Source organism: Oncorhynchus mykiss, chromosome 8 (genome assembly GCF_013265735.2).
Source record: "Oncorhynchus mykiss isolate Arlee chromosome 8, USDA_OmykA_1.1, whole genome shotgun sequence".
Taxonomy (NCBI): Eukaryota; Metazoa; Chordata; class Actinopteri; order Salmoniformes; family Salmonidae; genus Oncorhynchus; species Oncorhynchus mykiss.
Genome location: NC_048572.1, coordinates 81,391,887 through 81,463,975, shown reverse-complemented (window position 1 = coordinate 81,463,975; position 72,089 = coordinate 81,391,887). Strand labels below are relative to the sequence as shown.

Genomic DNA, 72,089 nt, shown 5'->3' with positions numbered 1-72,089 from the left:
CCTGTTCAAGGAGAAGTTTCTGGACTGGACAGACACTAAGAAACCACAACCAAAGAACAGCAACCTACAAGTCACTGAGCAGAAGGTATATCCTCTTGACTCTCTCTCTTTTTCTCTCTCTCTCGTTCTCTATCTTTCTTTCTCTCTCTTCCTTTTACACATATTTCGTTATCTGTTATGTTTTCATCAGACCCCCATGACCCTAGAGTTTTCTGAATGATTCTCTCTCTCTCTCGGTCCCTCTCGGTCTCCACCCCCAGGATTTGCCAGGGTGCGTGTGCAGGCCGTATGATGCAGCGTTGATGCTTCCTGTACTCCAGACAGCTGTCAGCACGGTGTTGGATGGGATGAACGTGGGCCGAGGCCACGGCTCTGTGGAAGGAGAGGACAGGATGAGGACTCTAGAGATCAGCACAGTGTCTGTAGATGTCTGGCACATCCTGGAGTTTGACTACAGGTCATTATCTCAACATTCTGGAAACTTTCTCAAAATTCCCAGATTTTCCAGAAATCCTGGTTGGAATATTTCTGGAATCAGGACATCCTCCAACAGGGATTTCTGGAAAGCGTGTGAATTCTGGGAAAGTGACCAGACTTTTGCAACCCTTCCCGTACTGATCGCAGTAGAAAGATGAGTTATTTGTAATTATTTGTATTGTTGTTATCCCAGCCGGCTGCCCCAGCAGAGTATAGGCCACTTCCACGAGGGAGACGCGTACGTTGTGAAGTGGAAGTACATGGTGAGCGCAGCAGTTGGCAGGAGGCAGAACCCGGAGCTGAGGAGCTCCGAACCGGTGAAAGAACAGGGCTGCTACTTCTTCTGGCAGGGACGGAACTCCACCGTGAGAGAGAAAGGAACGTCAGCACTGACGACAGTGGAGCTGGAGGAGGAGAGAGGGGCCCAGGTACGTGTCGACGCTAAATACTAAGCCTTGTGTCTTAAATAGCACCCTATTCCCTATACAGTGCACTTACCAGACCAGAGTGCACTATGTGGGGAACAGGGTGTTTGAGATGCAGCCTAATTCCATGTATATATCTACTGTCACTGATCTGAGAGCAGCCTTAGATGCATATGTCATGTATGAGCCGTGTCCCTGTCGCTGTCCCCGACAGGTCCAGGTACAGCAGGGGAAGGAGCCTCCTTGTTTCCTGCAGTGTTTCAACGGGGGGATGATTATACACGGTGGGAAGAGAGAGGAGGAAGAGGAGAACATACAGAGTAAGGAAGGATCTAGCCCATCTTCTGTTCCAGTGGTGGCTGGTGTCACTTTAAATCAGAAGACCGGCTCATTCTAATGGCTGGAATGGAATTAATGAAAGTTCCCATTGAGTTCCCATTGAGTTCCCATTGAGTTCCATTCCAGCTACCACTATGACCAGTCCTTCTCTCAGCTTCCACCGCTAGTATCTGTGATCAGGACAGTAGTGTGTACGAGTGCGTTCCTGAGCGACTACATTGCTGATGCATACCAGATCTTACAAAGCCTGGATAGGCGTTTTACATATCAGCTAACCACATTATAGCAATCTGGTGCCCGACGGGAACAGTCGATTTGGTTGATGCAATAGAAAGCATGAGCAAGGGAACACGACCTGTGTGTGTGTCATACTGACCACGCGCCTCTTCGCCGTCTTCTTCTAGCTGAGTGGCGTCTGTACTGCGTGCGGGGGGAGGTCCCTGTAGAGGGACACCTACTGGAGGTGGTCAGTCACTGCAGCAGCCTTCGCTCCAGGAGCTCCATGATCCTCCTCAACGTCAACAAGGCCCTCATTTACCTGTGGCACGGCTGCAAGGCCCAGCAACACACACGGCTGGTGGGCCTCACCGCAGCTCAGAGGATCGAAGAACAGTGAGTCTGCTTCTCAAATGGCTCCCTGTTGCCTAAATAATGCACTACTTTTGACCAGGGACTAGTCATCTGTCCTGTCTAGGTACTATGCTGACCAGGAAAAACTATTGTGTAGTGAAATGTGTAATACGGTATATTCTGTCCCAAACGGCACCCTATTCCCTATTATGATGCACTACTTTTGACCAGGGCCCATAGGGCTGTAGTCTAAAGTAGTGCACTATATGAGGAATAGGGTGCCATTTGGGATGGCCGGTATAATGTAGCTATGACGTGACGCATGGCTTCTGTCTTTTAGATGTCCGTTGGAGGCGGGGCTCCACAGCAGCAGTAAGGTGACCATTACAGAGTGTGACGAGGGATCAGAGCCCACGGGATTCTGGGATGCTGTAGGGATTAAAGACCGGAAAGCCTACGATTGTATGCTGCAAGGTATAGTACAGTTACACACACTGAAATAACACTTAACAATATGGCAAACTGATTATCCGGGTTTAGGTACATGTTAACACTGAGCATGAATTCTCTTGTATTAGATACGGGTAAATTCAACTTCACCCCTCGGCTGTTCAAGCTGAGCAGTTCTTCAGGGCAGTTTGTGGCTACAGAGTTCTACCACCCCTCCAGAGCTCCAGACATGGTCAGCTCTCTGCCCTTCCTACAGGAGGACCTGTACCGCGCCTCCCAGCCTGGTGAGTCCTATTATACCATAGTAATACATTACACCTGTACTGAGCCTCCCAGCCTGGTGAGTCCTATTATACCATAGTAATACATTACACCTGTAAAGACCTGTACTGAGCCTCCCAGCCTGGTGAGTCCTATTATACCATAGCAATACATTACACCTGTACTGAGCCTCCCAGCCTGGTGAGTCCTATTATACCATAGTAATACATTACACCTGTACTGAGCCTCCCAGCCTGGTGAGTCCTATTATACCATAGTAATACATTACACCTGTAAAGACCTGTACCGAGCCTCCCAGCCTGCTGAGTCCTATTATACCATAGTAATACATTACACCTGTAAAGACCTGTACTGAGCCTCCCAGCCTGGTGAGTCCTATTATACCATAGTAATACATTACACCTGTACTGAGCCTCCCAGCCTGGTGAGTCCTATTATACCATAGTAATACATTACACCTGTAAAGACCTGTACCGAGCCTCCCAGCCTGGTGAGTCCTATTATACCATAGTAATACATTACACCTGTACTGAGCCTCCCAGCCTGGTGAGTCCTATTATACCATAGTAATACATTACACCTGTAAAGACCTGTACTGAGCCTCCCAGCCTGGTGAGTCCTATTATACCATAGTAATACATTACACCTGTACTGAGCCTCCCAGCCTGGTGAGTCCTATTATACCATAGTAATACATTACACCTGTAAAGACCTGTACTGAGCCTCCCAGCCTGGTGAGTCCTATTATACCATAGTAATACATTACACCTGTACTGAGCCTCCCAGCCTGGTGAGTCCTATTATACCATAGTAATACATTACACCTGTAAAGACCTGTACTGAGCCTCCCAGCCTGGTGAGTCCTATTATACCATAGTAATACATTACACCTGTAAAGACCTGTACTGAGCCTCCCAGCCTGGTGAGTCCTATTATACCATAGTAATACATTACACCTGTACTGAGCCTCCCAGCCTGGTGAGTCCTATTATACCATAGTAATACATTACACCTGTAAAGACCTGTACTGAGCCTCCCAGCCTGGTGAGTCCTATTATACCATAGTAATACATTACACCTGTACTGAGCCTCCCAGCCTGGTGAGTCCTATTATACCATAGTAATACATTACACCTGTACTGAGCCTCCCAGCCTGGTGAGTCCTATTATACCATAGTAATACATTACACCTGTAAAGACCTGTACTGAGCCTCCCAGCCTGGTGAGTCCTATTATACCATAGTAATACATTACACCTGTACTGAGCCTCCCAGCCTGGTGAGTCCTATTATACCATAGTAATACATTACACCTGTACCGAGCCTCCCAGCCTGGTGAGTCCGATTATACCATAGTAATACATTACACCTGTACTGAGCCTCCCAGCCTGGTGAGTCCTATTATACCATAGTAATACATTACACCTGTAAAGACCTGTACTGAGCCTCCCAGCCTGGTGAGTATATAAGCCTCTCTGCTTGGCACTCAGCGTTAAGGAGATGTCCTGTCTGTTGGAATGTTGGTGTACAAAATGGCTGCTCTGACATAACTTCCTCTTCCTGTATAGCTCTGTTCCTGGTGGATAACTTCCATGAGGTGTACCTGTGGCAGGGCTGGTGGCCCCAGGACAGCGAGAACCCCAGCTCCACCAGGATAAGATGGGACATGGACAGGAAATGTGCCATGGAAACAGTGCTGCAGTACTGCATGGGTAGGATACCTGATGATGTTATCATCTCTGGCCTCTCTGTTAACATAAGGTGCTTGATGTTACATCTTAAAGACTTTGAACCTTGCACCCGCAGACCTTTTCACTAAGGGCATGTCTCTAGTTAGGATGTGTTGCTAAACGTGCTGACTTCCTCCCGTAGAGAATAATGAGAAGACGTCTCAGAAGTCGTATCTGATCCATGCTGGTCTGGAGCCTCTCACTTTCACCAACGTGTTCCCAAGCTGGGAGCACAGAGAGGACATTGCTGAGATCACTGAGAGGGTGAGTTATTCACTACACTGACCTGCCAACCCTTATACATAAACACACACTGACCATAAGGGAGAGTTGGATAAGTTGAGACATATTTTTTACATCCAGCACCACTACGTCAAGGGAAACATAGGATTCTTGCTAACAACGATATCTATACTGAACAAAAATATAAACGCAATATCTAAAGTGTTGGTTTCATGAGCTAAAATAAAGATCCCAGAAATGAAGCTTATTTCTCTCAAATGTTGTGCACAAATGTGTTTACATTCCTTTTAGTGAGCATTTATCCTTTGCCAAGATAATCCATCCACCTGACAGCTAAGGCATATCAAGAAGATGATTAAACAGCATGATCATTACACAGGTGCACTTTGTGCTGGGAACAATAAAACGTCCCTCTAAAACGTACAGTTTTGTCACACAACACAATGCCACAGACAGGGGCGCCACCAGGGATTTTGGGCCCCATGAATATATATCACATTGGGCCCCACCACCACAGACCATACCAAACCTGCGCAATTAACCACACCTCCAGAACCCAATCAACCCATTCAAAGCTTTAAATAACTCTACCTTTGCAGGCTTGCAATTCTCTTGTAGCCAATATTTACTGTCTGATATTTACTGACAGTGAGCTGTGAAAACAGAACACTGTGCAGACATGCATGCATCATTCTGCATACAGTGGAATTCACTATTCGATGCAAGACTGATACCCTCTATAAGAAATGTGCTATAGGCCATCTTTTACGGTGTCTAAATGTCATTTTAAATGGTACATTCTTGAATGGAAAATTCTCTTAACATTAATGATTAACTTAAAATAAATATAACTTAAGTATACATTAACCTGTTCAATTAAATGAACATGATCATCTATAGAATGATATAACTAACAGAATAATAAAATCAGCAGCAGATTTTTGAACTAGGTACACACCAACTAGACAATAAGCAGCTGTAGAAATGGGAATGGAAAGGCCTGATGGTGGCGCTAGAGGAAAGGTCAAGAGGTCACCAAATCAATAGGTTTCTTCCACTTGGGGTCTTGATTGTGCACAACAAATGTTATGGTCAATCCAGCCATTACTTTGAGATATATCTTGTTCTCAGCCTGTGGGCATCATGTGTGTAGTGATCCAATATCCATTAAACAGTTATCGCTGGTCCTTGCTCACCAAGAGCCCAGCGCTGAGCCTTCTTGCTAGCAAAGTCACCGATCAAGTCCAGCTTTCTAGCTAACTGACTTTCAATGTACAGCGTGGCAACACTGCACAGCCTGTCCTGGGACATGGTGGACCTCCACAATTTTTTTTTTAAATCCGTTTTTTAGTTTACTGAAAGCTCTCTTCGCCATCAGCAACCGTCACAGGCAGTGTGGAAAATATATGTAAAGCAATGGACACTTCTCCCAAAATGCTTTGCAGCTGCATTGTACAAATTGCATTCAGGAGACAAGTTAGGGGGGACAGTGGCAGTATATACAGTGTCCAGGAGACTGAGGAGACAAGTTAAGGGGGAAAGTGGCAGTATATACCGTGTTCAGGAGACTGAGGGGACAAGTTAGGGGGGACAGTGTCAGTATATACAGTGTTCAGGTGTCAGGAGACCAAGAGGGGACAAGTTAGGAGGGGAGCAGGATATACAGTGTTCAGGTGTCTTACTTCATGATGAAACTCAGGTGTAAGATCTCTGGAATACTTCATGATCAGTGGTTGGCACCCAAAAGGGACTTTATCCTCACTAATCTGCCCAACTTTCAGAACAGCAGAAAACTATTCTACAACTTTTGCAGTGTTCTGGAACCTAGTGTCCAAGTCACATGATGTCATCCATAGCAGTAAAAACACTGTGTTCTGGAACCTAGTGTCCAAGTCACATGATGTCATCCATAGCAGTAAAAACACTGTGTTCTGGAACCTAGTGTCCAGGTCACCTATGATGTCATCCATAGCAGTAAAAACACTGTGTTCTGGAACCTAGTGTCCAAGTCACTTATGATGTCATCCATAGCAGTAAAAACACTGTGTTGTAGAACCTAGTGTCCAGGTCACTTATGTTGTCCATAGCAGTAAAAACACTGTGTTGTAGAACCTAGTGTCCAGGTCACTTATGATGTCATCCATAGCAGTAAAAACACTGTGTTCTGGAACCTAGTGTCCAAGTCACTTATGATGTCGTCCATAGCAGTAAAAACACTGTTCTGGAACCTAGTGTCCAGGTCACTTATGATGTCATCCATAGCAGTAAAAACACTGTGTTCTGGAACCTAGTGTCCAGGTCACTTATGATGTCATCCATAGCAGTAAAAACACTGTGTTCTGGAACCTAGTGTCCAGGTCACTTATGATGTCGTCCATAGCAGTAAAAACACTGTGTTCTGGAACCTAGTGTCCAGGTCACTTATGATGTCATCCATAGCAGTAAAAACACTGTGTTCTGGAACCTGGTGTCCAGGTCACTTATGATTTCATCCATAGCAGTAAAAACACTGTTCTGGAACCTAGTGTCCAGGTCACTTATGATGTCGTCCATAGCAGTAAAAACACTGTGTTCTGGAACCTAGTGTCCAGGTCACTTATGATGTCGTCCATAGCAGTAAAAAACACTGTTCTGGAACCTAGTGTCCAGGTCACTTATGATGTCATCCATAGCAGTAAAAACACTGTGTTCTGGAACCTAGTGTCCAGGTCACTTATGATGTCGTCCATAGCAGTAAAAACACTGTGTTCTGGAACCTAGTGTCCAGGTCACTTATGATGTCATCCATAGCAGTAAAAACACTGTGTTCTGGAACCTAGTGTCCAGGTCACTTATGATGTCATCCATAGCAGTAAAAACACTGTTCTGGAACCTAGTGTCCAAGTCACTTATGATGTCATCCATAGCAGTAAAAACACTGTTCTGGAACCTGGTGTCCAGGTCACTTATGATGTCGTCCATAGCAGTAAAAACACTGTGTTCTGGAACCTAATGTCCAGGTCACTTATGATGTCGTCCATAGCAATTAAAAACACTATGTTCTGGAACCTGGTGTCCAAGTCACTTATGATGTCATCCATAGCAGTAAAAACACTGTGTTCTGAAACACCGTTGCTGCACTGTCCTGAGCTGTCTCCTCTTGAGAGGTCTCATCGTGGAGTCTCTTTCTCTGGCTGCTGTGTTCCTTGCTAAATTGAGGTGCAACTTCCATTTGCGGAGCAATCAGTGTTGCCTCAGACAGGAGAGACTCCCATCCATCTCTAAGAGCCTGCATCTCTTCCTTTAAGGCTCTGATATTGGCTGCCGTCTGTGTCAAGTGAGATTTTTCCTGACTGGAGAATCACATACCTGTCGTCAATGCATTGCAGTACCTGCAATTATGCCAACTGACATGTCATTCAACACAATGCTGCTCACCTCCTTCAGAGAGGTAGTAGGGCTGTTTCAGGGGTATGGGTATGGGGAGACAGGGCTGGTTCAGGGGTATGGGGAGACAGGGCTGGTTCAGGGGTATGGGGAGACAGGGCTGGTTCAGGGGTATGGGGAGACAGGGCTGGTTCAGGGGTATGGGGAGACAGGGCTGGTTCAGGGGTATGGGGAGACAGGGCTGGTTCAGGGGTATGGGGAGACAGGGCTGGTTCAGGGGTATGGGGAGACAGGGCTGGTTCAGGGGTATGGGTATGGGGAGACAGGGCCGGTTCATGGGTATGGGGAGACGGGGCCGCTTCAGGGGGATGGGGAGACGGGGCCGCTTCAGGGGGATGGGGAGACGGGGCCGCTTCAGGGGGATGGGGAGACGGGGCCGCTTCAGGGGGATGGGGAGACGGGGCCGCTTCAGGGGGATGGGGAGACGGGGCCGCTTCAGGGGGATGGGGAGACGGGGCCGCTTCAGGGGGATGGGGAGACGGGGCCGCTTCAGGGGGATGGGGAGACGGGGCCGCTTCAGGGGGATGGGGAGACGGGGCCGCTTCAGGGGGATGGGGAGACGGGGCCGCTTCAGGGGGATGGGGAGACGGGGCCGCTTCAGGGGGATGGGGAGACGGGGCCGCTTCAGGGGGATGGGGAGACGGGGCCGCTTCAGGGGGATGGGGAGACGGGGCCGCTTCATGGGGATGGGGGGGATGGGGAGACGGGGCTGGGTCAGGGGTATGGGGATGGGGAGACGGGGCTGCTTCAGGGGTATGGGGATGGGGAGACGGGTCGGGGGGATGGGGAGACGGGGCTGGGTCAGGGGGATGGGAATGGGGAGACCGGGCTGCTGAGCTTGAAGCTGCATCTGTTGGGCCTGGCACCAGGCAGGGACAACTGATATAGTATGAAGAGCTTGCTAAAAGTTTGCCTGCATTGATTAAATGTCGGCTGAAAGATCCCACACCGCGGCACCAGCCCACACCGCGGCACCAGCCCACACCGCGGCACCAGCCCACACCGCGGCACCAGCCCACACCGCGGCACCAGCCCACACCGCGGCACCAGCCCACACCGCGGCACCAGCCCACACCGCGGCACCAGCCCACACCGCGGCACCAGCCCACACAGCTACAGTGCATTTGGAAAGTATTCAGATCCCTTGACTTTTTCTACATTTTGTGACTTTACAGCCTTATTCTAAAATAGATTAAATTGTTTTTTTCCCCCATCAATCTACACATAATACCCCATAATGACAAAAGCAGGTTTTTACTTTTGGCAGCAATTACAGCATTGAGTCTTCTTGGGTATGACGCTACAAATCAAATGTATTTATATAGCCCTTCTTAGATAAGCTGATATCTCAAAGTGCTGTACAGAAATGCAGGTATAGAAGGTTGGCACACCTGTATTTGGGGAGTTTCTCTCATTCTTCTCTGCAGATCCTCTCAAGCTCTGTCAGGTTGGATAGGGAGCATCGCTGCACAGCTATTTTCAAGTCTTTCCAGAGATGCTTGATCGAGTTCAAGTCCGGGCTCTGGCTGGGCCACTCAAGGACATTCAGAGACTTGTCCCGAAGATACTCCTGCGTTGTCTTTGCTGTGTGCTTAGTCGTTGTCCTGTTGGAAGGTGAACCTTCGCCCCGGTCTGAGGTCCTGAGTGATCTGGAGCAGGTTATCATCAAGGATCTCTCTGTAGTTTGCTCCGTTCATCTTTTCCTCGATCCTGACTAGTCTCCCAGTCCCTGCCGCTGAAAAGCGTATCCACAGCATGATGCTGCCGCCACCATGCTTCACCATATTGATGGTGGTGCTTGACATTCAGTTCAATCTTGGTTTCATCAGACCAGAGAATCTTGTTTCTTCTGGTGCCTTTTTGGCCAACTCCAAGCGGGCTGTCATGTGCCTTTTACTGAAGAGTGGCTTCCATCTGGTCACTCTACCATAAAGGTCTGATTGGTGGAATGCTGCAGAGATGGTTGTCCATCTGGAAGGTTCTCCCATCTCCACAGAGGAGCTCTGGGTGCTCTGTCAGAGTGACCATCGAGTTCTTGGTCACCTTCCTGACCAAGACCCTTCTCCCCCGATTGCTCAGTTTGGCCAGGCGGCCAGCTCTAGGAAGAGTCTTGGTGGTTCCAAACTTCTTCCGTTTAAGAATGATGGAGGCCACTGAGATCTTGGACTTTCAATGCTGTAGACATGTTTTTGGTACCCTTCCCAAGATCTGTGCCTTGAAACAATCCTGTCTCGGAGCTCTACATACGTAAGTCCTTCGACCTCATGGCTTGGTTTTTGCTCTGACATGCACGGTCAACTGTGGGACCTTATATAGACAGGTGTGTGTGTGTGTGTGTGTGTGTGCCTTTCCAATGTCCAATCAATTGAATTTACCACAGGTGGACTCCAATTAAGTTGTAGAAACTTCTCAAGGATGATCAATGGAAACAGGATGCACCTGAGCTCAATTTCGAGTCTCATAGTAAAGGGTTTGAATACTTATGTAAGTAAGGTATTTCTGTTTTTTAAAATGTTTTATACATTTGCAAACATTTCTAAAAACCTGTTTTGTCAGTATGGGATATTGTGTGTAGATTGCTTAGGAAAATGTTTAATTTAGTTATTTTTAGATTAATGCTGTAACATAACAAAATGTGGAAAAAGTCAAGGGGTCTGAATACTTTCCTAATGCACTGAATGTGTATGTGACCAATTTAAAATGTGATTTGATTTACCAACCCACACAGCTACACACACATTAACAGTACTGCTCTCACACACACACACACACACACACACATCCAAACACCCACATGGCCGGTTGAAATATACAGTACTCTTATCCTCCTTTTTGGGACTATTTGAGTTGATTGTCGTGTGTGTGTGTGTGTGTGTGTGTGTGTGTGTGTGTCAGGAGGTGGAGGTGTGTAACCAGATCATCCTGGTGGAAGATGTGCTGGCCAGGCTGTGCCAGAACACCTATCCCCTGGCTGAGCTGTTGGCACGCCCACTTCCTGAGGGTGTCGACCCCCTCCGCCTGGAGCTCTACCTATCAGACCAGGACTTTGAGGTGAGACCACACCCCCTGATCAATGATCATTCAGTTCTAACACACCCTGTGAGAATAGGATACCTTGATTTCAGGTTTAATGAGCTGGTTTCCCAGACCAATGTTAGGCCTGGTCCTGGAGTAAAAGCACTTTCAATGGAGAATCTAAATTTCTTAAAAGCACTTCTCTTCTCTCTCTCTCCCACCATTCAACAAGAGAGGCCATCTCCCTCCATGTGTTTATCTCTATTTACAGAATTCAACACAAACACACAGAGCACACACTGAGGGAGGACAGAGTGGGGTCCAACGTCAGCGCTCTCTCTGTGTACTCAAGAAATTAGTTTTCTCTCCCTGGGCGTCTGCTCCACTCCCCACACAGTCTGACCAATTAGGATAGAAGGCCAGAGAGATGCTTGGCCAATGAGAGAGAGACAAGGGGCTGTATGCATAATGCATCTCAGAGCGCTGATCTAGGATCAGTTGGCCAATAAGAGAGACCAGGGGCTGTATGTTATCATGCATCTCAGTGCTGCTTTAGGATCAGTTGGCCAATAAGAGAGAGACCGAGGGGCTGTATGTATCATGCATCTCAGTGCTGCTCTAGGATCAGTTGGCCAATAAGAGAGAGACCAAGGGCTGTATGTTATCATGCATCTCAGTGCTGCTTTAGGATCAGTTGGCCAATAAGAGAGAGACCTGGGGCTCTATGCATAATGCATCTCAGAATGCTGATCTAGGATCAGTTTGACATTTTAGATCACAATGAATAACGACAGGGAAGACATGATCCTGGATCAGCACTCCTACTCTGAGATGGTTGATACCTACATGCCCTAATGTCATTGATGTGATTCTCTCTACCATCATTACTTTATGCTCCCTGGCTATTGATGTAACATATACGCTGGGAGTCAGGAAGCAGGTGCTATTGATGTAACATATACGCTGGGAGTCAGGAAGCAGGTGCTATTGATGTAACATATACGCTGGGAGTCAGGAAGCAGGTGCTATTGATGTAACATATACGCTGGGAGTCAGGAAGCAGGTGCTATTGATGTAACATATACGCTGGGAGTCAGGAAGCAGGTACTATTGATGTAACATATACGCTGGGAGTCAGGAAGCAGGTGCTATTGATGTAACATATACGCTGGGAGTCAGGAAGCAGGTGCTATTGATGTAACATATACACTGGGAGTCAGGAAGCAGGTGCTATTGATGTAACATATACGCTGGGAGTCAGGAAGCAGGTGCTATTGATGTAACATATACGCTGGGAGTCAGGAAGCAGGTGCTATTGATGTAACATATACGCTGGGAGTCAGGAAGCAGGTGCTATTGATGTAACATATACGCTGGGAGTCAGGAAGCAGGTGCTATTGATGTAACATATACGCTGGGAGTCAGGAAGCAGGTGCTATTGATGTAACATATACGCTGGGAGTCAGGAAGCAGGTGCTATTGATGTAACATATACGCTGGGAGTCAGGAAGCAGGTGCTATTGATGTAACATATACGCTGGGAGTCAGGAAGCAGGTGCTATTGATGTGCAGAAGGTGAGTTTAATAAAGAAACAATGCAGATCAACGAACATGAGAGAACAATACTACCTAATGACTGACTGTGATCTGAGGGATAAATAAAAGGGGGAGTAATCACGGAGGAAATGACGACCAGGTGTGCTTAATGATGGGGAACAGGTGTGTGTGTGTGTGTGTGTGTGTGTGTGTGTGTGTGTTAATAGCTGTCAGGGCCGGTGGTTACCGGTGACGTCGAGCGACAGAGGGAGGAAGCAGGAATAGGCGTGACAATTGACGTCCAGTAGCACTGTAATAAACTGACTAATACCCAGGATCTGGAGCCCAAGCTAACTCCTCTTACCTTTCAGGCTGGGTTCTAGGGGATTCAGATAAGGTGAGTTGTTTGGGCTGAGGACCATGATGAATGATCTGACTGTTCTTCCTCAAGGATACAACATCCTCACTGAGCTGACTCACTCCTCTCTTTCTCTGGGCCGTCCTGCTTGTCTCTCTCTCTCTCTGTCTCTCTCTGTCTCTCTCTGTCTCTCTCTCTGTCTCTCTCTCTCTCTCTCTCTGTCTCTCTCTCTGTGTCTCTCTCTCTGTGTCTCTCTCTCTGTGTCTCTCTCTCTGTGTCTCTCTCTCTGTGTCTCTCTCTCTCTGTCTCTCTCTCTCTGTCTCTCTCTCTCTCTGTCTCTCTCTCTCTGTCTCTCTCTCTCTGTCTCTCTCTCTGTCTGTCTGTCTCTGTCTGTCTCTCTCTCCACACCTCCACCTGTCTTTTCTTTCTCCACAGCGATGAGGGACACTGTGGATCACTTCTGTTTTTTGGCATGGACTCCCAAAAAGAACTACTTCTGTGTAAACTGTATTTCACGTTGAACTTGGAACTCTTTGTGGGACCACAAACTGATTTAAAACATGACGGTTCACTATTTGACATGGTCTGAACTCAAAACAGTGCAATGTTAAAATGTACCACCTCACTCCGTCTCTCATTGTATTAATTGATGATCTTCTCCCCATGCAGAAGGCGTTGGACATGAAGAGAGAGGAGTACGAAGGATTACCAGGGTGGAAGCAAGTCAACTTAAAGAAGGCTAAAGGACTGTTTTAGTGTAAGTTAACCTGACGATGGTTGTGGAGAGAAGAAGAAATTCAACAACTCTTGGAGGACAGTGGAAGTTGATAAAATACTTATTTATTGTTAAGACCAACCTGTTTCATCAGGTTGGTTGTGGAGAGAAGAGGACACAGAGACCGATGTAGGCCACCAGGCGGTGTCACCCATCCAGCCCTTCCCAGCGGTGTGACTGAACACCTAGCTGGCAGCACTTTAAATCGGAGGATGTGATCATCGTTTAGGTGGAATGGAATCAATGGAACCGTATCAAACGCATGGGTTTTTACAAGAGAGTTTGATACAATTTCATTCACTCCGTTCCAGTCATTATTATGAGCGTCCTCCCCTCACCAGCCTCCTCTGCTGAACACACTCTCAGATACGATAAGTGGGAGAAGAGGACAGAGGCTGGGTTGGGGGATCTGCTAAGGTGTGCTAGCCTCATGTAGCATCATGTTTTTAACTTTTAATTATGTAACTATGTAGGAAAATCCTGCTTAGCACATTTTCTCAGTGGCTTATCAGGAACTGTACAAGCAGGACTTGCTCTTTCTCCCTGTGTCTCTCTGTCTCTCTGTGTGTTTCATACTGTACTACTGTGTATGTAGACACTGTACTAAGTCTCCTAGAAGCACTTGCTATGTCACCACTCCTGCCACGTGAGTTGAAGAGGACAGTCAGCAACTCTGGGAGGTCAGTGGAAGTTGTTAAAAATGCTGCTTTATTGTTTAAAATAAACTTGTTTAAAACGGCCCGTAGCCTTCATCAGGGTTTTACACGTAGGAAAATGAAGATGGCCGACAGAACTATATACCATGGACATCGTCAATGACATCATCAATGACATCATCGGTCGGACACACCGCTGTGGTCTCTGGCTTGGTGGTGTTTGTGAAGTCTTTCACAGATTCACAAAGTATTCATACCCCTTGACTTATTCCACATTTTTTGTTGCCTGAATTCAACATCTATAAAATAGATATTGTTCTCACCCATCAACACACAATACCTCACAATGACAGTGATTTCAAATGAAAAACAGAAATACACCCCTGAGAATACTTTGTAGAAGCACCTTTTGCAGCTTTAAAAAATTTGTTTGTAAACATTTTGAATAAATAATTTCACTTTGACATTATGGGGTGTGTGTGTGTGAGTGTGTGTAGGCCAGGGACCAAAAAAAATCCAAATGTAATCCATTTTAAATTCAGGCTGTAACACAACAAAATGTGGAAAAAGTCAAGGGGCTGAATACTTTCTGAATGCAATGTACATCAATGTATGTAAAACTGTATTCAACTTGAAAGTTCTGTGTCAGTAGGAACTTTTTTCTCCCCCTTGTCTACGATGTCTCAAAAGGTGATAACATGCCGAGTATGTACCTTTTTAGATTCAAATTCTCCGGTATGGTACCTGGGCTGTCATAATGATGTCTAAGCTTCACAGGTACCTGAGAAATGTCAACGGTTGTATTTTTACAGGCATGGAATTCTTCATGGGGGGGGGAAAACCTGATTTATGTGGATGTAATAGTGCCTTGCGTTTGTGTACAGTTTATATACAGGAATTGTCATCTGCGTTTTCAAAGACTTTAGTGAATAAACAAAATTGCAAATCCCAAAATCCAAATTGATGTTAGTGTGTTTCTTTGACACAGTCAGTGAATCACAATTGTATTTTCTTGACACGTCCTCGTGTCGTCCTCGTGTCGTCCTCGTGTCGTCTAAATAACTGCTCACAGACATCTATGACTACACTTCATTTACATTGGAGACATTTAGCAGAAGCTCTTATCCAGAGCGACTTACAGCTAATAGATTCATGCTAGTTGCGACAATCACAGTCATAGTAAGTGAAACTTAAACTCATATGCACATTTTTCCATTGGTGTACATAGACTTTCGAAGAATGACCACATTCCTAGAGCATTATGATCAAGGCTGTATAATGTCTTATGAAGCAGTGTTATAATGCCTTATAGGAAACTCTCAATAGGAAATAGTGCGCTATATGTGCTCATCAAGGGGTACATTCTAATTCCCCTGTGCTTCCTGGAATGCACGTTACTCTGTCTTGCACACCAAACATGACGGTGGAACCCCTCTTGATTTCTCAATGAGCATTTCATATAGGGCATTATAACACTTTGTTTCATACGACATTATAAGACAGACTGCTCAGATGCAGTCTTTTCCATTTTAATGTAACTCCCAGTCAACATAATATATCATACAATATATCATTTAAATGAATGAAAGATCTTAGACTTACTCTATGCTTTCCAAGTCTGCATGTGCCTTATTGATGAGGAACATGAATTTGTCAGCTGTATTGCTGGTGATGGACTTCACTCCAATGTCAATGTTTCTGGGTTTGTGTTTAGTGAGAGCAACAAGCAAGTCCTGTACTTTCTCATCAGAGAAGTTGTTCTTACGCAGACTGAAAAATACAGACAAATGGGAGTGAGGCACAGAAAACACATTTTATTTTAAAAACAGTCCCTAAAACATCCATATAGTAACAGAAACATTCCTTGTAAAAACATCCAGAAAGTAACAGAAACAAGAATAGTAAATGTAATATTTCTTTATCAAACACATATATGAATCTGGTTATCAAACTTAATGAAGGATGTTTGTTGAAGGTTTGTGTCTATTAAGGGGAAAGTTGTCTAAAAGTAACAATGTAATCACATTACGTTACTGAGTTTGGGTAATCCAAAAGTTACGTTACTGATTACAATTTTGGACAGGTAACTAGTAACTAACGGATTACATTTAAAGTAATCAAATCAAATTGTATTGGTCACATAGCAGATGTTATTGCGGGTGTAGCGAAATGCTTGTGTTTCTAGCTCCAACAGTGCAGTAATATCAAAATATTCACAACAATACACACAATACACCCAAACCTAAAAGTAAAAGTACAAAAATATTAGGAAGAGCAATGTCGAAATGGAATAGACTAAAATACAGTAGAATAGAATACAGTATATACAGTTGGTCAGAAGTTTACATACACCTTAGCCAAATACATTTAAATGTTTTTCACAGTTCCTGACATTTAATCCTAGTCAAAATTCCCTGTCTAACGTCAGCTAGGATCACCACTTTATTTTTAGAATGTGAAATGTCAGAATAATAGTAGAGAGAATAATTTATTTCAGCTTTTATTTCTCATCACATTCCCAGTGGGTCAGAAGTTTACATACACTTAGTATCAATTAGTATTTGGTAGCATTGCCTTTAAATTGTTTAACTTGGGTCAAACATTTTGTGTAGCCTTCCACAAGCTTCCCACAATAAGTTGAGTGAATTTTGGCCTATTCCTCCTGACAGAGCTGGTGTAACTGAGTCAGGTTTGTAGGCTTCCTTGCTCGCACACACTTATTCAGTTCTGCCCACAAATGTTCTAGTTCATACAGGTCTTAGGGAAAAGCCTAGTTTCTTCAGCCTGCTGAGGTTGAAGAGGCACCATTGCACCTTCTTCACCATGCTGTCTGTGTGAAGGGATCATTTCAGGTAGTCAGTGATTTGCAAGCCGAGGGACTTTAATCTTTTGAACCTCTCCACTGCAGCCCTGTCGATGTGGATGGGGGCGTGTTCTCTCTACTTTCTCCTTTAGTCCATAATCTGCTATCAGCTCCTTCCTTTTGTTGAGGGAGAGGTTATTTTCCTGGTACCTCTCCCCACAAGTGATCTCACCTCCCCCTGTAGGCTGTATCATTGTTGTTGGTAATCAGGCCTACCACTGTTGTCATCAGCAAACTTGCTGATTGAGTTGGATACGTGCATGGACAGCAGTCATGGGTGAAAAGGGAGTACAGGAGGGGGCTGAGAATGTACCCCTGTGTTTGCTTGTGTTGAGGATAAGCGGGGCAAAGGTGTTGTTGCCTACTTCACCACTTGGGGTTGGCCCGTCCGGAAGTCCATGACCCAGTTGCACAAGGAGGGGCATTCCTGCATGTGGGCATTCCTGCATCTGCAGGAACCCCTATTTATACTTATATTGGTCAATGTTTAAGCTAGGACAGGCAGGAGACGGGGGCGCTCCAGTACGTGGCTTTAATGCACAATAATGTTGGATGCCAGCTGCCGATAAACCCCACACAAGACGGGGCGGGGGCTACAATGGTAGCTAGCTAGCCCTACAACGGTAGACAGTGTCCTTCGCCCCTGCTTATCTGGCACTGTTTTCCCACCGTTCTGACGGTGAGGGCAGGTGTTCGGCAGGCGGCAGCGTAAGGACACTGTGTGCTAGCTTAGCCAGCTAGTCTTCCCAGTAGACAGCAGGTGGGAGGCAGGGGCGACACCGTGTCCTAGCTAGCTAACTAGCAAGCCACATGCATCATACGGGCCAGATTTCTGGACTAATGAAAGAAATATAAACACTTAAAAAAAAGATTGCTGTCAGAGTGCAGTATACCTGCAGGACACTGCAATATAACTGCTGTCAGAGTGCAGTATACCTGCAGGACACTGCAATATAACTGCAGTTAGAGTGCAGTATACCTGCAGGACACTGCAATATAACTGCTGTCAGAGTGCAGTATACCTGCAGGACACTGCAATATAACTGCAGTTAGAGTGCAGTATACCTGCAGGACACTGCAATATAACTGCTGTCAGAGTGCAGTATACCTGCAGGACACTGCAATATAACTGCTGTCAGAGTGCAGTATACCTGCAGGACACTGCAATATAACTGCAGTTAGAGTGCAGTATACCTGCAGGACACTGCAATATAACTGCAGTTAGAGTGCAGTATACCTGCAGGACACTGCAATATAACTGCAGTTAGAGTGCAGTATACCTGCAGGACACTGCAATATAACTGCTGTCAGAGTGCAGTATACCTGCAGGACACTGCAATATAACTGCTGTCAGAGTGCAGTATACCTGCAGGACACTGCAATATAACTGCAGTTAGAGTGCAGTATACCTGCAGGACACTGCAATATAACTGCAGTTAGAGTGCAGTATACCTGCAGGACACTGCAATATAACTGCAGTTAGAGTGCAGTATACCTGCAGGACACTGCAATATAACTGCTGTCAGAGTGCAGTATACCTGCAGGACACTGCAATATAACTGCTGTCAGAGTGCAGTATACCTGCAGGACACTGCAATATAACTGCTGTCAGAGTGCAGTATACCTGCAGGACACTGTAATATAACTGCAGTTAGAGTGCAGTATACCTGCAGGACACTGTAATATAACTGCAGTTAGAGTGCAGTGTAACTGCTGTATGCTTTAAACACTGCGTCCAAAATACGTTTTTTTTAAACTGCAGCACAATGCAGTTTTTTCTGCTATTACTGCATCCAAAAAACACTTTCAAAACTGCAATCTTTTTTTGTAAGCTTTTCTTTAACTAGCCTCTCAAATCACTTCATGATGACAGAAGTGAGTGCTACGGGGTGATAGTCATTTAGTTCAGTTACCTTTGCTCACTTGGGAACAGGAACAATATTGGACATCTTGAAGCAAGTGGGGCAACAGACTGGGATAGGGAGAGATTGAATATGTCTGTAAATTCTCCAGCCAGCCTGTCTGCACATGCTCTGAGGTCACAGTTTGGGATGCCATCTGAGCCGGAAGCCTTGCGAGGGTTAACACGCTTAAAATGATTTTCTCACGCCGAGAGCACACAGTCCTCACGAACGTCCGTGGCTCGATGTTGTTTTCCTCGAAGCGGGCAAATAAGGTGTTTAGTTCGTCCAGAGCGGGGCATCGGTGTCTGTTTTTGTAATCCGTGATTGTCTGGAGTCCCTGTCACATACATCTCATGTCTGAGCAGTTGAATTGCCACTCCACCTTGTCCCTGTCTAATAAATACATTTAATGTAGGACAACGTGACAAAAATAATCAATTTGGCCTGTCGTATCATATGGTCTCATTATAATACAGAAAATGTTGGCTTTCTCAAAATAACAGTACACCATATTTTGCGTTGACTGCAGGCTACAGCTAGTAAAGGCAGACAACGGCATCTTCGAAAACGTTTGATGCTTACCTCATGTAGTACATGTTGTTTTGAATCAGTAGGTTATTTATCTTCTCAAAAAATGTATGTTAATTTAACGTAAATAACTGGGATTAGGGTGGTCCACAAACAAAGTTTATTTGTTAATTATTCGTTCATTCAATACATCTGCAACTTTTTTTTCACCTCTCTGTTTATTCAGTTGTACATACATACACACACACACAATGTAAACAACACAAATAATATACTCAACAATGATTTATTTAAAGTATAAAGACTTTAGACAAGTTATATACACACAGGGCAGAAGGGTACAAAGGTTAAAGGCTAATCTGTAGTTCAAACAAGAACACAACGAACACCCTGTCACTGTTCCTGTAATCAGCCGATTGGTGGAGGGTGGAGAAATGCAACCACTCACATTCACAGACAGTCATGACCACAAAGACTGACCATTAACTGGACCAAAATGTAAGTTTACGATGGTGTTTTAAAGAAAGGGAGCAAAATAAGCATAAGTTTTAGGGTCTGACGGGGCAAGAGGCACAAGTTACATTCTTCAAGCATTGATGGACACACATCACCAATCTCAAGGCCTACCCCCACCACACACATAAAAACACCCCTCCAACCAGTAAGTCAGAGGTGGAATGTGGTGAGGTTGGACCCAGGTGTAGAGAAGAGACCAGATGAGGAATCAGTGGTTATGGATGAACCTAATACTAAACTGAGATACGGTAGCCGAAGGATCACGAAAACTCTCTCAGGAAACAAACGCACACGGTACACAATTCATAATGAGTAATAGGACACACCTGAATGTCATTAATGTCTCCAGGACGGTCTCTGGCGCCCTCTGGTGACAGGTGGAACCATGACGAGGGAAGTCAAATACATTTGTTTTAATAAGAATGCCATCAGAAGGTGGACTGTTCATAGTAAGACCGGTATTGAGCCTAAGTTTCCTAAAACAGTATGGAGTTCCCACATGTACTCAATGTAATGTCTTATTTATAAGATGGGGGAACCACCATCATTCGGTTCTGGAGTACTAGCTAAAAGAGTGCTATAAAGATGGTTGCCTATGGGTAGTACTCCAAAAATGGCTGTAAGGGGAGACGGATCTATGACACTGCCATATCAGAGAAACATTTCAATGTTAATTCCAACCTGACAGTTTATGACAGTCCCAAAACATATGAAACAGTGTTGCTGATTCCGTTTTTACATCAAACACAAGTAGGATCAAAATCTGAGAATATTCTTCCAAGTTTGGCCCCCGACCAGTGGATACGGTGAACCACCTTGAATTGGATGAGGCTGTGTCTAGTGCTAAAAGAGGAAGATGGAATCCTGTGTAGCACAGATAGTCTTTAAAGGCAACAAAGATGGGTTCTGTAAGTCATTCATGATTGCATATGTGTCTGAAATTGCACCCTTAGGAAGCTTGATTAACTCTCCATAGCTGTACTTGAAAGCCTAATGGGTAATCCAGGTGTGTTAGCTGACAAAATATTCCTGACAGATTCACAAAACTATTGGAATGGTGTAATGCTGCCAGGGGCGTAACCAACTTAAAGACCAAATAAAATAACAAATAATTAACTAGGCAACTCAGTTAAGAACAAATTCTTATTTACAATGACAGCCTACCCTGCACAACACTGGGCTAATTGTGCACCACCCTATCACGGCCAGATGTGATGCACCCTGGATTCAAACTGCACTCTTGCACTGAGATGCAGTGTCTTAGACCACTGCACCACTCGGGAGCCCAAAGGAGGAGAAGAGAGAATTGACTCATCTCCTGTGGCCTACATTTAATAATAACAGTACGTGCCATTTAGCATTCAATTTTATCCAAAGCAATTTACAGTCACGCATACATTTAACTTTCGTATGGTCGTGGGAATCAAGCACACTGTCCTAGCACTGCAAGCTCCAAGCTCTACCAACTGAGCGACAGAGGAACACAAGCGGAAACCCAGGGAATATGAGAGGTTCAGAGAAATGCTGCTTGTCTCCTGCACTTCTACTCACAGAATCAGATTCAGAATCACAACCACCTTTACTCACCAAGCACATTTACATGTACCAGGGATTTGACCTGGTGAAATGGTGCTGACAATTCAATAAACAGACTGAATGTAGAAATAATAATGTACACAAACAGTATACACACAACATAAACATATATAGTATGAACAATTACATGTAATAATGTATTTAATTAGACAATAATAATATCAAGAATAAACATAAGTATGGTGGTAATAAATGAATGGGGGTAAAATATATTACAATGAAGGAAGTACTGCAGTGGAAAGTTCAAATGGGCATGTTTAGTGGTGCATATAATACAGAAATGTACATATAATATTTAACAATACAGCATATTACATTGTTTATGGTGCGAACCATTCCCATAAAGACTCTCCAATGCAGGTAAGATATGTTCAGTTCAGTTCATTTGGCTTAATCTTATAGTCTTTCTAAAGTCTAAAGTTACATTTTGAAATTACCACCCCAAAAACATTTTCAGTATGTATAGTTCGTATCAGTCCAAATCTAAGTGGTATCAGGATCAAAGGTATGTCTCTTCACTCTCGTCTTTGTCCTCCGTCTCTTGTATGCTGTATTTCTCACAATCTCTGTTGTCTTTGTCCTCTTGTTATATTTCTTATACCATCTCTGTTGTCTTTGTCCTCTTGTTATATTTCTTATACCATCTCTGTTGTCTTTGTCCTCTTGTTATATTTCTTATACCATCTCTGTTGTCTTTGTCCTCTTGTTATATTTCTTATACCATCTCTGTTGTCTTTGTCCTCTTGTTATATTTCTTATACCATCTCTGTTGTCTTCATCATGGTCACTATCCAACAACACAACACCCTTTACACTTTATATAATCTCTAGGCCTACTGCTTTCGTTCTCATTCCACGTGCCATCACTATTGTTTTCGTTCCCATTCCACATGTCAGCAATATTGATTTCGTTCCCATTCCACATGTCATCAATATTGATTTCGTTCCCATTCCACGTGTCATCAATACCGCTTTCCTTCCCATGCCTTAACACAATCTCTATGAATGATTCTCCATGTAGAGCAAGTAAAACGTTGTCATTACAACTGAGCCTCTTGTCCTTCTCCTCAGAGCACTGGTCAGCAAGCTTCCTGCATCTCCTCCTGCAGAGGTAAGGGATGATTAACACCTGAAGAGATCTAGTGGCACACCCTATTAATAACTTCAGTTGATTCATTGGTTTATTCAAGCCTCAAATAACTGATACGTAAGAGATAATCAACAAGGGGCTATGCGTTCTATGGAAAATAAGGAACGACGTGGAAGGTGTGTTAGACAACACGCTAGTGAAGTGGACTGACCTTCCACGCAGTGTTGCCAACTTCTCAGTAAGGAAAGTAGCTATTGGCTGTCCTAAAAGTTGCTAGAAGTTGCTAATAAATGACGTCATTGCCTAATTTGCATAATCGGTCGTGTGCATGAAATTGTGATGGACGCTGTAGGAGAGAGGAATAACGTCGTGGGAGAGACAAAAAGTGAGTAAAAAACACCCTAAATATGATTAGAACTGTTGATTCTTGTTTTTTTTATGTCACAATTCCAACCCTCCTCCTTTATCCTGGCTTGGGACCGGCAAAACTGACCCAAAAGAGACACTAACGGAGTTACTTCGTTTTTATTTTTATTTTTTGTTTTTTTGTTTAGTTTTCTTAATTTGGTTTGGTTTTTAACCTCATGGTCCACTTAGTAGCCTTAAACAAGTCACAGTAAAACATGAACATTTTTAACCATAACATTTTTTACATTTTTTTTGTATACAATCTACATTAACAATCTAAATGGACCAAAAAGAGACAATATAAAAAACGGTCAATGGCAATGTGAGAAAATTATGGTAACTAGTCTGTCCCTAATTCAGGTTAATTGTTTTCTTTTGTGTAAACCAGGGCGGGATCAGCCAGCTGCGGCTTCCCGCATGCCCGATTCATTTGCAGTCTGGATGCGGAGGGGTGAACATCTCCTGCTCTGACTGCAGCTGGGAGGGACTGCTGCGCGAGGACTGGGCCGCCTGTGAGTGCTTTGGGACAGGGGTGGGGCCCACGGCAGCACGGCCGTGGGCCCCACCCCTGTCCCAAAGCACTCACAGGCAGCACCCGCTGCTCGTTTAGAAGAGTAAGAACGATACCTGCTTTCACGTCAAAGTCTCCAATAACACCAGAAAAAGTCGCTAGATTTGTCGCAAGACCCTTTTTTGAAAATGTGTCACTTAAGAGGGGTCTGAAAACTCGCTAAATATAGCGACAAAGTCGCTAAGTTGGCAACACTGCTTCCACAGAGTTGCATTACTTTCTAGAGCCCCGATTCGATTATCCCTTTTATACCACGGCTATAATTGAACACATTTTCCACTAGACATTTGTTCATTTGCTGGTAAAAATGTGTTCATCATCCACTGAAGTACAGTAGCTTGCAAGTTCACTAGATAGCTAAAGTAGTTGCCGTGGTAACCAAACAGACTTGCTAGTTTAGCTAACCAAACCATCAGTCCTAGCTTGCCCCACATAGCCTGGTTCCTCTCTAAGTTTCTTCCTATGTTTTGGCCTTTCTAGGGAGTTTTTCCTAGCCACCGTGCTTCTACACCTGCATTGCTTGCTGGTTGGGGTTTTAGGCTGGGTTTCTGTACAGCACTTTGAGATATCAGCTGATGTACGAAGGGCTATATAAATAAATTTGATTTGATTTGATTAGCTTGCCATTATGAAAATCAAACAAATTCAACAAATGTCAATATTGTTTCCAATTCGACTTTTGCTTTCAAAAGCAGCTCAAAAATAGAACATGTAAGAATGAACTATAGCCATTGAATTCTACCGTGCATTATAGGGAATTATCCAATGGGTGGGTCTAATACTGAATGCTGATTGGTCAAATCCGTATTCCAGCCGGTGTCTATTCCACAAATTCTCACCGGCTAAATCTATTACTTTAAAATGTATTTTTACTCTGTTCCATCTGACTGCACAATCCACTGTCTCATCAGCCCAGCCAGGCAAATTATGAACTTGATCTCCACTATAAAAATTATATGCAGCTAGTTTGCTGTCTTTCCAGCTTCAGTTTGAAGTGATTGTGTTAGCTGTGTTGTTGGCTAGCTCCTCTGAACAACAGTGTCCTGACAAGAAAGCATATGTTCTATGCCAGGCGAAAGCACATATCATTAGCTCATTGTTGGGGATGTATTCAAAATAAATGTCACTAGAAAACAACTCAAACAAACGCAAATGCAGCTAATTTGCTGTTATTCTGGCTGCACTGTTCGACGTGACTGTAAGTTAGCTGTAGCTGGCTAGCTAGCAAGCAATGGATAATAATGTTGCCAGCCAGTATGGCAGTGGAAAATTTAGAACGAATGACTAGGTTGCGTCCATAGATACAGAACAAAAAGACTTAACGACTGGGTCGTGTCTCTGGCAAACGAACGAATGACCAGGCGGCTTGGGTAGCAACCCTAGATTTGACTCGGGACTAAATCTTGAGGAAGGATGAAATAGTATGAATAAATCAATCAAAATAATGTTTTTAATGAAAATATGTAAATTATTATTTGGTAACCCGTTGTAAAAAAGTAATAATGCTCGATAATCTGTTGTTTGAAGGATATATATTGCACAGTTTGCCGGCCTTCAACAAAACAACACCCATGCCAATATATCCTCCAAACACCGGCTTCTTGGGCCACATCACTTAAATAATGCACGCCCTAGAATGCCCTTCAAGCCAATCAGAAACAAGTATTCATCAATGCCATGGTATAAAATATAATATACAGTAAGTACGTCCATACCCCAAGAGAAGTAACTGGCAGTCTGGGCGCCTCTTTGATTCACGTAAGCATTCTATTCCTTCCTCCAATAAGAAACCGTTTACTTGAAGGCTAAGAGAGAAAGCGAATAGAGGATTCATGAGTGGAACAGTAACACTGAAACAAATATAAGAACACAGACAATGATAGTATTGTAGGTTGGTCTCACATTATGTCCTTCAGGTTGGAACAGGCCTGGCTGAGACTGACTACACTGATAATATAGTAGGTTGGACTCCCATTATGTCCTTCAGGTTGGAACAGGCCTGGCTGAGACTGACTACACTGATAATATAGTAGGTTGGACTCCCATTATGTCCTTCAGGTTGGAACAGGCCTGGCTGAGACTGACTACACTGATAATATACAGTGCCTTGCGAAAGTATTCGGCCCCCTTGAACTTTGCGACCTTTTGCCACATTTCAGGCTTCAAATATAAAGATATAAAACTGTATTTTTGTGTGAAGAATCAACAACAAGTGGGACACAATCATGAAGTGGAACAACATTTATTGGATATTTCAAACTTTTTTAACAAATCAAAAACTGAAAAATTGGCCGTGCAAAATTATTCAGCCTCTTTACTTTCAGTGCAGCAAACTCTCTCCAGAAGTTCAGTGAGGATCTCTGAATGATCCAATGTTGACCTAAATGACTAATGATGATAAATACAATCCACCTGTGTGTAATCAAGTCTCCGTATAAATGCACCTGCACTGTGATAGTCTCAGAGGTCCGTTAAAAGCGCAGAGAGCATCATGAAGAACAAGGAACACACCAGGCAGGTCCGAGATACTGTTGTGAAGAAGTTTAAAGCCGGATTTGGATACAAAAAGATTTCCCAAGCTTTAAACATCCCAAGGAGCACTGTGCAAGTGATAATATTGAAATGGAAGGAGTATCAGACCACTGCAAATCTACCAAGACCTGGCCGTCCCTCTAAACTTTCAGCTCATACAAGGAGAAGACTGATCAGAGATGCAGCCAAGAGGCCCATGATCACTCTGGATGAACTGCAGAGATCTACAGCTGAGGTGGGAGACTCTGTCCATAGGACAACAATCAGTCGTATATTGCACAAATCTGGCCTTTATGGAAGAGTGGCAAGAAGAAAGCCATTTCTTAAAGATATCCATAAAAAGTGTCGGTTAAAGTTTGCCACAAGCCACCTGGGATACACACCAAACATGTGGAAGAAGGTGCTCTGGTCAGATGAAACCAAAATTGAACTTTTTGGCAACAATGCAAAACGTTATGTTTGGCGTAAAAGCAACACAGCTCATCACCCTGAACACACTATCCCCACTGTCAAACATGGTGGTGGCAGCATCATGGTTTGGAAGTGCTTTTCTTCAGCAGGGACAGGGAAGATGGATGAGGGCCAAATACAGGACCATTCTGGAAGAAAACCTGATGGAGTCTGCAAAAGACCTGAGACTGGGACGGAGATTTGTCTTCCAACAAGACAATAATCCAAAACATAAGGCAAAATCTACAATGGAATGGTTCAAAAATAAACATATCCAGGTGTTAGAATGGCCAAGTCAAAGTCCAGACCTGAATCCAATCGAGAATCTGTGGAAAGAACTGAAAACTGCTGTTCACAAATGCTCTCCATCTAACCTCACTGAGCTCGAGCTGTTTTGCAAGGAGGAATGGGAAAAGATTTCAGTCTCTCAATGTGCAAAACTGAAAGAGACATACCCCAAGTGACTTACAGCTGTAATCGCAGCAAAGTACTACAAAGTATTAACTTAAGGGGGCTGAATAATTTTGCACAGACAATTTTTCAGTTTTTGATTTGTTAAAAAAGTTTGAAATATCCAATAAATGTCGTTCCACTTCATGATTGTGTCCCACTTGTTGTTGATTCTTCACAAAAAAATACAGTTTTATATCTTTATGTTTGAAGCCTGAAATGTGGCAAAAGGTCGCAAAGTTCAAGGGGGCCGAATACTTTCGCAAGACACTGTAGTAGGTTGAACTCACATTATGTCCTTCAGGTTGGAACAGGCCTGGCTGAGACTGACTACACTGATAATATAGTAGGTTGGACTCCCATTATGTCCTTCAGGTTGGAACAGGCCTGACTGAGACTGACTACACTGATAATATAGTAGGTTGAACTCACATTATGTCCTTCAGGTTGGAACAGGCCTGACTGAGACTGACTACACTGATAATATAGTAGGTTGGACTCACATTATGTCCTTCAGGTTGGAACAGGCCTGGCTGAGACTGACTACACTGATATTATAGTAGGTTGGACTCACATTATGTCCTTTAGGTTGGAACAGGCGTGGCTCAGACGGATTACACTGACAGCACACCTCTCTGTCAAGCGGCTCACCAACATAACTATTTCCTCCAGAGAGGTTTGAGAGTGTAGCAGCGAGATCAGTTCATCAGCATGCTCATCCCACTCTGGCCTGGTAGAGGTCATTCATGTGACACAAACAGACACAGACACCATTAAAATCTTATGACATATTTTTGTTTGTGTGCAGATATGTAATAGTTTGGCCGAGGTTCAACCTGAGGCGTGTTATAGAGCAGAGCACTATATACACTATATAGAGCAGAGCATCGTTTTCAAAACAACTTCACTACCATTGGCAGAGACCGCATTCATAATAAACACTGCAGATGTTGGCTCAAGTGTAAATGACCTTTAAAAGGCTCATTGTGAGCTGTTCAGTGTGCTTCTCTATAACCGTGTGTGTGTGTGTGTGTGCGTGCCTGCGTGCGTGCGCGCGCTGCGTGTTGAGATTTACATTGAAGACAGTAGTCTTTACTTATGCTCCAGAGTTTGACGTAGCTGATGGATGCGTCTCCAGTCAAATACATTAACGCCGTATAGGGACATCTCAATGCTGCTGAGTGCTGACTGTTGACCTTCACGCCCTACGCCGCATCTGAGAGGCCCGTCTATGTGTAACCTGTACACATGATTGAATACCAATGAATGTTCATTCACTGTCTGGCAACAGTATGTTGAGCAAAGTGAATCACTATATGGCAGCAAGTCACAAATTATATGAAATGCAATTAAACATTAAAAAAAAATCACCAGAGAGAGTTTCAAGGTTCAATTTGAGATTTTCAAAATATGGAATATTCAGGAAGTATAATTTATTAGTCTCCCTTACGTTAACCTACACTTTTTTGTAGGGTAGAGGAATGGGCCCTCGTCAGCCACACGCCACACTCTCAACCTGTCATCAGGAGCAAAACAACATCTTTCACAGTACTACTCCAAACCTTATATGAGGAAGATAAACTGTAGTTTATTTGTGATATAATATTACTTACTTAGTGATGTCATAGATAAACTAGAGTTCAACAAGTACAATGATGTCTTAAACTACAGCTATAGGATCAAAATGTGTTCGCTCACTGAGTTTAAACCTAGGCATTAGCATGGGAAGTCTTCAGCTCTCAGAAAGGGTTCCTCATCACTTGTGTGCTTCAACGAATCATCTTCATAACACGTACAATAAATAAAGATATCCGCTGTGAAATGTGTGATTTGCGGTAATGAGAGATGTGAAATTATACTTACTTCACTCCAGTCAAACTGTAGCCAGATGTTCTGATAGAGTCACAGATCATTTTCATCTCTGGCACTTTTAACCAAAGAACAATTTGGGGAGCTCTTCAAAAACAAGAGATTAAAAAAAAATATATATTGCATGAATAATTGAATAATTTAATTGACAAGATGCGTACTGTAAACACCAGATACAACACAGAAAATGACTTTCACAAACAAAACCTCTTCATCCACTCGAGGCAGTTATTCAATTATGAACTTTTCAGAAATCATCTGTACAACTGTTAGTCAAATTCAATCAAATACAAATTTCTACATTAATTTCAACTGAAAACCAAAATACAATTAATATTAAAAGATACTCACCTCACTCCATCTTTCTGTAGCTGGACACTCAATGCAACATTCCCACAACTATGAAGCCTGTGGAAACAGTGATAAGTCATAATATACAGTATTATTGTTGAAATTATGTATTGTTCAATTTTGGTAACACTTCCCATAAATAATCTCCATTAATATCCTCATAATGCATTAAGCACATTTGCATAAAGCATTGTGATGCATGACATACATTAGTTGCTAACAACTGCTTACAAACATTTTCCATAGGACTACATTTCAATGACATGTTAGTGAGGCGGCAGGGTAGCCTAGTGGTTAGAGCGTTGGACTAGTAACCGGAAGTGAGTTCAAACCCCCGAGCTGACAAGGTACAAATCTGTCGTTCTGCCCCTGAACAGGCAGTTAACCCACTGTTCCCAGGCCGTCATTGAAAATAAGAATTTGTTCTTAACTGACTTGCCTGGTTAAATAAAGGTAAAATAAAAAAATAAAATAAAATTTAGCAGAAGCTCTTATCCAGAGCCACTGACAGCTAGTACATTCACACTAGTTGCGACAACCACATATCACATGTCAGAGTAGGTGAAACTTGCAACTTGCAAGTTTTTCCATAGGTTTACAAATGCTTTCATAAGAATGACCACGTTCATATAGCATTATGATCAAGGCTGTATAATGTCTTATGAAGCAAAGTGTTATAATGCCCTATAGGAAAAGCTCAACAGGAAAGGAAATATTGCATTATACAGTACATGCTCATTCAGGGGTGGGCTGTATTGTCAACAGATCTTCAGTTTCTGGTTAATTAATTTCTCACTTGGAATAGCCTTCATTTCTCAGAACAAGAATAGACTGACGAGTTTCAGAAGAAAGTATTTTGTTTCTGGCCATTCTGAGCCTGTAATCGACCCCACAAATGCTGATGCTCCAGATACTCAACTAGTCTAAAGACGACCCGTTTTTTTGCTTCTTTAATCAGAACAACAGTTTTCAGCTGTGCTAACATGATTGCGAAAGGGTTTTCTAATGATCAATCAGCCTTTTAAAATGATAAACTTGGATTAGCTAACACAACGTGCCATTGGAACACAGGAGTGATAGTTGCTGATAATGGGCCTCTGTACACCTATGTGGATATTCCATTAAAAATCAGCCGTTTCCATCTACAATAGTCATTTACAACATTAACAATGTCTACACTGTATTTCTGATCAATTTGATGTTATTTTAATGGACAGAAAATGTGCTTTTCTTTCAAAAACAAGGACATTTCTAAGTGACCCAAAACTTTTGATCGGTAGCTTGAGGCATTCTGCTGCCTGCTGTTTTCAAAGACAATCAATTCAATTTAATATTGTATGATATATAATCAGTTGATTGGGAGCTAAAATTAAAGTTCAGACTTACTTTATCAGATCCAAGACTCCATGTGCCTTACTGATGAGGGACATGAATTTGTCAGCTGTATTGCTGGTGATGGACTTCACTCCAATTTGAACTTTTCTGGTTTTGTGTTTAGTGAGAGCAACAAGCAAGTCCTGTACTTTCTCATCAGAGAAGTTGGTGTTACGCAGACTGAAATATACAGAAAAATTGGAGTTAGGCAAAGAAAACACAATTTTAAAAGAGAGAAACATAAACAGTCCCTCTAAAAACATCCAGAAAGTAACAGAAACATTAATAGTAAATGTAATATTTATTTATCAAACACATATATGAATCTGGTTATCAAACTTAATGAAGGATATTTGTTGAAGGTGTGTGTGAACCATCACTAATAACAGACTAGTGTGGTTTGAATAATGTTGTTTCAAAGTAGTAGACTGATGGTAGAAAAGTTATTGAGAAATGATTATTCATATAATTGGTATGAATTGGTCTGAGGTTGTTGATGTAGAGATGCAGTAAATTAAACTGGAAAACTGTTTTTGGTGAATAAGGTTTGATATTACAGTAAAGATCATGTGATTCTTACTCCAGCTCCAAACTCTTTCCTTCTCCCAGCGCTGTCAACAGACCATCTAAATCATCATCGGCCAGGTCGTCCACCTGCAACCTACAAACAGTGTCCCAAAAAAACATGAAGTAACTGATATGTCAGAAAGAATTAATCGAAGAGTTAAAATTGTAAAAAAAATAAAATAAAACAGGTTGTTTGAATCCTGGATGCTGATTGGTTGATAGCAGGGAATTATTCACATTAATTCCCACAAAATGCCATGATGCCTTAATTCCATTTAAAGTATCAATGTGCATCCACTTTCCTGTAGCCCAGACAGGCATTCATAAACTTAATCCCCCCCCCCAGGAAAGCGTTTCTAGACATCATTTCCACGTGTTTCTTGCCTGGTTTGGTACAGCTGGGGTTAATAACATAAGCCTTGCTGTGTGCCTAACCAACATGTCGCATTTATCTTTTACCTCCCCCGTGCAATACATATGAGCGTGACGAGACTGACAGCTTCTCGGAGCCAGGTGAATTAATTTATCTGCATCATTATAATGGATAAATCCAAATAAATTGCAATACTGAAACAAAGGTAAAACAAATGAAAATGCACATAGTTTGTTGTCATTTCAGCTGCTTGATGTGATCGTGTGTATGCTAGCTAGCTAGATAGCTAACTAAAGCTAAGGAGAAGTAACACTTGCCAAGCAATCTTCCATGACTATATTATTAACTTGGCAATCAGCTGGAGTTTGCCTATTTATAAATGATTGATTAAATAATGATATATTTAAGTTCATGTCTCATCATCATTAAACCTGTGCTAGCTAGCTAGATGCCATTGATTTTGGCTTCGCCCTCGGCTGAAGAACATCCCTTAGGTCGGGAGTTATCACACGATAATCCCTGGGTTCTTATGGTTAATTACTTAAATATCCATTATGAAAATGATCTCCCTTGGCGCCATTGATGAGCTTGCAGGAGAAACTGAGCATAATTCAGTTTACATTATTTATTCAAAATCAAAAACATTGGTAAAAATAGGCTATCTACATTAAAGGGACAAGCAACAATACTCACACGAGAGCTTTACATTTCTGCAACGCTGGCAGAAGGATTTTCATGTTCTCTGCAGTTAAATTGCACCCACTCAGTTCAAGACATTCGATAGACTTGCAATGCTGAAGACAATACATCAACACCCAACAGTCTGTTTTCTTCAGGGGACTTCCTGACATATTAATGTCTGTGTATGTTCCCATGGCTTCTTTAACAAAATCATCTGCATGGAGCTCATATAGACAATGAAATGTGAAAAGCTGCATTGTACGTCTAACGATTTGATCCTCCTTTCCTTTTTCAATGACTTCCAGAATAAAATGTTTGAGCTGGGTCCAGATTCCTTGAGAACAAGAGATGTGTTTTTCCTCCAGTCGTTTTGCAACTTCCTTGTTTAAGATGCCAAAGAGAAATTGAACAATGGGCAGGAGGTGAAAGTGTAGCAGTCCACGTTGAACCTTAGAAAGTAGCTCTCTAACTTTCCCCTGAGCTTCCTCATCACCCAGTGACATGTATGAGAGGGCTGTGAAAAACTCCTGGAAGCTGAGGTGCATGAAGCTGTACATAGTGGTCTGACTTACTCTTTTCTTTTGGAGAAACTTACACAAGAAGGGGACTTTGGAAGGATCTGACACTGTCTGTGACACACTATCATGGTCAAATAAGACTTGCTGCTCTTCCATTCCCTTTTCTGCCAGCTTGCCTAGTCCTTGGAGGATAGTAAGAGCTGACTGACCCAAATCCTGACAGTGGTGCTTCAACAGCGTGGCAACAAATTCAACAAAAATGGAGGTGGTGGTCTCCAGCGATTGTATCATCTCTGTGCCTTCATCAAACTGCTCCCTATAAACTGTGCAAATGATCCAGCAGATGACTGGAATGAAACATGCGGTGAAAAGGGTTTCATTTTCCCTCACAGAGTCATAGGCTTGATGTGAGTGTTGCTTCTGTTTGAAGAACTTCTCAAAGTAGACCTTCACACCTTCCTCCGAAAAGCCCAATATCTCAGCGTATCTCACTGGATGTTTGACCACTCCAATCAGTTTGTCCAACGCTGTGGACCTGGTGGTGACAAGCAGGAAGAACTTGGTTAAGATCTGTTGCCGTATCAGGCCACTCAGTGTCACTTCGGGAGAGCATTGTGTCCACGGGTCCCTGGGAAGGGAGTCTTTAGGTACATCAAGTGAGAATTTGAGCTCATCAAAGCCGTCTACCAGGAAGAGAACCCTCTCAGGAGACTGGAGAAGGACCTGCTTGATCATTGATGATGAACTCTGATCGTAGTTAAGCAGATCCATCAGACTTTTTCTCCCAGTGGCCTGGTTCAGTTCTTTGCACCTCAGGTGAAAAACTAAGTCAAATTGGTCTTCGTAAAGTCTTCCAAAGGCCCAGTCAGACATGATCTTCTGACTGGTAAATGACTTGCCAGTTCCAGAGTGGCCCTGCAGTATCACTATTCTCAGAATGTCACCGTGCTCGTTTGGATCAAACAGCCTCTCCACTTTGATACTCTTGTAGGCCTCGCTGTCCCTCTGGCCCATGACGTGATGAAAGTTCTGTCCTCTGGAGCGGATCTCCTCCTCTCTCTCTCTCTGCTGACGGTGTTTCTGGATGATCAGGGGCTCAGTGTAGCGATCATCTAGCTTCACATGTTCTCCAGGGAGAGAGTTGTACTCCTGCACTGTGGCATATTCACCTCTGATGAATTCCTTGTACTTTAGGGTTGCTGTGCTTTTGTTCGCTACATGTTGATACGATAACAGAAAGTCAATTCATAATTTTACAAATGTTTCTGTTGAAAACAAACACTGTTTAAATCATATTATTTGAATCATATTAATGTTGATATTTAAATAGGTGGAAAAGACATGACTTACCTTGTTGATCTCCTTGTTTGATGTGGAATTCTATGTAAATTATACAAATAATGAATAAATACCTCACATTAAAGTGTTATTACAGTACAAGTTTTCACACAAGATATTGTTATGGCAGACTCTGACTACAACCTAATAATGGAAATGTTCAAACACAACAGTCAGTTTCACTCTAGATTACATGTCTGTGTACATCTTCACTCACCCAAATCCTGGACCAGATTAGGTTCATTCTCCCTCAGTATGGAGAGAAAGGCAGATTTCACTTTGTTTCCTCCAGAGTGGAGGGCTTTAAAGAGCTCCCTCATTTTGTCCTCATCAGTTCTGGCAGCGCTGATGTTAGAGTACATCTCTTTATGAATCATGCCTTCAGCTAGCAGCTCATCAGCTATAGGCATCACCATGGTGACCCTCTGAATGAGCTGGGACCTGTGTTCATTCACCAACTGAGCATCTATGGAGGGCACAGGTTAAACTTCATTATTATCAAGAATATACAACTTATTTACACTTTAACTGGCACAGCAAGAAGAATACAAATATCTGGATTTTTTTTCTTTCTGCAAAATATGTGTATTTAGTCTCTAAATAAATTTTTGTTAGCATTGCTTTGATAGATAATGCATTGCAAGCAACTCAACCACGATGCATCTCAACCAGCCAGGTTGAGTTGACCAATTAGAGTATACACATTTTGGATTGGAATTAGCATAGACTTTTTAGATCTAAAAAATGACTTTGTCTTCTTCATTTACTGTACCTTTTTAATGGAAGAAAGGATATATGAGGATGGATATCAAATGTGATGTATTTGTGTGTCAAAATATAAATATTCAAATGCATATAAATTAATGCATTTACAGTTTATATGCTTAAAATACAAGAGCAATTACATGTACTGAATGATATTGTGAAACACGTTGAAGATAACAGACAGACAGTAACTAATTATATGGATTTGAAAGGATTTTTGTATTTGCACAGACAAAAAAAATCCCATGACAATATTTCTCCATAGTCCATTATCACTAGCTTTGACTTAATAGCATTCCTTTAATGGGCAACTCAACTGCCCGGTAAAGCATATTTTTACGAGTTCCTAAAATTGTAAAACAACATATTAGTAGTTTAATCATTCTTAAATTAGGTGTTTTGAGGTCAACAACATTTTACAAACTTGCAATTTCCCATTTTATACAATATGCCAAATAAAATGTATATGTTTCATTTAATTGTAAATTGGTTTAAAATGACCGCCGGATCGAACTGCCTGTTAAAAAAGGTTAGAAATGGCATCTTGGTTGATTATCATCTTGGTTACATGAGTAGGTTACATGCATGTCCCTTGCAAAAAAAAAATGATTTAGGGAAGACTCTGCAGCATCATAATTCTGCTCCGTTCAATAGCTGACCACAAGATGGTACTGTAGGTTACTACTTTGTCATGTCACAGTTAGGAGACACAATAAACACAATCAAGTGGTATGGTATAATAAACAGCAGACTACACACACTACACAAGTTTTGCTGCTAGTAGTTGGTAGAGTTTGGTATTTGAGGGTTTTGGCGTGGGTGATAGTTGTGGATCGGGGTTGGACCCCCCCCAAGGTTGTGCTGGCCCTTCTGCTGGTGGGGGCAGCTTCAGGTAGTGAACCAAGGTTTAGATGGACCCAGGACGTCACTGAGGTCTATGTCAGGACCTATTTACGACGTTCTCATGACTTTCCTTTAACTAGTCCTGAAGTCGTCACGTGATTGTCCCAAGGGAACATTCTCTCTGGGCCCTTTGTGTAATTCCTGGTTTCAGGACCTTCTTGGGTCCAGGGGACGATGACAAAATGTCCCAACCATGACACAATGTCCCAACCATGACACAATGTCCCAACCATGACACAATGTCCCAACCATGACACAATGTCCCAACCATGACACAACGTCCCAACCATGACACAACGTCCCAACCATGACACAACCTCCCAAGAATGTCCTAAAATCTTCCCAGAGTACGTCCCAGGGACAAACCGGGAACTAGATAAAACCTCCAGGGTCCATGACACAACGTCCCAAGAACAACCTAAAAACTTCCTTGGACGTCCCAGCGACCAAACTGAAACAAGAAATAACCTCTGGAGGACCATGACACAACATCCCAAAAAGGTTTTTAAAACATTTTCATGGATGTCCCCGGAACTATCTGGGAACTAGACAAAACCTCCAAGGGACTGTAGTAAAACACCAAATGGATCTACATCCTGGTCCTCTTCCCCTGCCTTACACCAATGGTAGAGACAGAGATGACCACCCCTACTGAAATACCGGATTGGGCAACGTCACCAGAAGATGAATCAAGCCAACCAACTACTGAACAAGACTGGTGTCAGGAAGAACCACCCTCTGCCTCAAGTGACATCTCTGAATGGGAACAGCTGTTAGACTCATTGCTGATAGAGTAAGGGCACTGTCATAAACGGATGCCCATATACAGTGCCTTGCGAAAGTATTCGGCCCCCTTGAACTTTGCGACCTTTTGCCACATTTCAGGCTTCAAACATAAAGATATAAAACTGTATTTTTTTGTGAAGAATCAACAACAAGTGGGACACAAACATGAAGTGGAACGACATTTATTGGATATTTCAAACTTTTTTAACAAATCAAAAACTGAAAAATTGGGCGTGCAAAATTATTCAGCCCCCTTTAAGTTAATACTTTGTAGCCACCTTTTGCTGCGATTACAGCTGTAAGTCGCTTGGAGTATGTCTCTCAGTTTTGCACATCGAGAGACTGACATTTTTTCCCATTCCTCCTTGCAAAACAGCTCGAGCTCAGTGAGGTTGGATGGAGAGCATTTGTGAACAGCAGTTTTCAGTTCTTTCCACAGATTCTCGATTGGATTCAGGTCTGGACTTTGACTTGGCCATTCTAACACCTGGATATGTTTATTTTTGAACCATTCCATTGTAGATTTTGCTTTATGTTTTGGATCATTGTCTTGTTGGAAGACAAATCTCTGTCCCAGTCTTAGGTCTTTTGCAGACTCCATCAGGTTTTCTTCCAGAATGGTCCTGTATATGGCTCCATCCATCTTCCCATCAATTTTAACCATCTTCCCTGTCCCTGCTGAAGAAAAGCAGGCCCAAACCATGACGCTGCCACCACCATGTTTGACAGTGGGGATGGTTGTTCAGGGTGATGAGCTGTGTTGCTTCTACGCCAAACATAACGTTTTGCATTGTTGCCAAAAAGTTCAATTTTGGTTTCATCTGACCAGAGCACCTTCTTCCACATGTTTGGTGTGTATCCCAGGTGGCTTGTGGCAAACTTTAAACAACACTTTTTATGGATACCTTTAAGAAATGGCTTTCTTCTTGCCACTCTTCCATAAAGGCCAGATTTGTGCAATATACGACTGATTGTTGTCCTATGGACAGAGTCTCCCACCTCAGCTGTAGATCTCTGCAGTTCATCCAGAGTGATCATGGGCCTCTTGGCTGCATCTCTGATCAGTCTTCTCCTTGTATGAGCTGAAAGTTTAGAGGGACGGCCAGGTCTTGGTAGATTTGCAGTGGTCTGATACTCCTTCCATTTCAATATTATCGCTTGCACAGTGCTCCTTGGGATGTTTAAAGCTTGGGAAATCTTTTTGTATCCAAATCCGGCTTTAAACTTCTTCACAACAGTATCTCGGACCTGCCTGGTGTGTTCCTTGTTCTTCACGATGCTCTCTGCGCTTTTAACGGACCTCTGAGACTATCACAGTGCAGGTGCATTTATACGGAGACTTGATTACACACAGGTGGATTGTAGTTATCATCATTAGTCATTTAGGTCAACATTGGATCATTCAGAGATCCTCACTGAACTTCTGGAGAGAGTTTGCTGCACTGAAAGTAAAGGGGCTGAATAATTTTGCACGACCAATTTTTCAGTTTTTGATTTGTTAAAAAAGTTTGAAATATCCAATAAATGTTGTTCCACTTCATGATTGTGTCCCACTTGTTGTTGATTCTTCACAAAAAAATACAGTTTTATATCTTTATGTTTAAAGCCTGAAATGTGGCAAAAGGTCGAGGTTCAAGGGGGCCGAATACTTTCGCAAGGCACTGTATGAACTGTTGTTAATGTGTGGTAAAGCAGCTGTGTGTCCTCCAAGTGTGTAGAGGGGAGGACACTCACGTGACCTCGAGTGAGGGATAAAAAGGTATATATAGAGAAACTGCCGATACTTCGGCGCTGACTTCTTGAATTCTGAATTCATTTAGACAACCATTTGACTTCGGGTAATTGCCACCTGACTCAAATAACTGACAGATTCTAACTTGCTGGAACTTGGGCTCTTGCCGTTTAGCTATTGAACAGTTGTTCTAGTCGGCAGTTTGCCTTTCGCCTGGTTAATCTGGATGCAATAATATCTTAATTGATTGAGCTCCACATTCCGGCTGGGTATTTCTCGCCACTGCGGTAGCTCAGCGGAGAATCTCTGATCTCTCCAGACTAACTTGAATCTCGAAATTTAAGTGAACCACCGATCCCTCATAGGAGGAATCGATACCGAAACTAAATTCTCAGCACTCTGTCTGATTGAGACTCTGCTCCTGATCTCGTGGGTCTCCCCGTCATCTCTCAAATGTAATTAAAGAACTATTATAAGCATTTAATGTAGAGATAAGTGTTATCATTGTACCAGGCATTTATAGAGCATTAAGGCATTGGCATGTTTTTGATTAACGCTGTGTGTGACCGAGTAACAAATTGTGTATTTTGAAATGTGTTTGATTGTAAAAGACAAACAACAGAGTGTTTTCAAAAATAAACGGTAGTCTTATTTTGTCTCGAGTAGAACGTCCTCCCAAGACAGTTAACTGCACGGGAGATAACAACTCTGACACTCCCCGCTACCGGGACACTGGAAACGGGGATCAATGCTCTATGACAGAATGAGTTACCATTAAAAGACAAGGAGGAAGGTGTGTCCAGTGGTGATTCATTAATTGTCTTATCGATCTAAGTTTTATCCAAGCGATACATAGCCGACGGGCAGAGTAGTGAGACTAAGTTGACTAAAGGTCTTCACACTTTAAACTAGATACATCACAGAGGGGAAATACTCAACCACAGGGAAATCATATAGAGACTGGTAGGACTAGTGCTTAATAACAACTCAAGGACCAATTAGTGGTGAAGCAAAGAGTCTAGAGGATAAGCGTGTGGTTCACACATCCCAGCTAGAGCTAGACCGTTGAGAGTGACAAGGCAAAAGACCTCTCTACGCGGACAACGTATCGATATAGAAAGAGAGGCAGGGCTACGCGAGCGGTCCTGGTTATACCGAGATAACCTGAAGTATCTATAGTGCCCTGTCCAATCCAGGGAACGGGACGCTAACCACCTCTAGCACCCCGCTGCCGGCCAAGGGGCGGGGCTGAAGGTTTCGTATCGCGACACTTGGCGCCCAACGTGGGGCCCCACACCTCTATTTAAGACTCTACTACTACCTGAGTTAACGGCCCCTACCAGCGCTCTATTTCCAAACAACTTACTAAAGTAGATATCTTTAAAGAGTTAGAGACATGGCTACGGCAGTACCAACCTACCCAGACGCAGGAAGAGCATTGGCCCTCCATGCGGACGAGGAGGAATTACAAAGGACTAGGCGAGCTAGTGCCTTACCTTACAAATCATTAGGATGTTTCGTCGTACCGGGTTTATCATGGGGTAAACTGAGAAAGGTAGACTAGACAGCCATAAAATACCTTCTAGGATTTGAGGGTAGACAACTTTCTGGGATGATAAAAATTTCCAGAAAATAACCCTAAATGGACACTACCATAGATACTACGGCAGCTCATGAGGAGCAAAGTAGGGTAGAAAATAATGGTACAGAACAGGAAATGATACGCAGGCAAAAGGCAGGTCTGCCCAGCACTAGGCTCGCAGGAATACCCTGGGGCCGCTGACCAAGAGGGAACAGACGGCCCCTCCAATAACAGGATTAGGCAAATAGCCCTGAATCCTAAGAATTTCCCGTGAAGACTGATCAACTTCACTAGAAATTGTTGGAACAGGTGGAAATGAATTATAAAATGATTAAGGAACACCAGTCTCTATTCAAAGTGTATAACTACTTTGAAATTGTATTATTTCCTTGGGAAAGTAAAGCTAACATAGTGCGTAAGTGTCACTATGGGCGTTGTATGAGGGAAAATCCCTGAGAAATAAGAAAGTACTATAGAGTTTATAACTAAATAGGAAATGTATACAAACCTCAAGGTGAAGATATGTTAACAAGAGTGATTTATTTTCAGCGCCGTTAAGGCAGGCAGACCTCGTAGTAATACGAAATTGGGTTCTAATTAAAAGTCATTCCAGAAAAAGAAGGGGGGCCAGAGGATGTAAGTGTGTATTGTGGCAAAGTGGCCTTCGATGCACAGCCCTGGTACCCCATGGCAATGGCCCTGCTATAAGATGGGACTCCAACGAATCTAGGAGACACTAGTGTAATGTTGAGAGCCATGCAGGAAGATTTATGTTAAGTATTTAGGATATATTTTAAGCCAACAGGGCAGAAAAAAAGATGAAGGTAGAAAAATAGTTATTTTATAAAGCATTAAATGTAATTTTGAAAATAAATATGTTGCAGTTCTTAGGGATAATAAAGTACTGTAGGTAATGGATCCCATACTACGCAACATATATCAAATTATTGATGCGACTGAGTTAAGATTAACCCAGGTTATTGTTAGATAAAATACAGTGGACTCCAGAAAGAGAGATTTCATTAGTACAGAAAACATATGCTATGTTTAGCAGTGTTGTGGCCTTATCTAATCATTTGAAGGTTTGTCTTCAAATAGTAGAAAGATGACAAGAATATATGGCATCTGTTGTGACCCAGGGTCATTGAGAGTATCGGGTTAATTAAGTTGAACTGTATAATTATCTTATAGGTTACTACATAGAAATGTTGAGTTCTATAAAATTAATTAGTGTAAACAGGGAGACAGTGAGACAGTCAGTCAATATTTGGAAACAGAGACCATATTTGGTACTGACAGTATTAGCTGCGGCAACAGGAAGCAGATGCGGAAGTGAAAAAAGCCGTTTTTAAACCACAGCCATTAAAAGCAGCAGTTAAGAGGAAGTCAAACATAGGCATAACTACATTGAAAGAGCTGAGACAGATAGTGACCCATGTGCAAATGTATTAGGTCAGTTGGACACTGACACAGGAGTAGGGGAATGGGACTTTACAGGGAAGTAAAATAATGCAAAGACTGGACGCCTCAGGGTACAATTTCAGGATGGACTTTAAAAAAGTTATGAAAATAATAAACCACTTAGGGATAAATATGCTACAAGGAGAAGAAAATCTCCTCAGCTTATCGGACGCTAAATAATTATAAGGGTAGTCATAAATATGAACCATTTTTTGTTCCAGACCAAATAGAGAGAGTCAGAACACACGTAAAATAATTGAAAGAACATGTAAGCCAGTAAGAAAACATAACTGGGGCAGGTTAATGAGGAAAGAGAAGACAATGCGCTGTGTCTCCAAGCTTATGGCCATAGAGGATACAGAACCCGTCAGGGGTGACAAAAGAGAAAGGCACATGGTGAAATTGGGCTGGCAAATATACATTTCCCAGGACCCCAAAACCAAATTGGACTGTGTATACTCGTGCCACATGTTGGTGGACAGGAAAGCAGCTCCTGGAGAGGGAAGAGGTAGAAATGAAGCTGCTCTACCTGATCCACAAGGAAAAATTAGAAGGTTGATTAACCTAATAAAAAGAAAACTAACCTCAGACACACAAGACCCTGGAGAGGGCACATCTAGACAAAGGGACACAGGCCATACTAGGTCCCCCATTTGTAAAAAATAAATAAGAAAGAAAACAAAACTAACGAGAATGTCTCCCTCTGTTTCCACAGGGAAATGAGGCTGGGAGAATATAGAACCAGGCATAGGGAATGTAAGGTGGGATGGTGCTGGTGGGTAAGTATCCTTTCCACCATAATATTAGTACCCACCGCCATAATAATAGGACTAAACCTAGGGATAGTGTATGAAAAACAAGAGAGAGAATTAGTACAGCGACTAGAGATACTCCAAGAAAAATGTGCCAACTCTATACCAACCTATAGAGCATTTACAAAGAGATGGGGCACACCCGTACAATGCACCATAACAAATGACTCACTGTGTCCTTCAGTCAAGTTAAAACAGAGATATAATATTACAAAATGGAATCTGACCTGGGATCATAATAATACCATAGTGGTGTTGTGAAAATCAGTGACCAGTAACACATTCCAAGGGTATATAGTAAATATAACTAAAGGACCAGTACTGGTTAATCAGACATGTGAAAATTGACAATATATGAATTCATATAAAGGCGGCCAGTGGACGGGACAGCTGGGTGATGCAGAGAATATAACGGAGATCAAATTTATCTATGATCAAAGTACGACCAGTTCACCTTGGGAAAGTGTTGAGTGCCACAGTTTAACGACTGCTTCCAACACCTCGCACTGGCCTAGGAGGGGAAATACTCAACCACAGGGAAATCATATAGAGACTGGTAGGAAGAAGGCTTAATAACAACTCAAGAACCAATTAGTGGTGAAGCAAAGAATCTAGAGGATAAACGTGGGGTTCACACATCCCAGCTAGAGCTAGACCGTTGAGAGTGACAAGGCAAAAGACCTCTCTACGCGGACAACGCTTCGATATAGAAAGAGAGGCAGGGCTACGCGAGCGGTCCTGGTTATACCGAGATAACCTGAAGTATTCCCCGGAACTATCTGGGAACTAGACAAAACCTCCAAGGGACCATGACACAACGTCCCAAGAACATCCTAAAAACATTCTCGGGGACGTCCCCGGGACCAACCGGGAACTAGACAAATCTTCTAGGAGACCATGACACAACGTCCTGATGACTTTAGGAGACCATTTTGTGATGTCCCGGGGACGTCCTAACAACTCATTGTTGTTTGCAGGGAAGCTTAAAGCTCTCTTCCCGAAACTCTGTTATAAACTACATACAGTGCCTTGCGAAAGTATTCGGCCCCCTTGAACTTTGCGACCTTTTGCCACATTTCAGGCTTCAAACATAAAGGTATAAAAATGTATTTTTTTGTGAAGAATCAACAACAAGTGGGACACAATCATGAAGTGGAACGACATTTATTGGATATTTCAAACTTTTTTAACAAATCAAAAACTGAAAAATTGGGCGTGCAAAATTATTCAGTCCCTTTACTTTCAGTGCAGCAAACTCTCTCCAGAAGTTCAGTGAGGATCTGTGAATGATCCAATGTTGACCTAAATGACTAATGATGATAAATACAATCCACCTGTGTGTAATCAAGTCTCCGTATAAATGCACCTGCACTGTGATAGTCTCAGAGGTCCGTTAAAAGCGCAGAGAGCATCATGAAGAACAAGGAACACACCAGGCAGGTCCGAGATACTGTTGTGAAGAAGTTTAAAGCCGGATTTGGATACAAAAAGATTTCCCAAGCTTTAAACATCCCAAGGAGCACTGTGCAAGCGATAATATTGAAATGGAAGGAGTATCAGACCACTGCAAATCTACCAAGACCTGGCCGTCCCTCTAAACTTTCAGCTCATACAAGGAGAAGACTGATCAGAGATGCAGCCAAGAGGCCCATGATCACTCTGGATGAACTGCAGAGATCTACAGCTGAGGTGGGAGACTCTGTCCATAGGACAACAATCAGTCGTATATTGCACAAATCTGGCCTTTATGGAAGAGTGGCAAGAAGAAAGCCATTTCTTAAAGATATCCATAAAAAGTGTCGTTTAAAGTTTGCCACAAGCCACCTGGGAGACACACCAAACATGTGGAAGAAGGTTCTCTGGTCAGATGAAACCAAAATTGAACTTTTTGGCAACAATGCAAAACGTTATGTTTGGCGTAAAAGCAACACAGCTCATCACCCTGAACACACCATCCCCATTGTCAAACATGGCGGTGGCAGCATCATGGTTTGGGCCTGCTTTTCTTCAGCAGGGACAGGGAAGATGGTTAAAATTGATGGGAAGATGGATGAAGCCAAATACAGGACCATTCTGGAAGAAAACCTGATGGAGTCTGCAAAAGACCTGAGACTGGGACGGAGATTTGTCTTCCAACAAGACAATGATCCAAAACATAAAGCAAAATCTACAATGGAATGGTTCAAAAATAAACATATCCAGGTGTTAGAATGGCCAAGTCAAAGTCCAGACCTGAATCCAATTGAGAATCTGTGGAAAGAACTGAAAACTGCTGTTCACAAATGCTCTCCATCCAACCTCACTGAGCTCGAGCTGTTTTGCAAGGAGGAATGGGAAAAAATTCTCTCAATGTGCAAAACTGATAGAGACATACCCCAAGCGACTTACAGCTGTAATCGCAGCAAAAGGTGGCGCTACAAAGTATTAACTTAAGGGGGCTGAATCATTTTGCACGCCCAATTTTTCAGTTTTTGATTTGTTAAAAAAGTTTGAAGTATCCAATAAATGTCGTTCCACTTCATGATTGTGTCCCACTTGTTGTTGATTCTTCACAAAAAAATACAGTTTTATATCTTTATGTTTGAAGCCTGAAATGTGGCAAAAGGTTGCAAAGTTCAAGGGGGCCGAATACTTTCGCAAGGCACTGTATAACCTCAGGATTGACTGTAGCTATAGAAGTGTATTAGTATAGTTCTGTATAGTCTCACCATATCCAAGTCTAACTTACTGTGATCAGACGACTCCATTTTGCTCTCAGGAAAAGTCACACCTCAGCACTAAGTCATCTGTCTCTTCACTGGTTGTCTACTAGGGAAACAATCAGTAAGGTACTGCAATTATATGCCCATGCAATAGATCAAATCAAATCAAATGTATTTATAAAGCCCTCCTTACATCAGCTGATGTCACAAAGTGCTGTACAGAAACCCAGCCTAAAACCCCAACCCGCAAGCAATGCAGGTGTAGAAGCACGGTGGCTAGGAAAAACTCCCTAGAAAGGCCAAAACCTAGGAAGAAACCTAGAGAGGAACCAGGCTATGAGGGGTGGCCAGTCCTCTTCTGGCTGTGCCGGGTGGAGATTATAACAGAACATGGCCAAGATGTTCAAATGTTCATAGATGACCAGCAGGGTCAAATAATAATAATCACAGTGGTTGTAGAGGGTGCAACAGGTCAGCACCTCAGGAGTAAATGTCAGTTGACTTTTCATAGCCGATCATTCAGAGTATCTACCTCTCCTGCTGTCTCTAGAGAGTTGAAAACAGCAGGTCTGGGACAGGTAGCACGTCCGGTGAACAGGTCAGGCTTCCATAGCCGCAGGCAGAACAGTTGAAACTGGAGCAGCTACACGACCAGGTGGACTGGGGACAGCAAGGAGTCATCAGGCCAGGTAGTCCGGAGGCATGGTCCTTAGAAAGAAAGAAAGAAAGAAAGAAAGAAAAGAGAGAGGGAAAGAAAGGGAGAAAAATAGAGAATTAGAGAGAGCATACTTAAATTCACACAAGACACCGGATAAGACAGGAGAAGTACTCCAGATATAACAGACTGACCCTAGCCCCCCGACATAAACTATTGCAGCATAAATACTGGAAGCTGAGACAGGAGGGGTCGGGAGACACTGTGGCCCCGTCCGACGATACCCCGTATATTAGATAACACGTATAGTTGGAGTATAGGAGTATTTGACAGTTAAGAATTGAGAAATACAAAAGAAGGACCAAGGAACTTTTAATAAAATGAAAATGCCTTCATTGGTATGTTCAATGGAGAAAAAAAATCCATGCAAGCAGTTAAATGTTTGTTCCATTTAACAAGCTGTAACAATAAAAGCGTTTTAATTATATGAAGTATGTTATTAGACGACCAATTAACCAAAGACACCTTCTATTTACAAAGATCTACTGTATCATAGCAGCACTTCCTTACCTTCTTCTTTTCAACAAGATATTAAAACTAGTTCACTTACTTCAGGTTGAAATGTCTGTTTTTCTTCGACTCTTTGTGGCCCACAAATGCTCAATGTCAGTCCAGTTTCTTTTGTCCCAGTTTTCTACAGGAGGCACACCTTAAGGGTTGGGATTATTTGACTTTACCCTACCTGAAAAATCACACATTCCGTTTGCAATTCTATCATGTCCTAACCTGTTTCCAATACATGTTAACTGTAGTAATTTAAAAAAAATAATAAACATGGTCTAAAATGTACTCCAAGCTTGCTTTTTCATGTTTATGAAAGCTGGAGTGCGATGCATTTTAACATGTTACAATTTGATTACAATTCAAACGCATCACAATAAAATGTGTTAGTGTGTAATTCTTGTACAGCCAACACATTTTTAAACATGTACATTTCTACTACTCACCCCTCATAAACAAAGTTGAAGGTGCGGTGTGAAAATGTCGTTTTCTGATCTTGATGAATCAGACAGACATTTGAAAACTTCAGTGATGTTCCTTTAGGGGTTCAGTTCACACTGAAGGTTGGAGAGCTGTGTTCCTTCCATATCTGATGCAACATGATCCAAGATGGCAGCTGTAGCCTACATGAGCCTGATTTCTTTATAATTAGCTCTCCTTGGTTGTGGAAATATGCCCTCTTGTGGATGAGAGATGTCATGTCCATACGTCTTACTTTAATACTTTCCATTGAGTCGATAACTGAACTGAAGTGTCTGGCTATAGTTTAGTCAGTGTGTAATGAACTGTCTGTATATAGCTTAGCCAGAGTGTACTTGTCCATGGAGTCCCCAGGCAGAGCGATGGGGAGATAGAGGTTTTCTTTCCTGTTCTCTGATATATTGTAGACCACTCTGTCCTTCAAGTACTCTGGCAGGTTTGGGTACTTATACACTTCCTGGAAATCAGGCACGTGCAGCAACTTGGAACAAGAACATACTGTAGGAAGACCACACTACTGAAGGAGACACAATCAATACTGATTGAACTTCTCAATAAGCCTGAAGGGTAGGTAGTGTAACCGATGTGAAATGGCTAGTTAGCCGTGGTGCGCGCTGGTGGCGTTTCGATCGGTGACATCACTTGCTCTGAGACCTTGAAGTAGTGGTTCCCCTTGCTCTGCAAGTGCCGCGGGTCCCTGGTTCGAGCCCGGCGAGGGGACGGACTAAAGTTATACTGTTACAGTAGCATAAACAGAACCACGTTACATATGGACTTGCATTCGAATACACGTCAAGAGACCCAATGCAAAGTTACATCATACGAGTTATTACACGAAACTGATCAGAATGACGAAGACGTGCCAACATTTTGTTTGCAGGGTTCGACGTAATATGGAGGACCCGTCAAGCCAGCCTGTTCCCTATAATGTAAACTCCAACAGAATTAACTTCAAATTAAACCAAATCTTTTGCACTCATAACTAATGGTTTAAATATCATTTTCAGCTAACTCACAAGCAAATCCTTTATGAATTTATTTTTTACAAATCAGCTTGCAATTACCATAATTGGTCCCCCAAAAATTGTGATAAATAAAAAAGTATACCAGTTTAATTTCAAGACCAAAATATTGACAGCCGTGCCAATCCCCTTTTCCATGGCAGGCTTCAGGTTGTGACTGGAAGCACAGGGAGGGCTCAGTTATGGAACAACCAGCTACTCCTGTTCAGGTTGTGACTGGAAGCACAGGGAGGGCTCAGTTATGGAACAACCAGCTACTCCTGTTCAGGTTGTGACTGGAAGCACAGGGAGGGCTCAGTTATGGAACAACCAGCTACTCCTGTTCAGGTTGTGACTGGAAGCACAGGGAGGGCTCAGTTATGGAACAACCAGCTACTCCTGTTCAGGTTGTGACTGGAAGCACAGGGAGGGCTCCGTTATGGAACAACCAGCTACTCCTGTTCAGGTTGTGACTGGAAGCACAGGGAGGGCTCAGTTATGGAACAACCAGCTACTCCTGTTCAGGTTGTGACTGGAAGCACAGGGAGGGCTCAGTTATGGAACAACCAGCTACTCCTGTTCAGGTTGTGACTGGAAGCACAGGGAGGGCTCAGTTATGGAACAACCAGCTACTCCTGTTCAGGTTGTGACTGGAAGCACAGGGAGGGCTCAGTTATGGAACAACCAGCTACTCCTGTTCAGGTTGTGACTGGAAGCACAGGGAGGGCTCAGTTATGGAACAACCAGCTACTCCTGTTCAGGTTGTGACTGGAAGCACAGGGAGGGCTCAGTTATGGAACAACCAGCTACTCCTGTTCAGGTTGTGACTGGAAGCACAGGGAGGGCTCAGTTATGGAACAACCAGCTACTCCTGTTCAGGTTGTGACTGGAAGCACAGGGAGGGCTCAGTTATGGAACAACCAGCTACTCCTGTTCAGGTTGTGAGGGGAAGCACAGGGAGGGCTCAGATATGGAACAACCAGCTACTCCTGTTCAGGTTGTGAGACTACCAAGAGAGTAGAGGCCTGTCTGATTATAATTATACTGTAAGTCTATAGGCCTGTCTGATTATAATTATACTGTAAGTCTATAGGCCTGTCTGATGATAATTATACTGTAAGTCTATAAGCCTGTCTGATGATAATAATACTGTAAGTCTATAGGCCTGTCTGATGATAATTATACAGTAAGTCTATAGGCCTGTCTGATGATAATAATACTGTAAGTCTATAGGCCTGTCTGATTATAATTATACTGTAAGTCTATAGGCCTGTCTGATTATAATTATACTGTAAGTCAGAAGGACAGGCAGGGTCAAAAACCAGGAGGACGAGAAAAGAGATACTTGGGAAAACCAGGCGCTGAGACAAACCTCTGGTTAACTTGAACAAACAAGACAAACTGGTAACAGACAGACAGAAAACACAGGTTTAAATACCCAGAGGACACGTGGGGAAGATGGGAGACACCTGGAGGGGGTGGAGACAAGGACAGGTGAAACAGATCAGGGCGTGACAATCTCTTAACACCATCCATATTGGGTTTCTATTTGTCATATATTCTTCAACTGTGCTGTGGTGATTCACAAAAGCTCTGAACCTTTCTATTCTCATAGTTTCCACAGATTGTTAATTGAAAAAAAAAATGTTTTGCTAAAGGTATTGTTATATTATTGATCGATTGATTATGACTTTTCAACTCGCCCAGTAGTTCGATCTGCAGGATAAGCTCAAGGTAAATACTGCAATTCTTCATCCATTCCTGGACCTGTGACCAAAAACAAGCTACATATGGACAGTACCAAAATAAATGATTTAATGACTCTGACTCCTCACAGCAGAATCTGCAGAGCTGGGAAGATTGCATCCCCCATTCAAACAACATTATATTTTGTATAATAATTTAAATGGAAAAAATCAAAGTTTTGAGTCCGGTGTAGTTTTGCTTGTCAGTTCATAAACCATGTGCCATGGAACCGGTACGTCAAACATCTCTTCCCAACTATTTTGGAATCTATATGGGGATAGAGAGACAATGGGAATCTATATGGGGATAGAGAGACAATGGGAATCTCTATGGGGATAGAGAGACAATGGGAATCTATTCCCTTACTCTGTGGCCGCTGTATGTCATTCTGCATGATGGCTGTAGGAGACTGACCTATATAGTATGTCACTCTGCATGATGGCTGTAGGAGACTGACCTATATAGTATGTCATTATGCATGATGGCTGTAGGAGACTGACCTATATAGTATGTCACTCTGCATGATGGCTGTAGGAGACTGACCTATATAGTATGTCATTCTGCATGATGGCTGTAGGAGACTGGCCTATAGTATGTCACTCTGCATGATGGCTGTAGGAGACTGACCTATATAGTATGTCACTCTGCATGATGGCTGTAAGAGACTGACCTATATAGTATGTCACTCTGCATGATGGCTGTAAGAGACTGACCTATAGCATGTCATTCTGCATGATGGCTGTAAGAGACTGACCTATATAGTATGTCATTCTGCATGATGGTTGTAGGAGACTTACCTATAGTATGTCACTCGGCATGATGGCTGTAGGAGACTGGCCTATATAGTATGTCATTCTGCATGATGGCTGTAAGAGACTGACCTATATAGTATGTCATTCTGCATGATGGCTGTAGGAGACTGGCCTATATAGTATGTCATTCTGCATGATGGCTGTAAGAGACTGACCTATATAGTATGTCATTCTGCATGATGGCTGTAGGAGACTGACCTATATAGTATGTCATTCTGCATGATGGCTGTAAGAGACTGACCTATATAGTATGTCACTCTGCATGATGGCTGTAGGAGACTGACCTATATAGTATATCATTCTGCTTGATGGCTGTAAGAGACTGACCTATATAGTATGTCATTCTGCATGATGGCTGTAGGAGACTGACCTGTAGTATGTCATTCTGCATGATGGCTGTAGGAGACTTACCTATAGTATGTCACTCTGCTTGATGGCTGTAGGAGACTGACCTATAGAACCTGAGTTTGTCCAGAATGCCCGATCACAGTAAAACATCGGTATAAGTCGGTCTAAAGGCATCCAGGTGACTGCATCAATTATGTCCTTATGGACAGTCTGAAAGACAGCTTTGTGTTGAATTCATGTTGTACTGTCTTGGATGAAGCTAGAAAAACAATGAAATACCCATCAGAATAGTACATATTGTCAACGGAACACCTTGATATCCAGCCACAGTCTGACTGTGTCACAAAAGGCATCCTATTCCCTATATAGTGCACTATTTTTGACCAAGGCTAATGGGGAGGAGCACATGTGGTCTCCAGGAGCAGTGGCTTGATGACTGTGTTTCATTATTCAGCAGATTCCTCGTCATCCTGTTATCTCACAGTCAGTTTGAGAGACGGCGAGAGGGGGGAGAGAGAGAATGAGAAGTGGGCGAGAGAGCGGAAGAGCGATTAAGAGAGAGAGAGAGAGCAAGAAAGGAGCGAGAGAGAAGGGAGAGAGAGAGAGAGCAAGAAAGGGGAGAGAGAGAACGGCGAGAGAGACTAGGGACAGGGAGAGGGAGAGAGAGAGAGACAAGGGACAAAGAGAAGGGAAAGGGAGAGAGAGAGAGCAAGAAGGGAGAGAGAGCAAGAAAGGATAGAGAGAAAGGTTGTATTCATTAATGCACGACATAGCAAAAAAACAAGAGTTTCTTGATGAACAGTGAGAGTAGTAGAGAGTATTACTGCAGGGCATGTCTCTGCTGGCTATACACTGCTCAGACAAACGCACACATACACATACACACACACACACACACACACACACACACACACACACACACACACACACACACACACACACACACACGCACTCATGCACACAGCCATTTGTACAGGACTGGGACCCAGGGAGAGTGGATCAGTGAGTGGATAAATGTGCTGGTAATTGCACAGCGTCTAGAAGGAGTCGGGACTGCATTTCATCCGGTCACATACACAGGGCCACGGTGTAATTCCTCCAGCTGCAAGCCTCGTTTACATTTCACCACCAATTGTCTCATTAAATATTTAAAGTCTGAGTCCTCGTGCTCGGTAGCAGGAGAAAACGTATGTGGTGATTGCATGACAAATGGCACCCTATTTCCCCATATAGTGCACTACTTTTGACCAGAGCCCTATTTGGGACACCTACATAGAACAGTGCTTCAGTCTCCCATACCCACTCTGCACACTCTTCAAACTGAAACACCACTACAGGGGACTGGCAGCATTGGATTTAGTAGACTCACAAATTTGAAAAGGCTTTTTCACTATGTCTGTGTCCCTAATGGTAGTCTATTCCCTATGTAGTGCACTATATTGGGGTGCAGATTTTGTTCTGATTCAATACGTTCTCTTCGTGTTATCAATTAGGCACGGCAATTAATTGAGGACTACACAGAGCTGTTAGGTCTCTATGTAACACAAGGTGGCAGACACGAGCATCTTCCACACTCCACAACACACTGAGTTATGATTACAACATGAGAGAGATGTGTGTTATGTGGGCTATCAGTGGTTTTGCTGGTAATGTTTTGGCCCTTGGCTGTAGCTGGTAATCTACCACAATGTTCCACGCCATTGTCTCTCTTCGTGCTGCTTATCAGAGCTCATTGTTGACATACCTTCCCCTTCTATCACACGAAATCTGCGTCTGTGACAGCAGGATCATATTCATTAGGGAATACACAGAATAACTGACTAAAACAAAACAGGGAGGGTCAACCAGATATTTTCCGTTGTAATATGTTTAAAATCTTTGAGACCTAATAAGTACAACCCTGTATCTGTCAATTGTCTGCCTGTCTGACAGGGCTGGCTGGGAGACAGTGTCACGCCTGCTCCCGATTCCCCTCTCTGGCGCTCGAGGGCGCCAGGCTGCCCTTCATTACGCACACCTGTCACCATCATTACGCGCATCTGCGCTCATTGGACTCACCTGGACTCCTTCACGTTTGTTGATTTGCCCCTCTATATCTATCTGTTCCTCAGTTGGTTCCCCGTGTCAGCATTATTGTCGGTTACGTTTCCCTTGTCCAGATGCTGTTATTGTTTTGGTCCTCACACACAGAGCTGTTAGGTTTCTACGGTGCACTAGGTGGCAGAAGCAAACATCTTCCATACTCCACAACACAGAGAGAGAGAATATGTTGTTATTCCCAACATAATGCCCATCCTCGGGACACCGGGACAGGAGAGGCTGTTCGGTTGTAGTTTATCTCCATCTCTGTCCGTCTGTCCGCCCGCCCGCCCGTCCGTCTGTCCGCCCACCCGCCACCCCGTCCGCCAGTCTGTTCGTCTGTCTGTCAGTGGCAGGCAGCTTACTGCTCATCTCCTCTCTCTGCCGGCCGGGTGTCCATAGTAGCCCTAATGTGTTATTGCAGGAATGAAGTGTTCGGGTACATAATGAATGATCCTGTGTCCACACACACACACACACACCACACACACACACAGTGCTGGCGAGCTCTTCCGATCCAGTCACCTCCTCAATGTGCCAGATGAGAGTCTAGGGGTGATGGAGGGTTATAAAGATGGAGTGAGAGAGGAAAAGGAAGATAACTACATTTGGCAGGAGCCAGAAAGGCCTTAATGAGAGATGTTGATTAGCTGGAGCAGCAGTGATTAATACAACTGTGTGTGTGTGTGTGTGTGTGTGTGCCCAGATGATCACTCTGACTGTGGTGATAGACCTGCTGTTGCTGTTCGTTAACTTCTTGATGAAAACATTGTATTGTTATTTATGAATGTGTATGTTATTTATAAATACCTGTAAAAGGTCATAGTTACCCCAAGACGTTAAACTAGTGAACACGTCATCAGTCTCAGCCAGTGTCCCAAATGGCACCTTATTCCCACTCTAGTACACACACACTTGACCCATAGAGCTCTGGTCGAAAGTAGTGCACTCTATATGGAATAGGGTGCCATTTGGGACACAATCTAGATGTCCAGATGCAATCCAGGTGGCTGGTCACAGTGGAGCTGGGACCCCCCCCCCCCCCCTACCCACCGAGAGGTTATAGGTCAACCTTACTGACCCCAGGAGCATGCTCCATCACCTTCACAACTCAGATGACATCACAGGATGTTAGCAAGGTTGGAATCTAATACTTTCCTCAGGCAGTCCCCTCAACGCCCCACTCCTATACAAACAGATGCAGAGATCCTCCTGCGACCAAAGTAAATCATCAAACGTTTGTATCAAATGGGACACTATTCCCTTCATAGTGTGCACTACTTTTGACCAGAGCCCTATAGGCCTTCGTCAAGAGTAGTGCACTACTGTATAGGGATTAGAGTGGCATTTGGGAAGCACACCAAAGGCTGAGAATCCTTCCTCATCTGTTGAGCTCAACGTTACTTAGACTGTGTCTGTTTACACAGACAGCCCAATTCTGATTTTTTTTTTCTCTCTCACAAATTGGTCTTTGGACCAATCTTTTCATATCAGATCTTTTTCAGAGCTGATCTGATTGGTCAAAAAATAATTGAGTGAAAACAAAGATCAGAATGGGGCTGCCTGTGTAAACTCAGCGAATCTCTTTGAAGTCCTGTGATGTGCAGTATGCTGTGGTCTGTGTTCACTGAGTCATAATGATCTACATCAATCCGCCCTGCAGGCATGTTAAATGTGCTATCCAGTGTCTACCATGTGGTTCAATTAACTACCTTTCGTGATAAATTGATGCGTGGACATTTGAAATTCGCATTTACATGAAGAGTAATCAGTAAGGTCAGGATTGGTTTGGTTTGGTTGGAAAAGGATGCACATACATACTCATTCTGATGAGATTCCATTACCCTGCTGTTTATTCTGATGAGATTCCATTACCCTGCTGTTGTTTATTCTGATGAGATTCCATTATCCTGCTGTTTATTCTGATGAGATTCCCTTACCCTGCTGTTTATTCTGATGAGATTCCATTACCCTGCTGTTTATTCTGATGAGATTCCATTACCCTGCTGTTTATTCTGATGAGATTCCATTACCCTGCTGTTTATTCTGATGAGATTCCATTATCCTGCTGTTTATTCTGATGAGATTCCATTACCCTGCTGTTTATTCTGATGAGATTCCATTACCCTGCTGTTTATTCTGATGAGATTCCATTACCCTGCTGTTTATTCTGATGAGATTCCATTACCCTGCTGTTTATTCTGATGAGATTCCATTACCCTGCTGTTTATTCTGATGAGATTCCATTATCCTGCTGTTTATTCTGATGAGATTCCATTACCCTGCTGATTATTCTGATGAGATTCCATTACCCTGCTGATTATTCTGATGAGATTCCATTACCCTGCTGCTGTTTATTCTGATGAGATTCCATTACCCTGCTGCTGTTTATTCTGATTAGATTCCATTACCCTGCTGTTTATTCTGATGAGATTCCATTACCCTGTTGTTTATTCTGATGAGATTCCATTACCCTGCTGTTTATTCTGATGAGATTCCATTACCCTGCTGTTTATTCTGATGAGATTCCATTATCCTGCTGTTTATTCTGATGAGATTCCATTATCCTGCTGTTTATTCTGATGAGATTCCCTTACCCTGCTGTTTATTCTGATGAGATTCCATTACCCTGCTGTTGTTTATTCTGATGAGATTCCATTACCCTGCTGTTTATTCTGATGAGATTCCATTACCCTGCTGTTTATTCTGATGAGATTCCATTACCCTGTTGTTTATTCTGATGAGATTCCATTACCCTGCTGTTTATTCTGATGAGATTCCCTTACCCTGCTGTTTATTCTGATGAGATTCCATTACCCTGCTGTTTATTCTGATGAGATTCCATTACCCTGCTGCTGTTTATTCTGATGAGATTCCATTATCCTGCTGTTTATTCTGATGAGATTCCATTATCCTGCTGTTTATTCTGATGAGATTCCATTATCCTGTTGTTTATTCTGATGAGATTCCATTATCCTGCTGTTTATTCTGATGAGATTCCATTACCCTGCTGCTGTTTATTCTGATGAGATTCCATTACCCTGCTGTTTATTCTGATGAGATTCCATTACCCTGCTGCTGTTTATTCTGATGAGATTCCATTACCCTGCTGTTTATTCTGATGAGATTCCATTACCCTGCTGCTGTTTATTCTGATGAGATTCCATTATCCTGCTGTTTATTCTGATGAGATTCCATTACCCTGCTGTTTATTCTGATGAGATGCCATTACCCTGTTGTTGTTTATTCTGATGAGATTCCATTACCCTGCTGCTGTTTATTCTGATTAGATTCCATTATCCTGCTGTTTATTCTGATGAGATTCCATTACCCTGCTGCTGTTTATTCTGATGAGATTCCATTATCCTGCTGTTGTTTATTCTGATGAGATTCCATTACCCTGCTGTTTATTCTGATGAGATTCCATTATCCTGCTGTTTATTCTGATGAGATTCCATTACCCTGCTGCTGTTTATTCTGATGAGATGCCATTACCCTGTTGTTGTTTATTCTGATGAGATTCCATTACCCTGCTGCTGTTTATTCTGATGAGATTCCATTACCCTGCTATTGTTTATTCTGATGAGATGCCATTACCCTGCTGTTGTTTATTCTGATGAGATTCCATTACCCTGCTGTTTATTCTGATGAGATTCCATTACCCTGCTGCTGTTTATTCTGATGAGATTCCATTACCCTGCTGTTTATTCTGATGAGATTCCATTACCCTGCTGCTGTTTATTCTGATGAGGTTCCATTACCCTGTTGTTGTTCATTCTGATGAGATTCCATTATCCTGCTGTTGTTTATTCTGATGAGATTCCATTATCCTGCTGTTTATTCTGATGAGATTCCATTACCCTGCTGCTGTTTATTCTGATGAGGTTCCATTACCCTGTTGTTGTTTATTCTGATGAGGTTCCATTATCCTGCTGTTGTTTATTCTGATGAGATTCCATTATCCTGCTGTTTATTCTGATGAGATTCCATTACCCTGCTGCTGTTTATTCTGATGAGATTCCATTACCCTGCAGTTTATTCTGATGAGATTCCATTACCCTGTTGTTGTTTATTCTGATGAGATTCCATTATCCTGCTGTTGTTTATTCTGATGAGATTCCATTACCCTGCTGCTGTTTATTCTGATGAGGTTCCATTACCCTGTTGTTGTTTATTCTGATGAGGTTCCATTATCCTGCTGTTGTTTATTCTGATGAGATTCCATTATCCTGTTGTTTATTCTGATGAGGTTCCATTATCCTGCTGTTGTTTATTCTGATGAGATTCCATTATCCTGTTGTTTATTCTGATGAGATGCCATTACCCTGTTGTTTATTCTGATGAGATTCCATTACCCTGCTGTTGTTCATTCTGATGAGATTCCATTACCCTGTTGTTTTTTATTCTGATGAGATTCCATTACCCTGTTGTTTATTCTGATGAGATTCCATTACCCTGTTGTTGTTTATTCTGATGAGATTCCATTACCCTGTTGTTTATTCTGATGAGATTCCATTACCCTGTTGTTTATTCTGATAAGATTCCATTACCCTGCTGTTGTTGTCCCTTTAAAATTGCTGTAAGTATAAGAATAATTGACTCAGGAAATACATGTCTGTTACAGGGGATAATAGATATTTCTGCGTGGTTAAGTTGTATTCACTTTTGACATATCCCCTTAGCCTGTTCAGCTAGGATCAAACCTATTGTCCTTGAACAGCCTTTATGTTTCTTACGGTGTATTTATTAGTGTCTGTGTAAAACCCGATTCAGACACTATAATACTTTAACTCATGGTGTATGTGCTCTCACGACAGCCAGCCAATCCCCTTGCTGTGACTTATCACATTTCCTGGTTATTACAGTCTCCTTGACGGCATAATAAAGGAAGCAGAACCTTTGAAAGGATAATTGCTTGACGTGGAAGGATTGATAAGTCTAAAGGCTGTGTTTAAGAAGCTACTGTGTGTTTAATTAAAGCACATTTAGGGGTTAGAACAGCTCAAAGTTCATGAATAATGCCCTAGCCACTTGAATACCATTCCACCTTCCCTTAATACCAGACAATACCTGTCAGACATTTGCTTGTACTTTCTTATTTCAAATGAATAGACTCTAAGCCTTATTTGAGTTAGAGCATTGTTTGACCATTTTTCTTGAGTGAAATGTAAGTTTGAAAAGCCCTGTGCAGAACTATTTCAGGTTTTCCCTTTGCCCCTCAAACACATCACCTCGACACACACGCACGCACACACACACACACACACCAACTACTGCAGGTCTACAGGGGTATGAAGATGGGATACAATACAATGGTGTCTTCAACATGAAAAAATAAAACATTCCTACATTTATAAGAACATTTTTGCAGAGGAATATACTCTAAAGGCTTTTTTAAGGCAAGAATTGACACTTAACATGATACTGTACAAAGGCTACCTAAACCCTACCTGATACCCTAGACCCACTCCAATCTGCTTACCGCCCCAATAGGTCCACAGGCGACGCAATCACACTGCACACTGCCCTAACCCATCTGGACAAGAGGAATACCTGTGAGAATGCTGTTCATCGATCACAGCTCAGCATTTAACACCATCGTACGCACCAAACTCGTCATCAAGCTCGAGACCCTAGGTCTCGACCCCACCCTGTGCAACTGGGTCCTGGACTTTCTGACGGGCCACCCCCAGGTGGTGATACTCAACACAGGGGCCCCACAAGGGTGCGTTCTCAGCCATGTACTCCCTGTTCACCCATGACTGCGTGGCCATGCACGCTTCCAACTCAATCATCAAGTTTGCAGACGACACTACAGTGGTAGGCTTGATTACCAACAACGATGAGACGGCCTACAGGGAGGAGGTGAGGGCCCTCGGAGTGTGGTGTCAGGAAAATAACCTCGCACTCAACGTCAACAAAACAAAGGAGATGATTGTGGACTTCAGGAAACAGCAGAGGGAACACCCCCCTATCCACATCGAAGGGACAGTAGTGGAGAAGGTGGAAAGTTTTAAGTTCCTCGGCGTACACATCACGGACCAACTGAAATGGTCCACCCACACAGACAGCGTTGTGAACCTGAAGAAATTTGTCTTGTCACCAAAAACATGCACAATCGAGAGCATCCTGTCGGGCTGTATCACCGCCTGGTACGGCAACTGCTCCGCCCACAACCGTAAGGCTCTCCAGAGGGTAGTGAGGTCTGCACAACGCATCACCGGGGGCAAACTACCTGCCCTCCAGGACACCTACACCACCCGATGTCACAGGAAGGCCTAAAAGATCATCAAGGACAACAACCGCCCGAGCCACTGCCTGTTCACCCCGCTATCATCCAGAAGGCGAGGTCAGTACAGGTGCATCAAAGCTGGGACCGAGAGACGCACCAAAAAAAAAAAAAACAGCTTCTATCTCAAGGCCATCAAACTGTTTAACAGCCATCCCTAACATTGAGTTGCTGCTGCCAACATACTGACTCAATCTCTAAACACTTTAATAATTAATAATTGGATGTAATAAATGTATCACCAGCCACTTTAATAATGCCACTTTATATAATGTTTACATACCCTTCATTACTCATCTCATATGTATATACTGTACTCTATGCCATCTACTGCATCTTGCCTATGCCGCTCGGCCATCGCTCATCCATATATTTATATGTACATATTCTTATTCATCCCTATGCATTTGTGTGTATAAGGTAGTCGTTGTGAATTTGTTCAATTACTTGTTAGATATTACTACACTGTCGGAACTAGGAGCATAAGCATTTCACTACACTCGCATTAACATCTGCTAACCATGTGTATGTGACCATTAACATCTGCTAACCAGGTGTATGTGACCATTAACATCTGCTAACCAGGTGTTTGTGACCATTAACATCTGCTAACCAGGTGTATGTGACCATTAACATCTGCTAACCAGGTGTATGTGACCATTAACATCTGCTAACCATGTGTATGTGACCATTAACATCTGCTAACCAGGTGTATGTGACCATTAACATCTGCTAACCAGGTGTTTGTGACCATTAACATCTGCTAACCAGGTGTATGTGACCATTAACATCTGCTAACCAGGTGTATGTGACCATTAACATCTGCTAACCAGGTGTATGTGACCATTAACATCTGCTAACCAGGTGTATGTGACCATTAACATCTGCTAACCAGGTGTTTGTGACCATTAACATCTGCTAACCAGGTGTATGTGACCATTAACATCTGCTAACCAGGTGTTTGTGACCATTAACATCTGCTAACCAGGTGTTTGTGACCATCAAATCAAATCAAATTTTATTTGTCACATACACATGGTTAGCAGATGTTAATGCGAGTGGAGCGAAATGCTTGTGCTTCTAGTTCCGACAATGCAGTAATAACAAGTAATCTAACTAACAATTCCAAAACGACTGTCTTGTACACAGTGTAAGGGGATAAAGAATATGTACATAAGGATATATGAATGAGTGATGGTACAGAGCAGCATAGGGAAGATACAGTAGATGGTATCGAGTACAGTATGTACAAATGAGATGAGTATGTAAACAAAGTGGCATAGTTTAAAGTGGCTAGTGATACATGTATTACATAAGGATACAGTCGATGATATAGAGTACAGTATATACGGATGCATATGAGATGAATAATGTAGGGTAAGTAACATTATATAAGGTAGCATTGTTTAAAGTGGCTAGTGATATATTTACATCATTTCCCATCAATTCCCATTATTAAAGTGGCTGGAGTTGAGTCAGTGTCAGTGTGTTGGCAGCAGCCACTCAATGTTAGTGGTGGCTGTTGAACAGTCTGATGGCCTTGAGATAGAAGCTGTTTTTCAGTCTCTCGGTCCCAGCTTTGATGCACCTGTACTGACCTCGCCTTCTGGATGATAGCGGGGTGAACTCGGGGTGGCTCGGGTGGTTGATGGGGTGGCTCGGGTGGTTGATGTCCTTGATGATCTTTATGGCCTTCCTGTGACATCGGGTGGTGTAGGTGTCCTGGAGGGCAGGTAGTTTGCCCCCGGTGATGCGTTGTGCAGACCTCACTACCCTCTGGAGAGCCTTACGGTTGAGGGCGGTGCAGTTGCCATACCAGGCGGTGATACAGCCCGCCAGGATGCTCTCGATTGTGCATCTGTAGAAGTTTGTGAGTGCTTTTGGTGACAAGCCGAATTTCTTCAGCCTCCTGAGGTTGAAGAGGCGCTGCTGCGCCTTCTTCACGATGCTGTCTGTGTGAGTGGACCAATTCAGTTTGTCTGTGATGTGTATGCCGAGGAACTTAAAACTTGCTACCCTCTCCACTACTGTTCCATCGATGTGGATAGGGGGGTGTTCCCTCTGCTGTTTCCTGAAGTCCACAATCATCTCCTTAGTTTTGTTGACGTTGAGTGTGAGGTTATTTTCCTGACACCACACTCCGAGGGCCCTCACCTCCTCCCTGTAGGCCGTCTCGTCGTTGTTGGTAATCAAGCCTACCACTGTTGTGTCGTCCGCAAACTTGATGATTGAGTTGGAGGCATTAACATCTGTTAACCAGGTATATGTGACCATTAACACCTGCTAACCAGGTGACCATTAACATCTGCTAACCCGGTGACCATTAACATCTGCTAACCAGGTGTTTGTGACCATTAACATCTGCTAACCAGGTGTATGTGACCAATAACATCTGCTAACCAGGTGTATGTGACCATTAACATCTGCTAACCAGGTGTTTGTGACCATTAACATCTGCTAACCAGGTGTATGTGACCATTAACATCTGCTAACCAGGTGTATGTGACCAATAACATCTGCTAACCAGGTGTATGTGATCATTAACATCTGCTAACCAGGTGTCATTTCTTTGTGTCAATAGCTCTGTGGAAACCTCAGTTCCAGTTATGTTGTTGCCTGATAACCTACATTAGAGAAGGTGTGTGTGTGTGTGTGTGTGAATACATGCACTTTCTCTCTGTTCTCCTGCTTTCATTTCTATTGTTTTTGAGTGGTGGAATGAGCTGATATCACAGGAGCACCTCCTCTTCACCTCCATTTAACTAATTCTGTCTGAGGCCCTTTGATCGCATCTCCCCATCACCTCTACACACACACACACACACACATCACACGTACGCACACACACACACACATCACACGTACGCACACACACACACACACACACACACACATCACACGTACGCACACACACACACATCACACGTACACACACACACACACACACACACACACACACATCACACGTACACATGCCAACACGCAGGTCTATTCTCTGCCACCTTGGCTTGCAGCTCTTTGAGGCTTCCTGCATAATCCTCTCTGATTAAAACTGAGGAGGCTTCCTGAATAATCCTCTCTGATTAAAACTGAGGAAGCTTCCTGCATAATCCTCTCTGATTAAAACTGAGGAGGCTTCCTGAATAATCCTTTCTGATTAAAACTGAGGAGGCTTCCTGAATAATCCTCTCTGATTAAAACTGAGGAGGCTTCCTGAATAATCCTCTCTGATTAAAACTGAGTAGGCTTCCTGAATAATCCTCTCTGATTAAAACTGAGGAGGCTTCCTGAATAATCCTCTCTGATTAAAACTGAGGAAGCTTCCTGAATAATCCTCTCTGATTAAAACTGAGGAAGCTTCCTGAATAATCCTCTCTGATTAAAACTGAGGAAGCTTCCTGCATAATCCTCTCTGATTAAAACTGAGGAAGCTTCCTGCATAATCCTCTTTGATTAAAACTGAGGAAGCTTCCTGCATAATCCTCTTTGATTAAAACTGAGGAAGCTTCCTGCAGAATCCTCTCTGATTAAAACTGAGGAGGCTTCCTGCATAATCCTCTCTGATTAAAATTTAGGAGGCTTTCTGAATAATCCTCTCTGATTAAAACTGAGGAGGCTTCCTGAATAATCCTCTCTGATTAAAACTGAGGAGGCTTCCTGAATAATCCTCTCTGATTAAAACTGAGGAAGCTTCCTGAATAATCCTCTCCGATTAAAACTGAAATCAGAGAAGAGGAGAAAAAATGGAACGATTAATGTGTTTTTTGATTGCTTTTCATCCCTCCATCAAATACTCCTAGATGTGATACAATGGCTGCAGGATGTAAGGGTGCTGAGGGTGCAGCAGCGCCCCCTGATGATGAAAAACGAAACAACACTTGTGATGCTGAAGCTTCTGTTTCTAATAATATGTTATAAAGGTGTATAAGGCGTGTTTTGGTGTATAAGGTTTATAAGGTGTGTCGTGGTGTATAAGGTGTATCAGGTGTGTCATGGTGTATCAGGTGTGTCATGATGTATAAGGTGTTTGAGGTGTGTACGGTGTGTCATCTAGTTTAAGGTGTATCAGGTGTATGAGGTGTGTGAAGTGTATACGGAGTATAAGGTGTATAAGGTGTATCAGGTATATGAGGTGTATGAGGTGTGTGAAGTGTATACGGAGTATAAGGTGTATAAGGTGTATCAGGTATATGAGGTGTATGAAGTGTATGAAGTGTGTACGGTGTGTATGGTGTTTTAGGTGTATAATGTGTATGAGGTGTATAATGTGTATAATGTGTATGAGGTGTATAAGGTGTATAATGTGTATAAGGTGTATAATGTAAAGTATGTCATGTAGTTTAAGGTGTATAAGGTGTGTATGGTTTGTGATGTGTATAATGTGTATAAGGTGTATAAGGTACAGTATCTCATGTAGTTTAAGGTGTATCAGGTGTATGAGGTGTAATAGATGTATGAAGTGTATGAGGTCTATAAGGTGTTTGAGATGTATATGGTGCATAAGGTTTATACGGTGAATGAGGTGTGTCATTTCGTATAAGGTGGATAAGGTGTATAAGGTGTATAGGATGTGTCGTGGTGTATAAGGTGTATAGGATGTGTCGTGGTGTATAAGGTGTATAGGATGTGTTGTGGTGTAAAAGGTGTATAAGGTGTATAGGATGTGTCGTGGTGTAAAAGGTGTAATACAATCCTCTTAAGGATCGGACCCTTTTTTTAAATTTTCGCCTAAAATGACATACCCAAATCTAACTGCCTGTAGCTCAGGACCTGAAGCAAGGATATGCATATTATTGATACCATTTGAAAGGAATCACTTTGAAGTTTGTGGAAATGTGAAATTAATTAAGGAGAATATAACACATTAGATCTGGTAACAGATAATACAAAGAAAAATGCATTATATCACTTAGGAGTCTAGGCGCAATTTAGGTTTTGGCCACTAGATGGAGGCAGTGTAGACAGAGCAGGAGTTCAAACTGCCTACATTTGAATATAAAAATAGATTTTATCAAACAAAACTATGCTACATTTTATATCTGGGACCCTCAGGATGACAAATCAGAGCAAGATTACTGAATGTGTCACGATCGTCATGGGAAGTAGACCAAAGCGCAGCGTTGTGAGCGTACATTTCACTTTTATTCAAAATGTCGCCAACAAAAACAAGAAACAACAAAAACAACCGTGACGCTTACAAGGGCTATAGTGCCCCTAACAAAGACAACAAATACAACAGGGAAAAAAGGCTGCCTAAGTATGATTCCCTATCAGAGACAACGATAAACAGCTGTCCCTGATTGAGAACCATACCCGGCTGAAACATAGAAGTACAAACCTAGAAAACAAAATATAGAATGCCCACCCAAATCACACCCTGACCAAACCAAAATAGAGACATAAAAGGTCAGGGCAGGGCGTGACAGAATGTAAGTGCATTATTTACCTTCAGAGGTGAATGCATCAAACCACTTGCCATGACAATAGTGTGTTGTTGTTGTGCACTCTCCTCAAACAATAGCATGGTATTTTGTCACTGTAATAGCTACTGTAAATTGAACAGTGCAGTTAGATTAACAATAATTTAAGCTTTCTGCCCATATAAGACATGTCTCTGTCCTGGGAAATGTTCTTGTTACTTACAACGTCATGCTAATCACATTAGCGCACGTTAGCTCAACCGTCCCGGGGAGGGGGACACCGATCTTAACCAGTTGAAATGAATGCCTCAACTTAACCCTAGAGTTGTTCCTGTTTTAAACCTAACTCATTGTCTCCGTGACCTGCTCATCTATCTCCGTTATGAAGGCTGGCTCCAGGCTGTGTCCCAAATTATACGCTATTCCCTTTATAGTACACTACTTTTGACCAAGGCCTATAGGGAATTCCACAGGACTCTGGTCAAAGGGAATAGGGTGCCATTTGGGACACAGGCCTGCTCAATGGTAGCTAAAGAGAGTTACATGATGTCACTGGTCTCTGACGGATCAATGCAGAGCTTCCGTGTGTGTGTGTGTGTGTGTGTGTGTGTGTGTGTGTGTGTGTGTGTGTGTGTGTGTGTGTGTGTGTGTACTGCTGCAGTCCAGAGAGCAATGCAATCTGAAGGTCAAGTCCTCCTTTGTTTTATTAGGTTGGATTAACAGAGCGCCAGAGATTCCATTTAGAAAGGTGACACAGTGCACCTTAGGGGGATTCATCAGATGGTGACAGCAGCAGTCTGTGTGTGTGTGTGTGCGTGCGTGCGTGTGCCTCACTGTGTTTGTGAATAAAGATATATAATTTCAGCCACGTTGTGTTTGTTCTGATTATCTCTCTATTTTTCTATATTTTCTCAAAATATTTTTTATTGTTATATTTTCGCATCAATTCTGCTCCTGCACATAACCCTAACCCTACACAGCAGTATACAAACAACACAAAAGATACACAAAAAGTATACAAAAGATATCAAAAGTATGGAGAAAAAGGTCATTTCCATAGAGATGACACTACCTACCACCCAAACTGCACCCTATATAGCCCTGGTCTAAAGTAGTGCACTACATAGCGAACAGGGGGCCATTTGGGACAAATTCACTGTGCATTTTCAAACTTTATATCCTCCGTCAGAAATTGAGGTCATGTCACTTACCGCGTTCCTTATCCTAAAAAGCATACTCTTTATACACCGTGACACTGTTTGTTTTTTAACCCTTATTTTACCAGGTAAGTTGACTGAGAACACATTCTCACTTACAGCAACATCCTGGGGTATAGATACAGGGGAGAGGAGGGGGATGAATGAGCCAACTGGAAGCTGGGGATGATTAGGTGACCATGATGGTATGAGGGCCAGATTGGGAATTTAGCCAGGACACCGGGGTTAACACCCCTACTCTTACGATAAGTGACCACAGAGAATCAGGACACCCGTTTAACGTCCCATCCAAAAGACGGCACTCTAAACAGGGCATTGTCCCCAGTCACTGCACTGGGGCATTGGGATATTGTTTTAGACAAGAGGAAGGCTTCCTACTGGCCCTCCTACACCACTTCCAGCAGCATCTGGTCTCCCATCCAGGGCCCAACCCTGCTTAGTTTCAGAGGCAAGCTAGAATTGGGATGCAGGGTGGTAGGCTGCTGGCAACATCATTAAACACCATGCCAAACCTTATACACCTTATACACCGTATACACCTTATACACCTTACACACCTTATACACCTTAAACACCATGACACACCTAATACACCATGACACCTTAAACACCATGCCAAACCTTATACACCTTATACACCATATACACCTTATACACCTTACACACCTTATACACCTTATACACCATAAACACCATGACACACCTAATACACCATGACAAACCTAATACACCATGACACACCTAATACACCATGACAAACCTTATACACCATGACACACCTAATACACCATGACAAACCTTATACACCATGACAAACCTAATACACCATGACAAACCTTATACACCATGACAAACCTTATACACCATGACAAACCTTATACACCATGACAAACCTTATACACCATGACAAACCTTATACACCATGACAAACCTTACACACCTTATTAACGGCATACACCTTATACACCATGACAAACCTTACACACCTTATACACCATGACAAACCGTATACACCTTATACACCTTATAAACCTTATACACCATGAATAACGGTATAAACCTTACAAACCTTATACACCATGACAAACCTTATACACCTTATAAACCTTACACACCTTATACACCATGACAAACCTTATATACCTTATAAACCTTACACACCTTATACACCATGACAAACCTTATACACCTTATAAACCTTACACACCTTATACACATTAAGAGGTTATAAGGATGAACGTTTGGGTTCGAGCTAAACCTTTTTTGGTTGCAGGTGGGCATTAATTCCTACTAGGCTTGCTAAATCATTGAGGACTAATAGTGGTTTAAGCTGCAAACCCTAGCTCTGTAGACTGTAGGTTCAAACCCAGGCTCTGTAGACTGTAGGTTCAAACCCTGGCTCTGTAGACAGTAGGTTCAAATTCTGGCTCTGTAGACTGTAGGTTCAAACCCTGGCTCTGTAGACTGTAGGTTCAAACTCTGGCTCTGTAGACTGTAGGTTCAAACCCAGGCTCTGTAGACTGTAGGTTCAAACCCTGGCTCTGTAGACAGTAGGTTCAAATTCTGGCTCTGTAGACTGTAGGTTCAAACCCTGGCTCTGTAGACTGTAGGTTCAAACTCTGGCTCTGTAGACTGTAGGTTCAAACCCTGGCTCTGTAGACTGTAGGTTCAATCCCTGGCTCTGTAGACTGTAGGTTCAAACCCTGGCTCTGTAGACTGTAGATTCAAACTCTGGCTCTGTAGACTGTAGGTTCAAACCCTGGCTTTGTAGACTAGGTTCAAACCCTGGCTCTGTAGACTGTAGGTTCAAACCCTGGCTCTGTAGACTGTAGGTTCAAACCCTGGCTCTGTAGACTGTAGGTTCAAACCCTGGCTCTGTAGACTGTAGGTTCAAACTCTGGCTCTGTAGACTGCAGGTTCAAACTCTGGCTCTGTAGACTGCAGGTTCAAACCCTGGCTCTGTAGACTGTAGGTTCAAACCCTGGCTCTGTAGACAGTAGGTTCAAACCCTGGCTCTGTAGACTGTAGGTTCAATCCCAGTGTGGGGCACTGTTTTATGTGGTTAATTTGTCCCTAGTGGCCGGTTTTGACAGAGTCTCCCGACGTCCTGTGGACCTGCACAAACGTTGAATTTTGCCTTGGATCTGGAATGATCCCTGTGCAATTTGACTTTGTGAATTGGTGTGGCCAGCAATACACAAATGTACAGACAGAGGAATTTACACAAAGACGTCAACACAGAGTATACAATACAAATCATACAATCATATACAGGAAACGTAAAACTCAAGGGCCCTCGAACAAAGGAGCTGATTGTGGACATCAGGAGGAACCAGGTTGGACACGCCCCCATCCTGATCAACGGGCCGCTGTGGACACGGTCAATAACTTCAAATTCCTGTGCGTACACATCTCTGAGAAGGTGAAATGGTCTAACCACACAGACACCCTGGTGAAGAAGGCACGACAACGAATCTTCAACCTCAGGATGCTGAAGAAATTCAACCTGTCCCCGAGGGCCATCACAGTGTTCTACCAGAGCACCATCGAGAGCATACTGTCGGGCTGCGTCACGGCTACTCCACCGCAGCGGACCGTAGGGCTCTTCAGAGGGTGATACGTGCAGCCGAACGCACCGTCGAGTGCACACTGCCTGCCCTACAGGACACCTACAACACCAGGTGTCAAAATGCAATTTACAGTGTGGATATACAATTTACAGTGTGGATATACAATTTGCAGTGTGAATATAAAATGTACCGTATGGATTTACAATTTACAGTGTGGATATACTGTATCTATATATGCAGAGGGAGGGATGCTGCCATGATATATATATATATATATAGACATACATAGTGCAAAAGCAGTATAGAGCTTCAATTCATGTTTCAGTCAGTGAAAACACGGTGCAGTGTTCGGCACAGAGCGGAAAGTCTCTTCACCCCTATGAGCCCGATGGCCGGTTGGTGGGGGACACAGCACGGAGGTAGAGCATGTCGTCCACTCTTCTGGAATCCTCTGAGATGGACTGGCCAATAGTAAATGATGATGTCTGCTATCAAAATGATGAATGAGATCCAACCGGAGTGGGAGGTAAGATAGATAGAAAGTCAAAATGAAGTCACAGAGAGAGGAGTATGGGCTGCCTCCCAAATTAAACCCTATTTACTATATAGTGGACTACTTTTGATGAGGGTCAAATGTAGTGCACTATATAGGGAATAAGGTGCCATTTGGGATGAATCGATGGTCTGTGTCCAATCAGTGATACTTACATGACCTTTGCCCCCACCACTGACCTCGATGTTATGAGAAAGAAGACAAGGATAAAGCGGTGTTAGCTGTTTTCTATCTTGATGGTTGTAGAGGAGTGACACCGGAACTATAGTAAACTATAAGTGTGTGGGACGTGTTCTATGCACAATGTACTATGGATGCTAGGCTACTGGCTAATGGCTACTGGCTAATGTCTACGTAAACTGACATTGTTACACTGGCACTAAGTTGTCAGACTCCCTTATTCACCTCCCTTTACAGTGATGTTATGGCTGGACAGCACATTGTTGTGTCTGGATGGGCAGCACCAGTCTCAACACTGCCCTCTGGTGGACAAATTGTGGTTCCTGGAATGTCACATCTGGGGACAATCTCAACCGCATATTCATGATTCCTTGCGTCCTCTCTCCTTGCCTCCTCAAAACGCATTGGAGAAGAAGATCCGAGGGGAGGAGCTTTACATTTTTGTGGGGAGGAGCCTTAGAAATGGAGACAAGGAGGGGAGACGTGAGAAAAAAAAGTTTAAAAAATGAGATACACTTCTGCACTTGGGAAGCATGCAAAGCGAGAAGATGCATTTGCTATTTGAGCATGACACCATTCTAAGTATTCTGACAGATTCTACGGAGGTACACAGGAACATAATGACTCATATTTATTTGTAACAATGGTTGGCTCACTCTAATAGGCGTATGATCCAACCCCATCTAATGTCATGTGCTTTGTGGACGTCTTCCTTTGCGTTAAGCCACATTATATTCGACCGCCTCCCATCATATATTTGACCGCCTCGCATCATTGTGCACTCAGACAATTTCAGGAGAGTTCACTTGAACTACATGTAGACATGCATGTAGGGCTCTGGTCAAAAGTAGTGGACTATATACATGCTTAGAAAAAAGGGCTCCAAAAGGGTTCTTTGGCTGTCATCATAGGAGAACCCTTTTAGGTTCCAGGTAGGACACTTTTGGGTTCCAGGTAGAACTCTTTTGGATTCCATGTATGCAGTAACCCTCTCTTGAAAAGGTTCTGCACGGAATCAAAAACAGTTATACCTGCAAACAAAAAGGGTTCTACCTGGAACCAAAAAAGGGTTCTCCTATGGTGACAGCCAAAGAACCCTTTTGGAACCTTTTTTTTTCTAAGAGTGTATATAGTGCACTACTTTTGACCAGAGCCCTATGTCTGTGTCATTTGGCACGCAGACAAATTCTGGAGGTGTGTCAACAGGGAACATATAACGTGGCCTTTAAGGTTCTAGATAGCAAATGTTTTCTAAGAGCGGAGGGTGCCATTTGGTACGCAAGCAAAGTCTCCTCCTCCTACAGTATAACAGCAAGGCGGGAGAGAGAACTAATGATGACACTCTGCTCTCTTCTCCTCAGACAGACTCCTCATGTTAATTTGCCGTCTTCATTCGGAGACTACAGCAGGGCTCTCTCTATCTGATAGTCTGATTCATCCTCTACAGCAGACAGTCCCTGGTTGGCTTCTCATCTTCCCTCAGAACAGCCACAACACCACACTACCACATCCCACATATTCTCCATTGAAGCAAAGGGTGTTAGATGAAACGGCATGACTGAGACAGGTAGTCTTGTGGTTAAAATGGTTGGGCCAGTTAACTAAAGCTTGCTGGTGTGAAACACCGAGCCATCTGTGTAATACAAATCTGTCGACGCGCCCTTGAGCAAGGCACTTAACCCGAATTGCTCCTGTAAGTTGCTCTGGATAAGAGTGTCTGCTAAATTACCTACAAGCACTGTGTCTGTAAGTGCGTACAAAATGTCAGCCTATTCTCCATATAGTACGCAGGTTGACCTTTATTGTCGTGAGTCTTGTCCTGGAAGAAGAACTGAGCGAGTTCCCCTTAGATAGGCCAGCTGCAATGTCAAAATCAGCTATATTGTAAAAAATTGTTTTTAATGAGAACAAAAATGTGCTTTTTGTTATTTAAGGTTAGGCATTAGGGTTAGCAGTGTGGTTAAAGTTAGAGTTAGGGTTAAGGTTAGGCATTAGGGTTAGCAGTGTGGTTAAAGTTAGAGTTAGGGTTAAGGTTAGGCATTAGGGTTAGCAGTGTGGTTAAAGTTAGAGTTAGGGTTAAGGTTAGGCATTAGGGTTAGCAGTGTGGTTAAAGTTAGAGTTAGGGTTAAGGTTAGGCATTAGGGTTAGCAGTGTGGTTAAAGTTAGAGTTAGGGTCAGGGTTAAGAAGTGTAGCTTTATCAGTCAGGGTCAAGGTTAAGAAGTGTTGTTTTATGGGTTAAGGTTAAGAAGTGTCGTTTTATGGGTTAGGGTTAAGAAGTGTCGTTTTATGGGTTAGTGTTAAGAAGTGTTGTTTTATGGGTTAGGGTTAAGAAGTGTTGTTTTATGGGTTAGGTTTAAGAAGTGTCGTTTTATGGTAGGATCAGGATCAAACTTAGCGACTGAACTAAACTTGAGATAGAAACACTGTGCAGCTAGCTAGCTGTTTTACAAATCAAATTTGAGAGGAGACAAGAATGTTATGAAGTGTTGTGTTGACTTCACCTGCTGATCTATCTAGCACCTGTTCATGCTGACTATCTTCATGGCATCTTAAAAGTCTTAAGCGTCTCAAGTATCACGAGAAGACTGTCATTTCTGAAATGATTTTGCTTTAGAATATAAACCTGAGATGGAAAAAGAAGTTAAAGCCTGTCTTCCCTTTCCTTTAATACAATCCCACCCTTAGTGGCGTTGACAGTAAGCAGATGTTATTTTTTCAGGGATACAGTATTTTCAACCTAACTTCCCCCTGAAAAACGGAAGTGGGGACTTTCCTCAGGCTTCTTTCTACGCCGGCTGCATTAGGTTAAAACAATCCCATCATCAAATAATGACACTGGATACCTTCATTTTTATTTAAGACTCCACTCAATAGTAATGGCACTTCACATCAGAGCCTCTCTGGCTATCTTCATCTGATCAGAAATATAAAGAAGTACATTCGTTTCGTAAAGGTTATATACTGTAGGTTTTACGGTAATTTTAAATGTGCTTCGTGTTGGAATAATCTTACCTCTTTGTTTCCTAAAGGTAAGCATTTTTTTGATGACAACCACACATTTTTTGGGGAATCCTGACCCGGGACGGTATGGGAGCCATGCTATGTTCCACATTACAGGCTGTGTGTTCAAGGTCTCAGAGCAGCCACCAGCCCATGCCTGGACCACATTAAAGA

General features: G+C 42.9%; 2 protein-coding genes and 1 long non-coding RNA gene across 11 annotated transcripts in view; 1 reads left to right on the top strand and 2 right to left on the bottom strand.

Moving 5' to 3' along the window:
* Positions 1-15,241, top strand: part of LOC110531012 (supervillin) — a 107,664-nt gene extending 92,423 nt beyond the window's left edge. For 4 of the 5 annotated variants that reach the window (XM_036986474.1, XM_036986473.1, XM_036986475.1 and 1 more), the window contains 11 exons: positions 1-85; positions 261-457; positions 671-905; positions 1,117-1,222; positions 1,646-1,853; positions 2,152-2,285; positions 2,390-2,545; positions 4,111-4,254; positions 4,415-4,536; positions 10,837-10,992; positions 13,520-15,241. The exon at positions 1-85 is cut by the window's left edge and continues 63 nt beyond it. In XM_036986474.1, the coding sequence (XP_036842369.1) occupies positions 1-85; positions 261-457; positions 671-905; positions 1,117-1,222; positions 1,646-1,853; positions 2,152-2,285; positions 2,390-2,545; positions 4,111-4,254; positions 4,415-4,536; positions 10,837-10,992; positions 13,520-13,606 (1,630 nt within the window). In that variant the 3' untranslated portion in view covers positions 13,607-15,241. The remainder of the gene's footprint in view (positions 86-260; positions 458-670; positions 906-1,116; positions 1,223-1,645; positions 1,854-2,151; positions 2,286-2,389; positions 2,546-4,110; positions 4,255-4,414; positions 4,537-10,836; positions 10,993-13,519) is intronic. The other variant, XM_036986472.1, reaches the window with a different exon arrangement.
* Positions 15,242-22,247: 7,006 nt separating this feature from the next.
* On the bottom strand, positions 22,248-45,604 carry LOC110530755 (NACHT, LRR and PYD domains-containing protein 1 homolog). Of its 5 annotated transcripts, XM_021614009.2 has the most exons (15): positions 45,536-45,604; positions 45,030-45,109; positions 34,478-34,726; positions 34,273-34,302; positions 32,417-34,136; positions 31,364-31,444; positions 30,796-30,963; positions 29,410-29,466; positions 29,053-29,145; positions 28,640-28,705; positions 28,286-28,429; positions 27,764-27,919; positions 25,473-25,562; positions 22,450-22,791; positions 22,248-22,409 (listed from the first exon to the last, which is right to left on the bottom strand). In XM_021614009.2, exons 2-14 carry the CDS (start codon positions 45,046-45,048, stop codon positions 22,476-22,478), a joined length of 3,189 nt encoding a protein of 1,062 aa, XP_021469684.2. In that variant the 5' UTR covers positions 45,049-45,109; positions 45,536-45,604; the 3' UTR covers positions 22,248-22,409; positions 22,450-22,475. The 5 variants fall into 5 exon arrangements, with proteins under 5 accessions (XP_021469684.2, XP_021469683.2, XP_036842364.1 ...); XM_021614008.2 differs by having other exon boundaries at positions 22,248-22,791; XM_036986469.1 differs by having other exon boundaries at positions 22,248-22,791; positions 45,030-45,106; positions 45,536-45,588.
* Positions 45,605-45,653: 49 nt separating this feature from the next.
* Positions 45,654-46,836, bottom strand: LOC110529142. The gene is made up of 3 exons (XR_002474338.2): positions 46,666-46,836; positions 46,269-46,367; positions 45,654-45,711 (listed from the first exon to the last, which is right to left on the bottom strand). It is a non-coding gene; the product is annotated as an uncharacterized LOC110529142 (long non-coding RNA).
* Positions 46,837-72,089: the final 25,253 nt, after the last annotated feature.

Excerpts from the sequence above, each read along its gene's own strand:
- LOC110530755 (XM_021614008.2), bottom strand. Across the intron at positions 29,467-30,795 it reads GGAGTCTTGGATCTGATAAA|GCTTCATAGTTGTGGGAATG; the intron begins GTAAGTCTGAAC and ends CTGTTTCCACAG. Across the intron at positions 25,563-27,763 it reads TCCAACCTAAAGGACATAAT|CCTTCAAGTAAACGGTTTCT; the intron begins GTGAGTCCAACC and ends TTTCTCTCTTAG.